Source organism: Lupinus angustifolius, chromosome LG04 (genome assembly GCF_001865875.1).
Source record: "Lupinus angustifolius cultivar Tanjil chromosome LG04, LupAngTanjil_v1.0, whole genome shotgun sequence".
In the NCBI taxonomy this organism is placed as follows: Eukaryota; Viridiplantae; Streptophyta; class Magnoliopsida; order Fabales; family Fabaceae; genus Lupinus; species Lupinus angustifolius.
Window position 1 is genome coordinate 3,662,880 of NC_032012.1, and position 62,107 is coordinate 3,724,986.

Sequence of the window (62,107 nt, forward strand, 5' to 3'; positions counted from 1 at the left end):
AACTTACTATTATATTATACATATCAATTAACAACGTAACGTCACATCACTACTTCATAATGTAACATCACTGTTTAACAAAATATCAATTATATTTACGAATTAACAATATAACATTATGGATTAACAATATATAAAGAGGGATCCACATATTTCACATCTTAACCATCAATTCTAGAAAAATCTGATGGTATAGATCTACTTACTAATTTAAACTATTGGATTTTCCTGACTAAGATGTGAAGTAAGTGGATCCCCTCCATATATATATATATATATGAAGGAATATCGAGTTCGGGTACCCATCCAACATCGGATCTTAGAATCTCGGATCTCATTACCCACAGATCCAAAAACACGAACCCAGACCTGACCCGTTGTTGGTATTATTTGTGGGTACCCATGAGTTCGGGTAACCATTGTCATCCCTAGGCTTTAGAAAGTCTTTCCATCTATGCATTTATTTTTAAAGTTCCCTCAATTTGGGGTTTTTTGGAAATTAAATGTCAAAATACCTGAATATTTTTAGTAATATTATATAATTATATATTATTGTCTATTTCTTATTGTTTTATTACATTTTTAAATGAAAATAAAAATATTCTTACATTTTTATCATTATTGTACCATCCCATCTAAATTTTATATTTTCAAATAAGGGAAATAATTACCTTCCATTTCTCTTCTGATCTTCTCATTTCCTAACTATTTGATCTATATCTTTCATTTTCTCTCATAACTTCTAAACAAAGTGACGAGATATGTACAAAGATATGTTAACATCTATGATATAACAAGGTTATACTGCAACCTTGTCCTATATATAACTTAACGATTTTCTTTGTATGCTCAAGATCATACTATAAACAATACCTCAAATTCTATTTATTATAATGTAACATATGAAAATTTAATAATATTAACAATAAACAAATATATGATTATTTCTTACGCAATATAATTAAAAATCTCTTAATTTTATTATTTCTATTTTGATAAAAACATTTTTAAGAACAAAATGAGAAAGGATGGACTACTATTTGTTATTAAAAAGGTAAAAGCAATTAACAAAAATTGAAATTAAGTATTATATAATCCAAGATATATATCTTTAGTTATATGGATATAAATAATTTATACAAAACAATATAAAAAGAGTAAGAATACTATTTAACGAAATCATTGAAGTTAATAGGTATAATATGTAAAATAACGTGGTCTATTTGGTAGCTATAAAAGTGGTAATTTTCAACCCTAAAGACTTTTTCCTCTTATCATATTATTAACTTAACGAAAATTAAAGTTTGACTTTGAATTAAGGGAATCAAAGATAAGTATGCGTTTAGTTATTTTGATTGGGATGCTAACCTATAAACTTGTCTTAGAACTTACCTCGTAATTTTAGTTACATTCTTCTATAACTTTCCAATTCGTTGTAAATTTTCAATATATTGATACATTTTTAAATAAAATTTCTTTTGCTAATAAAAACTATAATAGGTGAGATTATCAATATTATTTATAATAAAGATTTTGTAATTGTCAATATTATTTTCATTTTGAAGAAAAGTAGTTTGAGTCATTAATATATGATAATATATGACAAAAGAGCAAACAAGGAAAAAATTAATCAATATTTCTTGATGACAAAATAATATGAAAAAAATTGCGAAATAGTAAAGTGACAATTGAAATGAGACCAGAGAAGTAATATTGAATTGTTGTAACCCAAGAAGGAAAAAATAGTTTGTGTGAAAATAATCATTCAATATTATAATAATTAATTATTAAATAAAAGTAATAATTTTAAACTAAGAAGGATTTGGTTTATTAGTGTTAGAATCCGTGAAGATCCTCATGTATCGTGTAAAGTCAAAGAGCAATATTTAATCACTATGTGACTTTTGTCTATAGAGTAGTCATGCTTCCCAAAAAAATTAATTCTTTATTTATATAGCAAAAATATTTGATTAAGATAAAATTAATGCAATATAAATATTTTATATTGTAAGTACATGATGGATTAAACTCTTTATCACAATACCCAAAACCTCTTTACAAGAATAATGGTCTCATACTTACAAAATATTTTAAAATGTGATTTAATATATATACATTCATATTATAAATCTTTTTCACGAGCATTTAATCTACATTTGTATGTAAACCATAATTTATTCTCAAACAAAAAGATAATATAAATCAATATTATATGATGTATGATAATATAAAAAACTTTACATGTATATGGATTATAAACTTTTTAAAATGTTACGTTAAATGCACATCAAACTATGGAGAGATGGGAAAGGTTTCTTAGCATAAGTTCTTACTCTGTATATCTCTAGCAAGTCAAAAACCATAAAATTATTTGTACCATAAACTACGCCGACTTTGGATTCTTTTTCTTCAAGGAGACGAGGGGATCAAACGTTCAGACACAGAGACAGCCTCGTGTATGATTTCATCTTCTCCTCTAAACTGTTTTTAATATACAAATATATATTCTCTTTAGTAAATTAATCAAATTGGACCAAGTCTCTTGTTCTAGCTTAAATGGAAAAGCTCAGTTATAGGACAAATAATTCTTTTTTTCCTTAAAATTTTCAAACTCTCAGGTCATATTGGATTTGTCTAATGTTCATGTACTATAGCTGGAATCAAAAGAAAATGGGAAACAAAAAACAGGGAAACCCGTTGAGCACATGAAAATTTCTTGGGGTTAGTTGGAGTGATGTCTGCATGCCACCAAAGGGTAGAGAGAATTTTGGGGGTCAAGGATTTCGAATGGTTTAATTGAGCTCTTTTAGCCAAATGAAGATGAAGGTTACTGCTGCATGATCTTTTTGAATAAGGATCATCTCCATTAATGATACTTTGTCTGTTTCTATCATATGCTATTTTGCGCAATCGGTATGAGGATTTAAATACTTAGCTTCCTATTTGTTTAGCAATCATTGTATTAATTTTGATAAAAGTTGTTGTTGGTGGAAGGGGTTATGTGAGGGAGGCTTGGCTCATTCTGTTGAGGATTGATTTGGGGAGGGGCCGGTCCATAAGTTGGGAAATGGTGAGTCTATACTTTTTTGGGAGAATGTTTGGGTTGAAGGGTATGTTCTAAAGTCCTTGTTTCCTCATTTATACCTTATCTCTGAAGATAAGAAGACATCATATGTTGTTGCTGACTATGATTCTTTTATCAAGACTTGGAATCTCCGTTGGCGGCATATGGTGTTTACTTGGGAAAATGGTTTCGTTCGTGATTTGCTTTTAGTATTAGCAGCAGTGTGGATCCAACTTTTAGCACTAGTTTGGATACCCATTCTATCTCGATTTTCAAGTCTTCTTGAAAGACCATGGTGCCTTCAGAAGTGTACGTTAACTTTAAATAACGTGGGGGCTTATTGATGTGTGTGTCTGTTTGTTGTGGGTGCATCAGACGAAAATGCAGCTCATTTGATTAGTGGTTGTACCTTAGGGGTTTTTGGTCTTGTATTTGTAAATGGGTGAGCTTACAACTTTACTCTCTACATATTGACTCTCTCTTAACAAATGTTATTTATAAGAATCAAATCTTAACTTTTTGGTTAATCTTCATGTAACTTCTCTAATTGATGCTTTTCTCTTCCAAGTGTATTTCTTTAAAATCACTCTTTTTACTCTTTATCTAATAATATTTTGCTTATTAGAAAAAAGAATGTGAATTCACTTACTCTAAGAGTAAGTTCATCCTAATCATTAATTTTATCTAATTGATTAGATCCACTCACTAATTTAAACCCTTGTATTTTTCTAAAATTGAGGACTATGATGAGGAATAAGTTTAAAAAAACTTACTCTTTGATCTCTCTTAAAAAAAATTATGCACTTCCCATTTCCTTCATGGAATGATTGAAAAATCATTAGCATTGAAGAAAGTTTGAGTGTGATAGGGGATGAGGATCTTCTATCTCTATTGTTGTCCTTATTTGTATCTCAAACAATCAAAATGTCTCATTTTATTGGGAAAATAAAAATAAAAATAAAAATTTAATTTTTTATATTTTTGTGATTTTACTCCATTAGATAGAGACATAGGCCATGGAGACATGGGCCATGGAGACATGTCTTTTTAGAACGGAGGATCCCGTTCCGTGTTAGTGTCCCAAAACCCTAGGCTAAATAAAAAGATAATCCTAATTTATTATTAGGCCACCCAGTGGCACCATCTGGAAATGTTACCGAAGGAAACACTAGTAGTAATTCAGATACATGATTTGAATATGGAAGGCTTATTAAATGCAGAAATTGGATACAGTGAATGGCAATGTTTCTTAAACTCTTTCCTTCTTACTCTCCTATCCATTATTTTTCATCTGTCAGCCATTTTTTTTTGTCGTGTTGTTGTAATACATGGTCCTTAACCAACATGTACAGAGAAGTTGTTAAATTTTTTGTTCAAGTTGTTTGTCGTATATCGGCAAATATTAAATACTAACCAGCATTACAGAGCATGATCTTGGAAATACATAAGACCTTGAATCGTTGAATAATAATATTATTATTCAAAGTCAATTAATTTTCTTGATTTATAAAAGTGGTTAAGATCATATGGTCAGATGTTCAAATTTCTCTGTTAATTTTTTGGGATATTACAGTAAAGGTTTGTTGACTAATGGAAACCACAAATTCTATTTTTGTATCACGATACAATTAAAAAATGTTATATAATTAAAAAATTATAAAAACAGAAAATAATTGTTTGTATTACTTGTTAAAATTATATTAGTTTAGGATATAAAGATATAAGTTTGTTAGAACGTGGGATTCTTGTCCAATGATGACATGTGAACATATCTAATTTTAAAGATGAATTAACAATGTTTTTACTTCTTTTCACTCCATTTAACTTTTTAGAATCAAACAGCAGACCATATTCTTATGAGTTCTTTATTTTCCAAATTAAAAATAGGCATTCAACAAGACAGAAGGAATATATATATAACATGAATAACTGGCAAACTAGAATTGAAAAACAAAATTTTAAAAGTAAAATTAGATGTAAAGACTTGACTCACCAAAAATTATGGATCCAAAATTTAGAAGCATGCATGGTTATGGTATTAGCATATCATAAAAGGAAAAAAGACAGAACGGTTAGTAAAAGTTGGCCATGGAGAAGCCTTGGGAAAGATTTGGTTGACAACATAATATTACCTTTTGGAAATTCCCAATTCATCATAACGTTATCATTATCTGATAACAGGTTTTTCCCACATGCATGTATTTATTGGTTGTCAGATTTATAAGAATGTATGGTGTAGAATATGGAATAGCCTGTACCATCAAATGTAGTATTTGGTGTAGCCCCTATACCATTCAATTGTTGCTTGCTCATTCCTCTCATAAATCAATACCATTCGATCAATCTGGTCCCACTTAACATATCATGTACACTGGCCCTGTCTCATAAAAATAATTCATGTAACTTATGAAGATTGAATTAGTTCAGGATCAAGGAGAATGTTATTAATTTTGTAATGAAAATGTTTAATGTCTTGAAAATCTTCTTATTAGCATAATCCAAATATTTGGTTTTTAATTTGTTTATGAAAGATAATAAACATGTTTGATTTACCAAAACATTTTATACCAAAAAATAGAATAAAAATAAGATAAAATACTTGTATACTTATTAAAGAAAATACGAAGGTAAGAAGTTCATTATTGTGTATAGAAAATCTCTCGCTGTTAGAACTATTTCGCTATATTGTAGATATTTTTTACTTGAAATAATACTCTCATGTAAATAATGGTTGTGGTTAGAAAAATAGAAAATAAACTTTTTTTTAAAGCCAACAAGTTATAAGTGTCATTTTTTGTTGAATTCCTCTTGAGAGCAATCCTCTCAACCAATGTTATTAATATTGTATTGGTTATCAAATCGGTCAAGATATTGGTATAATGGTATAACGATTCAACATGTGGTTCACTAATTAAATCATATACCGATGAAGTTAGATATACGTATATAATATATTAATATTAATGTTGAAAATCAATAAAAAACAAAAAATATTTTCATTAAAAAGGTAATTTTAAATAAAAACCAGCCGATATGCATGGTTCAATTGAAACCCGAACGGTTTAACTAATTTCAACCGGTTTTAGCCAGTTTTGACCGGTATAATTGTTTTACCGTTCCAGTATTGGGACTAGTTTAGCAGTTTATCGGTTGAAACAACCGACATGAACCAGTTTTTACAATACTAGACTCAACGCATTATTCAATAATTAATAATATGTTAAAACAGTGTCAATTTTAGTTGTAGCTATACTTAGCACAATTTCCTTTCATCTACTATTTTTGCTTAACCGGAATTTTATGTAATAGAGCAACCCAATTTATGACCCACACTAATTTTAGTGAGCTCTCAGAACTTAACTCTTAATTTTTTTTGTTTGGGAATTGAATTCGTTAGCCAGTAAATAGCTACTTTTTGATAATTAACCTAAAGTTGGCATTTTACCTGAGTCGGCGTGCTCTATATCCTCAAGTTAACTAATTTGGTTAATACAATTTAATATTTAATATCATAAATAGAATAAATAAGACTCTACCTTATTCGTTCATCTTATTTGCCTCAGTCATAATTGGACATACATATGGTTGAGTTTTGTTGAGTCTAGGAACTAATTTAAATCCAAAATTAGATCTGTCAATATTTAGGGCCGGGAAAAGGATAAACATGATCCTGCCAAACATAGTTCATGATCACAATGAATTTTATTTGCATATTTAATTATGTACATAGTAATAATATCTCTTTGACTCAAAGTAGATAATGCATTTTGTTCTCATAACCTAGTGATGTAAATTCATACTTTAATCTTATTTTTCAATTTTCTTTGCTAGTTATTTAGGACACTCTTTTCAAAATGATTTATTGTCATAATATGAAAATCATTTCATATATATATATATATATATATAAATAAATAAATGATGTTGGGAATCCTTCCTAATTGATGTGAAAGTAAAAACAATGAATCTTAGTAGATTAATCATTAAGTACATTCAATGATGGCTATTCCAAGGTCTTGGAATTATTCCTTGACTTCTAAGAATTTTGAAGTCTAACTTAAAAAATTGGAGTAGCACTTTTCAAGGTGTCTTGAAAAGTATGACAACGGTTAATCATTCACTATGTCTTTATGATGAAGTCTTCCTTCCATTCACTATATATAGGAAACTTGTGAGGAAGAGATGCAATAAGCAAGTGAGAAAGAATAACATAGAGAGAAAGTGATAGGATTTATATTCACACAGTGTGAGATTTGTATTCCTAATGAGATACTAGAGAAAGTTTGTATTTTCATCCTTTTGGGTGAGATTGAGTGTTATCCTCTTAGTAAGAGAGAATCAAACATTGTAACCATACTTTCTATTATGGAGATATTTTATGGACTAGGCCCCGTGGTTATTTCCTACTCACATTGATGATGTTTTTCCACGTTAAAATTCTGTCTTATTCTTCTACTCTTCTATGTTTACTTTATCCACTTGTCGCTTCCACAAGTGTCCATTTTGCATCACACAAAGGAGAGAAATTGGTTCTGAATTTCCCAATATGATTAGTGAAATATTTGCATATAAATCACTTTATATGTCAAATTATATATTCATTGTAATAACTAATATACTATTTAGAAAATTTTATCTAAAGAGAATGCATTATATTCAGTCGAGTTCAAGCTTAAAAATGATAGAATCCCTTTTGGGGGGATTCTGAATTGTTTGCTGATCGTTCTTGAAAGTAAGTCCCTTTGAGAAGTAATTGTGATTTGCACTTTGAAACTTGTTAATTTTTGGTTGGTTTTGATTTGGGAGATTCTTTTGGCCGTGGATTATGAGTGATGTTGAGATTGTCTTTGGTTGTTTAGGGAATGTATTTGGTCGTGGGATTTTTGTGTTTGATTAAAGGGGAAGTGTGTTGTATTTGGGTAGTAATTTGGCCTCGGGTTTTTGGGTATGTATGATATGATTTTTGGGTGTTTTGTTGGCTGGTTGAGGGTTGGTTAAATGGGAAGGGTTGTGTATGGTTATTTGGCCATGGTCTTTAAGGTGTTGAGGAAGATAAAAGAACTTGGAGAAGGTTGAAAGGTGGAGGCGCCACAAGCTGAATGGCTTGATAAGCCTAAGGAATTTCACCACAAGGAAATGAACCTTGATAAGAAATGGTCTTGGTTCAACCAAGAAACTAGGAGAAATCTCAACTAGTAAACAAAAATTATCCAAGTAAAATCTGAAGTGTTTTATTCATAAGGTAATTCAGTTACATATAGTAAAAAGGAAATCATCAAAGGCTTTCATTTCCGACGTGAACAAGGAGTAATGCCTATTGATGACTTGTCTATTTTAATTTACACATGTGTTTTTGGTGTTTAGTGCATTTAGTGAGTTAGCTGGATGAATTCCCTTGCTTGTACACATCCAAGTTCATTGTGAGTTGGCTGATTGCTTGCTTTGAATTTGTTTAAGGAAAAAATTCATTGCCATCAAGTGTCTTCATGCGTGGAGTGCTTAATTAGAAAGGTTGTGAAGGAGGAAAATTCTTTCCTTGTATAGTTTTCCTTGGCCAAATATGTGTAAATCTCAATTTGGTAAGTTTTTAAAGCTTGCCATTATCTTCATGATTTGGAGAAGATTTGAATTCTGATTGCCTTGGCCTAATTCCCACATGTGCTAATCTTGAATAAGGAAAGTTTTTGAATGAATTTCCTTGCATTTACACGCCATCCTCACATAAGGAAAGTTTTGGACCTCCTTGATGGCATTCCAATCTGAGTTGAATTGATAAGGAAAGTTTTTGAATGGATTCCCTTACATTTACATGCCATCCTCACATAAGGAAAGTTTTGGACCTCCTTGATGACATTTCAATCTGATTTGTTTGGATTAGGAAACAAATTCTATGGTTTGATGAGCCCTTGGTATTTGCCTTAGATGATCCCCACGTGCTCTTCCAAAATAGGCAAGACTTCATTGTGTCTTCATGGCCTTTCAAAGGTGGAAGCACGGCTTGGCCAACAAGGAAAGGCTTTCCTTGATTTGCACGTCATTTTCCAAGAAAGGAAGGTATTGATGCCTCCTTTAACATATGTCTTGTACATGGATTACATGATTCCTAATGTCATTTATTACAACTAGAAGTTTGGTCACTTAAAGTCCAAAAAGGCAAATAGTTATTGTTTGACAAATAAGGAAAAAGAATTAAATTCTAAACTACATGTGGGCATGATAATCCCCCACTTATTAATTAGAACTCCCACACGCCTCAATTTGCCCCTCCTTGGCCGTGGCCAACTTGGGTTATTTCTATGAAAATAGTGCAATGTATGGGCTTGATCTCCTTGCTGGGCTCCAGTAATAGGTTGAGAGTTTTGTGTGCTTTCTTGGTTTTGGACCGGGTCACGGGCGCTCCTAGCCCACTTAGCTCTTCCTCATTGATGGGCCTTGGTGGATTCATATCATCCCCTCCTTCTTGGAATGAATTCGTTCTCGAATCAAAGTCTTCATCACCTGTATCAAAAAGAGAAAGGTCAGCAACATTAAATGTGACACTAATGTTTCCGTACTCACTTGGAAGGTCCAGTTTGTGAGCATTGTTGTTGATTCTCTCTAGTACACGAACTGGGCCATCTCATCTAGATTGGAGTTTGGATTTCCTTTGTGCAGGAAACCTTTCCTTCCTCATGTAGACCCAGACTAGGTCTTTGGGCTCAAAGATCACCTCCATTCGCTCCTTGTTTGCTTGTTTAGCATAACCTTCTTCTTTTGCTCTATTTGGGCCTTGACCCGCTCATGTAGCTTTTTCACATAGTCCACTTTGGACTTACCATCCTTATGCTGCAACACAGATGAGTTAGGCACAGGTAATAAATTAATAGGGGTTAGCAGTTGGAACCCATAAACTATCTCAAATGGAGACAATTTCATGGTACTATGAGTGGCCATGTTGTAAGCAAATTCAACGTGGGACAGACACTTTTCCTAAATTTTTATATTCCTTTTAATGATTGCCCTCAAAAGGGTAGATAAAGTTCTATTAATATGGATGAAGTCGGTGGAAAATATTCCTTTTATAAAATACGGATGAAGTCGGTGGAAAATATGTACTAACTAATTTGGTTTAATCTTATAAGGATATAAAATAGCGACTATTGCTATTAATTAAGGTAGATGTTGACATTTGCTTTAGCCCAGTTTTTTGTCATGGCAATTATGCCATGTACGTATCTCTATTAATCGATCTTGTTATTTCTATTAACTTATTAATTAAAACGATTGTTTTTCAAGTTACAATTAGGATGTTTAATATGAAGCTTTAGAAGAAAAACCCCATTTCTTATTATATTATCCCTAATTTAGAATGATACCCTTTATAGTACTAAAAAAGGATACAATAGGACCCGTCCCCGATAGATAACCTTCTTCAATCTTTGATTTCGTGCTTCCCTTCTTTTATCCTGAAAGTTGATGCTAGCTACTATCTTAGAATTTAATTCCTGTCATAATGTCACCACATATTGTTTTAGTCAACTTTAATATATAAACTACAATAACATTTAAATTTCCATAGTTTTTATTAAAGCACGTTCATCAAACAGTTTTTTGCAATATACTTCCTTTCTAAGTATTTATTTTCGGATAGAGGTATTTATAGAGGAAAGATTTATTGTTATATGTATAGTATATTTTGGTATAGAGCACAAATGTCTTTAACGGGAGACAATTTTGTGGAGTGGAGAACATTCACAACATAATAAAACCAACTCTTCTATTGAATATATTTTTCATATGTAAAACTTAAACTCAAATTCTTGCTTAAGTGATAGCTAGCAAGAAAACTGATTGCAGTAGTTTACATCGAAAATTTATTTAAGTACGTGTGTTTTCTCTCTTCCACATTTCTTGTAGGGTTGACAAATCAAAAGTACTAAATTGAGGAAATTATTCAATTTCCAAGTAACATATGCCTACAAATAAAATGAAATCCAATTCAAAAAGGGGTAAAATGAATGAGTAAAATTGATCACTATCTCCTTTGAAGCTAAATTTGTGCAACCAAACCACATTACATAAGTATCCATCTTTCTCTCTTTAATTGGCAAAAATTCATTCTGAAACGTCTCCTCTCACGAAGTTAATGCTAATTTTCATACTTTGATTGGGTTTTTGGTGATCCCCCAACTACCTTTCTTCACAACCTTAAAATAGCATTGCCTTTTACAAGTGATTAGTCCTTGCATTTTTTAAAGCTGGTCGTACCAAGCACTTCAAAAAGGATATTATAAATTATTAGGCTGGTTGAAATAATACGTCAATGGTTTGAAATTAAATGAGTTTATTTCATAGAATTTTGACTGACATCCTCAACCAGGTAATAATTTTTTCTTTGACGTTTTATTAGATTTTTTCTCAAATAAGAATCTGATGTCTCAAATCATGTGTCGTAAATGATAATGAATAAACAACAATCTTTATAATTGTTCGTGTGTATTGGGAGTGAATGGTAACTGATGCAAAATGGTTGGTGATATATGTCCGGTAGTGTATGATAGATCAGGAGATCTGGTCGGAATGTCGTCTGGACCTGCTTGAGGAGGTACCTGAAAAGTTTCTCCGACGATTAAGTCAGTAGTGTATTCTAGAGAAATAAAATGAATAAATAAGAGAGAAGCTGGAGTAATAAGTGTATCAATAAATGAGGGAATGAGAATTAATTATACTCAATGTGTGATCTCTCCTATTTATAGAGTTTAGGAAATATTGAGATGACATCTGCTCATTGGTCAGTATCTAACAAGTAAAAGGGACATACTCTGGTCATTCTTGCTTGTCCTGGAAATCTGCTCCTCTCGAGTTGTCCAGGACAGACCGAATGTGCAGGCAGCGTGGCAGGCGGTCTGTCATCTGACATTGAAGGTGGGTCAATAACGCATTAAATGGTGGGTCAGAGGTGCATTAAATGGTGGGTTAGATGTATTAACGCTGTGTCAGGAGTATTTATGGTGTCTGCTATAAGTGGGTCGGCGAGTGGTCGAAAGATGCAAGACCCTTCATACGGTATCCGGAATGTTCAGATGGTAGCCCAAGTATGAGCGGGGTAGAACAATTGCCCTTAGTCGATTAGGTCGGGCAAAATGTGGCAGGGCTGGAAGACTCGAGGATTGGATTGAAAGTAGCTCGGGTATGACCAGGGTAGAACAGTTGCCCCAGTCTATTAGGTCGGACAAAACGTGGTCGGGCTATTAGACTCGAGGATTGGATTGAAGGTAGCCTAAATATGACTGGGGTAGAACAATTGCCCATAGTAGATTAAATTGGGCAAAACGTGGTCGGGCTAGTAGACTCGAGAATTGGCTTGAAATATGGTCCAGGTATAGGGTTATTGGTGTGAGCGGACTTGTGTAGGCATAGAGGCAGGTCATGATGATTGTCTGCCTTTATCGGACACGTTGAGGGACGCTTTGCATTTCGTCTGAGCTAGGAGTGATAAATCGACGCGTCTGTTATTTTCAGTCTCGTCGTCTAGATTTCTGTGCCACCATTAGATTGCCCTCGAGTGACTTTGGATTGGTGGATGTGAGTTTGAGTTGGGTCTTTGGAAGGATCTAGGCTTGGGTCTTTTCCTATAAATAGGGGTTCCCCCTCCAAGCATTTTCTATTCTATTTTCTTTGTTATATTTCTGATCATCCTTGAGTCTAGGCAAGTTTCTTACATCCAGAAGTCTACTTTCCTTTAAAGCTTTCTTAATCTGGTAATTTCCTTTCCTCCTTTCTTTTTTAATTATGATCGATGGGGATTCTAGTTCCGATGATCTACAGATCTTGCCTGGAACCTCGCCGATTTTTAGTTACCCCGATTTCTGTCATCAAAGGCGTTAGTCTACATGGGGAAATCTCGACGAATGCCTATTTCCGCCCTTTTGCGCGAAGTTGGGGGAGGGAGATAGCATGGGTGAGACCGATGTCCTGGAACGGACAGCCTTTTGTAAGAAGTGGGGTCCGGTCTTGGGCAATATATCCAGCTCGGAATCTGACACTTCTTTTAATGACAGGTCACCTATGGGGAGGAACTTCGCTGACCGTGTTGATCAATATATTCTTCCATCAGAGATGATGTGACCATAATCTCCTTACTGGTGGGTCGACTGGGAGGTCGTTTGTAGCGCTTCGTTCTACTCGCCGGACAAGTAGCCTCGGGTGGACTTGCTGGCCTACCCAATTGACGATATAATTTGGCGTAGTCCAACCAAGAAGGAACGGGTCTGTCAGGACATATTTTTGGAAAACAACGATCGCCGCAACTTCTACATTTACAAGTATTTTTGCTGCCGAATTGGCGTGAGGGTTCCACTTGACGAGTGATCAGCCCAGGTGCTGCAACACCATCAAGTGGCTCATTCCCAACTCCACCATAATTCATGGGGTTTTATCTAGGCCTTCCAAATCTTATGCAATGTCATGGAACGTCCATGCATGCTTCGCCTTTTCTTCTGGATGTTCCGCGTGGGGCATACCTCAAACAAGGACGAGAGTGACGCGGGTCGACGTGGGTGGACCTCGCTCCAATCCGGGAACGGGCGTGTTCTCTTTCAACCCTTCGAGGGATTTGTCAAAAGGTGGAAAATCAGGTTCTCCGGATAAAGGTCGTGGGTGAGCAACATTCATGAGTGTATGGACCCCATGGTCAGCCCTGATTCCGATTTTATTGGAATATGGGAATTCATCAGAAACCGACCAAATCCTTCAGCTTCTCATACGACCAGTTGAGTCGTCGAGAAAAGGAAGTGGCGGATGAGATGTTGTCCTGGACTAAGGAGGGTCGGTTCGTAGTGTGCTATAAGCTGGCCCAGGGGATCATATATTTTAGGCTGAAGTCGGTGAGCATCTGGTTTACACAATTTTGCATGTTGTATAATTGTTTGATTCTGACTTCTTTTTTGTTCTTTTTTCCAACAACTGCTATGGGTGATCAATTCGACCGATCAGGTCTTTTGAGGAGGGTTTCCCTGAAGAGGAAGAGTGCGGAGGTCACCAAGAAGGCATGACTTGATTTGCCTGCCTGCGCAGACTCTTCTCGGGCGGAGTCTTCTGGGCCAGCAGATGTCCTCCCTCCTCCTTCTAAGCCTCAAGTTGTGGCTGCAGCAATTCCAGCTAATACCCACCCGGTTGATTTGACCGGGGAAGACGTTGTGCCTGTTCGGGTCCTCGTACCCCGCACGGAGGATCCTACCAAGGGAAAAACTCCTACTAGTGGCAAAGGGAAAACTTTCGTCAAACCCTTCTTTCTGTACCGAGTTCCTAAGGAGGTGGAGTCTGAGCTAATCAGCCCTGGAATATTGGATACGATGGACACAATGCCCATGTCCGATCTTCTGAGAAGGGTTCGAGAGGTCGGGGTTTTGGTTGCTTCTATGGCCAAATATTTCGAGGGTGAAAGAGTGTTAGCTACCCGGGTCGGTGAGGATGCTTTGCCAAACTCTAGGAGCCACACTCGGTTGAACTCCACGAGCTGGAGAAGAAGTACGTTGAGGCGCTCAAAGTCGAAGAAGAGCAAAACCTGAGTGTTAGTGAGCAACTGTCGGTGATGACAGTCCAACTCTAGGAAGCTCGGAATGCTGCACTGCATGTGCAGGCTGGCATGGGAGCTACTCAATGGGAAATTGGGGCTTTATATGAACGCCTTGACCGAACGAAGGGAGAGAAGCGTCATCTAGAGACCCAGTTGCAGTTGCCCGAGGAGCGGGATGAGACAAACAAAGGTGATAATGCTCAGTTGACCGAGGAGTTGCCTAAATTGAAGGTGTCTTATGAAGACTTGGAGGAGGATGTCGTCGTGGCGGCCAATGCGAGGTGGGACAACGCCTTTGCTCAGATCCGACTCCTTCTGCCTGACATTGATTGGTCTTGGACCCACATAGACGCCAAGGTCACCCTTGGGGGAGAGCTGATCGCCGACGACGGGGAAGGTCCAGTGAAGCTTCAGATCCCGGGTAGAGATAGGGGGGTTGTAGAATCTTCCTTTTTTCTCATGTAATTTTGATCGGATTTTGCTGTGAATGAAATGCTACTTTTATGTTTATCCAATTTGTGTTTATTGTGTTCCTTCATTTTCTTACGTATACTTGAATTAATTTTTTACTATCTGGTATCCACTTAAACTACCCGAACAAGTCTTTGATAATGACCAAGCTTTGATTAATCAGATATGAACTGGGTGAACTTGCACGAATATAAAATGGCTAACCAATCAATCGGGAAATTAATCATCCGGATAATCGGTAACATCTAGTTTTGAACCTAATTGGTGTTAAAGTGATAGTCGATCGGATCTCCATTATTAACCTGAATGAGAATTTTGAATATCCAATAGTAAATGTCCGACTAACCGTTATTGACCTTGAATGAGAATGTTGAATAATCATTAAGTGATAAATACTCGGCTGGCCATGATTGAACTTGAATAAGATTTTTGAATAATCATTAATAATAAAATTGAATGTTGGGCGTCGCCGGGGACTAACTCACGCCTCTGAGGGGCATATTGTTAGCGACCAAGAAGCTTGGTCCAGGCTTAGATTTGGAAGATGTTAAAAAATTAGGAGAGGGATTGGCCCACGCCTCTGAGGGGCATATTGTTGGTGACCGAGAGGATTTGATCCAGACTTGGGTTTGGAAGTTAAACTGTCATAAGAGGGGGACTGGCCCACGCCTCTGAGGGTCATATTGTTAGCGACTAAGAGTACTTGGTCCAGGCTTGAGTTTGGAAGTTGAACCGCCATAAGAGGGGGACTGGCCCATGCCTCTGAAAGGCATATTGTTGGTAACCAAGAGGACTTGGTCCAAACTTAGATTTGGAAGTTGAACCGCCATAAGAAGGGTACTGGCCCACGCCTTTGAGGGGCATATTATTAGCGACCAAGAATAATATTTTGGAATATCACACATTCGACATTTTTTATATAAAAAATGCTTTTATAGTGATATCTTTACGCCAGAAAGCATCTTTAATGATGCTAGTTTTATCCGTGTTTTCTTATTTTATTTTTAATTTAAGGAGAGACTTACATGAAACCTTATGAGATAGAAGTGAAGAAATGGAAGATAATGAGAAAAGAGTGGAAGAAATACACTTCAAACCTGTGCACTTAAAATTCATGTCCAACGTACGGCTTAAGTAATAACCCCGACTAGTACTCCATGGGACTACATATGAAATTTACAAGAATAAAACTACAATAGTTTATTATGATACTAATTTGACGTTATAAAACTTATATTATCTAAAATATACATTTATGCTAAGTAATATAAATTAAGTATATTTATAAACTTTGTAATTTGTTGTCCTATGGAGTTGTCTCAAGTAATGAAGAGGGTAACTAAGGTATGTAAGAGTCTACTACTTGCAAACTGAATTTTGAAGGGTAAAGAAAAGTTTTAGAACATGTATTTTATAGCTTTCAAATTTTTCTCTACTTTCATTTTTCTCTAAAATCAAACTTGTAAATGAACTTAAATGTCTAGGTTATAGTGATGTGAGGCATGCCTTGACTCTGTTGAGTTAAATATAGAGATCTTCCAAACTTCTGTGATTTTTCTAGTTTAAGATAAATTAAAAACAATAGTACTCGGATTTGAAAGCAACATGACATTCCGAAGAACAAAGGCAGACGTGGAGTTACTTTAGACCACCGAAACATCCATGTCATCCACTACTTCTTTTGTTAATGATTTACACATCGCCTTCATTTGGTTGTATTGTATCACACTATTAAAATGTAGTACCTTTTTTTCCTGCCAACCAAAAAAAATCTTGTCTTTGCTCATAGTGACAATGATATGTGGACTTTCAACCTGAAATCACTTTGGTTTTCACCATGACGAATTATATGTTTTGATGTGTAATCTGAAGTAATGCTTAACTTAACCGCGTAATCAGAAAGGTTATACTTCAATATATGATGAATCATGTAGAGGAATATTGTAAGTGATATAGATGAGATTTGTTCCTTAAATATAACTTGAGTTATATTTAAGTCCCTTAATATTCCTTAAATACAAATAAAGTGTTTAGTTTAAGAAAGTGGGTTTTTAATGACAAAGTGTTTAGTTTAACAAAAGTCAAAACCAAACGGACTCTAAAATCAATTAGAGATAGATGTTTAGGAAATAGTTTTTAAGATTTTAAACCCCCAAAAATGTGTTACCAATTCGTTACAAGCTCTAATGTTTTAAATGCATCGATCCAATAAGCACCTTTTACTTTTGTCATTAGATGAGCATCCTAACCAAGCATCTAATTACATTTCTCAATCTATAACGACGATACATTCTCATTTATATTGCTGGTATGAATGTAAAGCAATTGGTGTAAAAAGACAATAGATCCCGATTAAAAATAATTTAGAACCTTAGTTACTAAACGAAGGGTAATGCCCAATGTTTAAATTTAGAAGATTTGACCTTGATTTTCATCCAAAGTCGAAAATGGACCAAAGACATCGGTTAAATATATGAACCGATGTCTAAAGTTCACTTCCAACATAAATTGCATATTTTAACCAATATCAAAAGTTTACTCCCTGCCTTGAACAAAAGGATTGAGGAAGAAAAGGAAGAAATGAAGAAGTCGTGAGGCTGAGTTAAGGAGAAGAAGATTTAGAGTTAGGAAGAATAGTGGATTAGAGAGATGAGAATGATGAAAGGAATTCAACAATGATTCATCTTGTTATTCAACAAACATAATGCACAAACTATATATAGTAAGTTCACACCTAACTACCAAAACTAACTTTTAAAAACTAGCCAATTATAGAAACCAACTAACTAGCTATTTCTAAGACTCCCCCTTAATTCTAAATCTCTTATTACAAGCATATCACACACAATAACCTCCTCAATTCCTTCAACCTATTAACCTTTACTGATTTTGTCATCACATCAGCAACTTGCAAATTAGTTTTACAATACTTCAAACAAATCTTGCCTATCCTTACCTGGTCTCTAAGAAAGTGATACTTCCTTTCTATATGTTTGCTTCTGCCATGACCAACCAGATTCTTTGCCAAATTAATGGTTGGTTTGTTATCAACAGAGAGCTCCACACTGCCTTCAAACCCAACCATCATCTCTTCAAGTAATGAACTCAACCACAAGGCTTGACAAGCAGCATGACAAGCTGAAACATACTCAGCTTCACAGGGAGAGAGGACAACAATTTCCTATTTCTTTGAGAACCACGACATTGGTGACCCACACAACATGAAAACGTAGCCCATAGTGCTCTTCCTTTCGATCAAATCCCCAGACCAATCTGAATCAGAGAATACAGTGAGTTGTAGCCTACATTTCTCTAACTTATTGGAGAAGAAGACTCCAAAATCAAGTGTACCACTAAGGTACCTTAGGATTCTCATGGCTGCTATGAGATGAGGCTTCCTTGGATCACTCATAAATCTACTTACCAATCCAACACTGAATGAGATTTCACGTCTGGTATGACAAATAAATCTCAAGCAACCAACCATTTGTCTAAACTAAATGCAATCTATAACAGGTCTAGTGTCTCCTCTATCCAGTTTCAGGTTTGGCTTTGCTGGTGTCTCATTCGAATTACAATTAACCATGTTGAATTTCTTTAGAACATCTTGTGTATACTTTCTTTGGTGCATAAAGATTCCTCCTTCATTCTGCTTAAACTTTATGCCTAATAAGTAAGACAGCCTTCCTAGATCAAACATTTCAAATTTTGATTTAAGATTCTGCTTGATCAACTCAACTCCATCTGAATTGCTTCCTGTAATCAGGAGATCATCCACATACAAACAAATAATGAGACATGAGTGTTGCTTGTGCATTTCACATAGACACCATGTTCAATATCATATTTTCTGAATCCTGCTTTTAGGAAGAAAGCATCAATTCTTCTATTCTAAGCTCTTGGAGCTTGTCTCAATACATACAAAGTCTTCTTTAATCTATAGACTTTGTCATCACTGCCTCTGATCACAAATTCATGGGGTTGCTTTATGTAAACTTTCTCATTCAGTGAGCAATTAAGAAAGGCTAACTTCACATCAAGTTGCCACATCTCCCAATTACTCTTGGTTGCTAGAGCCACTATCAATCTAATTGTCTCAAGTCTGGCCACAACATCAAAAACCTCAGAGATGTCCACACTTTCCTTCTGATTGAGGCTTAATTTCACTCGAATTCAGATTTCCAGATGATATGAAGTCACTTGGATTCCATTCCAGAGGAATTTGAATTACAGGTTCTGTCATCTTCTGTTTTTCAGTCCAAGTGCTTGACTCATTGAAGTGCACATCACTGCTGAATAAGACTTGATTAGTCTTAGGATTAAGTAGCTTATAAGATCGTGTGGAATGATAACCCACAAAGATCAAGAGCTCACTCTTGTCATCCAACTTTCTTCTTTTCTGATCATGGATATGTCTATAGCAAGCTGATCCAAAGATTCTAAAGTGTGTAACTGAGGTCCTCTTGCCAGACCAGACTTCCTCAGGCACTTTAGATTCCAATTTCTTTGTTGGACAATGATTAAGAACATATGATGTTGTTGTTGCAACCTCACCCTATAAACCATGTGTTAAGTTTCTGGACTTTAGCATGCTCCTAACCATGTTAAGAATGGTTCCATTTCTTCTTTTAACTACTCCATTATGCTGAGGAGTATAGGGTGTAGTCGCCTCATGCAGAATTCCATTCTCAGTGCAAAACAACATGAATTATTTGGAAGTGAATTCACCTCCTCAATCAGTTCTCAGCACCTTAATTGATCTTTCTGATTGTTTTTCTGTCATGTACTTGAAGGACTTGAATATACAAAACACATCACTCTGGAGCTTCATCAAGTATAGCCAGATTTTTCTGCTGAAGTCATCAACAAATGTGACAAAATATTTATTTCTACCAAGTGAGGGAACCTCAAAAGGTCCACAAACATCATAATAGAGAATATGCAGAAGACTATTGATTGTTGAAGCAGTGAATTTGCTAAAGAATGATCTTGGTTGCTTGCTAATCTGGCAGCTTTCACAGACCTTCTTTGGTATCTGAATTGAAGGCAAACCAAGAACCATCTTATTTTTTTCATGAGACTAAGGTCTTTGAAATTCAAATGACCAAGTCTCATGTGCCATAGCCATACATCTTCACTCAGTGTTTCAGCATTAAGACATTGAGATTTAATTGCATTAAGATTTACCTGAAAAGTTCTTTTTTGAGTGAGAGGTGCTCTTATGATCTTCTTCCTGGTTGAATCAAAGATTTCAAGTTGATCATCCTACATACTCACAGAGAACCCCTTTTTCTAATAGTTAACCAAGGCTGGTCAAGTTGTGACTCATGTTTGACACAAAAAGCACTTCATAAATCAAAGCATTCCTGCTATCTTTTATTTTGATCACAACATCTCCAGTCCCTTCTGCTTGGATAGTTCTGTTATCAGCAAACCTTACTTTTCTCTTATTGCTAGCATCAAAGTTGACAAGTCATTCTCTATGGTCTGTCATGTGATTTGAGCACCCAGAGTCCACATACCAGATTTCTTCACTGTTGTTGCCTTGGCTTGTTGTCATCATTAACAAGATGGGTGAATCATCATCAGCATAGTTATTGTCTTCCTTCACCATGTGACCTTCATCATGGTGTTGTCTATTGTGAGTATGAGAATATCTTGGTTGTGCTTGACACTCAAAAGAGAAGGGGCCCAATTTACTGCAATTGAAGCACTTCACTCTTTTTATATCTACTTCCTTCCTTCATCCCCTCCAGCTGCTACCACTTCCTCTCTTTGAGTAAGTTGATGTGTGATCAAGATCAATTCTTTCTTGATCTTGAAATGCAGATCTGCCCGAGTTCTTCCCCCTGTAGTCTTTCCCCTACTTGTAAGTCTGAGCTTGCAATGCTTGACTGACTTTATCATTTGATCTCTCAATGAGTCTTTGCTCATGAGCCTCGAGGGAGCCCTGAAGATCTTCTAGCTTCAAATCTACAAGTCTTTTTTATTCTTCAATAGCAACAACTATATGATAAAAATTTGGGGTAAGAGTTCTCAGGATCTTTTCAACAATAGCTTGATAAACTATAACTTCACCACAAGCCTTCATCTGGTTTGTAAGACAAATGATCCTTTTGAAGAATTGGGCAACCTTTTCATTCAACTCCATTTGCATCAATTCATATTGGCGCCTCAAGGTTTGGAGTCTAACATTCTTCAATTGTTATGCTCCCTTGTTACATTTCTCTAAGATCTGCCATGCCTCTTGTGAAGATTGTGCTGAAGCAATCTTCTCAAAGTGTGCTACATCAACACACTGATGAAGAAGGCACATGGCTTTGCAATCCTTCCTTTTGTTCTCCTTGTGTGCCAATTTTATTGTTATGATGAATCTGCCTCAAGTTGAGGGTAACCAAGCTCAACAATTTTTGAGATTTCTTGTAACCCATGATTTCCCTCATTTGAATGCTCCATTTATTCCAAATTTTGCCATCGAGGACATGTAGGCTAGCTGGAAAGCTTGTGCTTGTGTGCCCCATTCAAGAAAAGAAAGAGAAGGAAATTGGAGAGAATTAAATGCATTGGATCTCACTTGTGCTCTTTATACCAATTTGTTGGGGGAACTTGAGTTCACTCCCTACCTTGAACAAAAGGATTGAGGAAGAAGAAGAAGAAGAAAAGAAGAAGTCGTGAGGCTGAGTTAGGGAGAAGAAGATTTAGAGTTAGGAAGAATAGTGGATTAGAGATATGAGAATGATTAAAGGAATTAAGCAATGATTCATCTTGTTATTCAACAAACATAATGCACAAACTATTTATAGTAAGTACACACCTAACTACCAAAACTAACTTTTAAAAACTATCCAATTATAGAAACCAACTAATTAGCTATTTCTAACATTTTCTAACAAGGAAATCGTGTCAGATTTAAGTAAAGAAATTGCTTAAATGATAGATCGATGTTTCACAAAATCTCATCTAATTAGAATTCTCTAAAGAACTTTTCTATGGAATTGGATTGTAAATATACCTGGAAATCCACCACTATGATAAAGAGCTTATTTCAATCAAGAATAAAATATTGTACAACTCATTAATGAGTATCCTAGTTGGCTTACAAAAGTATAACATTTAAACATGATTGAATCAAAAAAGAGACAAATCAAAAGGACATTAATTTAAAAGCAAAAACAATTGATCAGATATCTAGGTGAATCCCAACATTATTTTAGCAATCTATTTTCTTTGAAATTAATTTTCACCACACTCTTCGATCTCTAATAGAAAACAAAGGAGGTTGAATCCCAACATTAAAAGTATATTTTACATTAATGTATTAATTCAATAAAACCATACATATTGATTGTATAAGGAATTGACTCACTAGTCACTATAACAAATATTATCACATAGACAAAGTTTGGAGGTGTACCATAGAAAAAATAAAAGTAAATATTAATATTGGTCCCCTCATATGAGGCACTGAGATGAAAGATCCAAATTCACGAAAGTTGGATTTCTTTTTCCGTGAATTATATGAAGTCACAAATGAAAAATAACTTCTCGAAAGAAGTGCCTATGAAAACATTATGTAAAAGGAAATAAATGATACCAAACAGCACAAAAGCAACGCAGAAAAAGAAAACGGATGCTGGCTGAGTGAGTGTAATAGATAGAGAGGATGAACAACATCCACCTGCCACGTTGTCCCTTACTGAGGGTTTTTTTAGAACTTCACCGAATAATTGGAATGATGATGCTCTAAAAAGAGTCAAAAGAAAGATGAAAAAACAAATTTGCTTGTTCTCATTTGATTTTAGTTAGAGAGAGAGAGAACGTGCTTAGGGAATGAAATTACATCTATATCAATATTACTTAATTTATACTACTTAATAAAGGAAAAAACACAAAATAACAACCCCACCATGATGTAATTTGCGAATTCCTATTTTGAAAGAAAACAAATTGCTAAAATAATGTTCTTATTTTTACAAAAAAAAACAATATAACATTATCTTCTTATTTCATTATCTTCTTATTTCTACAAAAAAACATATAACATTATCTTCTTATTTTGAAAGTGCATCTAAAAAAGTTGAACATTACAGCAATTGAATAAATTCAATTGCAAACTATAAATATTTAACACAAAATACTAAAATTTTCATTTATAACGTACAAATTACATGTTACAAACAATACAAAATCGGGTTGACAGACACGACAATAACTATCAACACGCTAGTAGGAATAAAAGAAAAATAGATTAGATTATCTTTATCCATTCATTCTTAACACTATTGCGAGGACCATATTCGACTAGGCGATCCGACCGGTTTGACCTCAGACCAGACTTGAAAATAGCTCTGATTTATAGTCTTAACCGAATGAAGAGTTGAACTAGAGAAATTTCGGTGTGATTTTATTAAAATTAAAAAAAAAACAATAGTCTAATGTTTTGTTTTACCTTCGTTCAAAAAAGATTGAGATATATTACTTCAATATAATTATATATATAACTATTAGTTATATAAAATTTTACATTTATATATAATTATATATAAGGTTACCTGGTCCAATCGAACGGTTTAACTAGTTAAACTTAATACGATAAATTTTTCTTAAAATAAAAAAAAATAAACAATAGTCTAATGTTTTGTTTTACCTCTATCCAAAAAAGATAGAGATATGTTACTTTAATATAATTATACGTAAATATTAGTTATATAAAATTTTATATTTATATATAAAGTTACCCAATCCAATCGGACGGTTTAATCAGTTTAAAATTAATACGATAAATTTTTCGCTTTGATGTCTGACTCAAGTTTTATTACATTATTATTCTTATTAAACTAAGAATATTTTTCACACATTTATAATTATGAGATTCTTATTTCTTATGAATACTGATGGTAGAAGAACAATTTTATATTTATTCTTATAAGAATATATGGTTCTCAATGGTAGAAAGAATGCAAGAGCAATCATTTGTTAATATAAAATATATATGTGTGAGCGAGTTGTGCACGACCAGGCTTTATGAGTTTGTGGCAAGTGCGTCTTGCATGTCCATAATTAATGGGCTCCCAAATATTTTTCTTCTCTTACAACTAATTGTATCTCTATAACTTATGGTAGTATTTTTATTGTTTTTAAAATTTGATGTGTTATCTATTATTGTTATTACTCTATACAAAAATTTAGCATTCAATATTATGTTGACAGTAATAATTATTATTTTATATTATATAGTTTATGTATAATTAGAATAACGGTCTGACTAGAGAAAGAAAAATATGAGAACCTTTAATGTTTATTAACAAGATTACCGCATGTTGTATTCTCACACTTGTATTGGATCTCTTTTATTTAAAATCTATTTATAAATATTAGGACAGTACTGAGGTTGTAAGACTCAAATAAAAACAGAGAAAAAATAATATGTTATTCTTAATTTATGAGAATGTTTAATAAATTATAAAATAAGGTATAAGATCCAAATAAGAACGAAATTAATATTCTTCAATGAAGATAATACTAGGGTTGCTTTGGAAAGACAAAATTCCTATTAGGTTTAGATTTTTTTAATATTTCTTTAACACGACACATTGAGTGGAGCACACGGAGGATAGGGCCTACCCGTGAGGGCGTAAAACATAAGGCCCATAATTAATGACCCAAATATTATTATTATTCAACACATAAATTTTAAGTATTGTCAATTATTATTACTATATGCATAAATTTATTAAATATTTTTGTTAATTGTAATAATCAATTTGTTATATTAAATTTATGGAGGAAAATTTTAGAATTTTAATGTGAATTGGTTTTGTAAGTCATAACTCTATTGTGGCCCATTCCCGCATAGAGAAAATAAATGCAAAAGGGCATAGTGATACAGTATTTTTTTGGCAGAACAAAACGCTAGTCGTGATGTGAGAGGTGAGGAAATGATTTTGTAATCGATTGCTTTATGATTGATGAACATTGAAAACGTATTCAATTGACAGTGAGTGGAGGAAAAAGTCTCTTTTTTAATCTAAAGTTATTTGTTTTAACTTTTTCTTTTTCAACTCTGACATCTGAATAAAAGTGATCAGAGAAATAGCTATCTATTAATTATGAGGTTATGATGACTATATGAGCAACAGGCCATGCATGGTGTAGTTGGCTTCATTAATGCACTACACTTTGCACTATGGTACTAAATGACATATTGGTAGGCTTTCTAATTAGATTTCGGGTGTAAAATTTATATATTTTTAATATAAAGATTTATATACAGTTATTATATTATTTATTTGATTTGTTTAAGGAGTCAATCATAATTAAATATGAATGATGAAATAATAATCTATAAAACTCATATAATGTTGGTACATATATTTTTCGTTAGATTTTTCGCCCTAATTTCTTAATCTAGTATACCCTTTGCTAAGACCTATGCTGATAGCTGTATATTGTAATGGTTAATTTCGTGTAATAACCGCATTTCAAATTTACTGTTTTAAGGAAGTTTTTCCAGCTGAATCTAGGGTTGGTAGCTATTTTCGTCCAATGTAGGTAGAAAGTTCACATAATTTAGTTAATAGTCTTGAGTTTGGGTCTCCAACTGCATCAAATCATCACATAGAACATTTGATAGTGGTAATGATCATATCTGACTCAAATATAATTGCTTCTCATAAAACAAATCATGAATCAAAATTGACTAAGAGTTTGAATATTTTTGAAGAGTGAGATTCTAACATTTTTGTTCAAATTTCACTTTTCTCATTCCTTAATCCTCCTCTTGGCTTTATTAGCCCTTGGAGTTCATCAAAGCACTTCACTTACACTCTTTGCCATAACCACAAAACGGATCTGGACTTTACAATAAACATTTATTATTAGAAAATGTATACATAACAAGTGAGTGTGAAGTATAATTTTTTTTACTAATATAATCAAATTGTAAAAATTAAACAAAAGAAATATGCTATTAACATTGTGTTTGGTTTCCAAAGGTAAAGTTCAGGAAAGAAGGTTGAGAAAAGAAAATGAGTACAAATATAGTATTTTTTAGTTATTGGGAACCATTGAGAATAGAAAGAATAGAGGTAAGTCCTTTTTCCAATTTAAAGTATCTTAGCTAGGTTTTAGCATGACTACTAGGTGAGATATTAGTCCTAGACATGGTTTGAGACACAATTTGAGACAATAGATCTTTGTGAGTTACTCATGCTTAATACTTTTTCCCCTAAGTTTTCTTTAAACATATGTGGATAAAGAAAATAGATATGGGATCCACAATTTTTTAAATTTCCTTTCACCTTACAACCAAACAATAAAAGATTCTCTCCCTTTTCTTCCCTTTATTTTTACCCTCAGGCAAACACAATGCATGTATATAAATCTGCATATGGGTAATTAGTGTTATAATTTATTGGTATTGGAGGCTTGTATTTTTGTTGATGTGCATGCGTGTGTGGGACAGTGATGAGGGAGAGAGGGATATATTGAGTGACTGAGCTTTCACATCATGCCCTTGAGAAGTGAGGCTGAAAATGTCCTTAACGAAAGTGGCTGACTCTATAGTATGCCCCGCATTTAAAGCCGGTTCTGTTTCTATAATGTCCAACTCTTTGTATCTTTGTACCTTATTTATTGTCCATCCTTTCTTTTCATCTTTTCTGCTTTCTTGATTACGACCTCTGCTACACATCCCAATGTTTTTTTCCCTTTCTTTTCTTTTTAGACATTTTTATTATCAAGAAGATAATATAAGGTCTCATTGTATTGTATTCTAAGGGTATATTAAGAGTGGAGAGTCACATGTAAGATACTATATTCTGAATCAAAATCTTAAAATATTAGTTTCAAGCATTATCTAATTATAAACTATTTCATACCTCCTCTCATATTCAATATGAGACTTCGTATTTGAATAAACTTCACAATCTACAAGAGTTCAATTCTGGAAAATAACACTTATTGAGAGGATAATCATACATCCTAAAAGATATTAATTTCTGATTCATAAAGTGAGTATGAAAATAAGGTGTTATACCAAAAAAAAGTTGTCCTTTATTAATAATTACTGAAATTACGTTTCTTAGTTAACCACTTAAAACTAAAACTGGTTGTTTTGTTTTCCCAAATTAAAGGGATGTGCAAGAATTATATCCCAATATTGTATTGAACTGTCAAGCAAGCTCATTTCAATTCATAACTAAGTTCAAATTCCATCATTGATTAGAGGACGTTGTATATGAGTAATGTATAAAGTACATTGGTAAGCACTCTTTGAATTATAGCAACTGCCCAATTGGCATAGTGTTACAAATTATGGGTAACTTGTTGGAATTTCTTCTAACATAACTAACTCACCTTTTTTTTCATAAAAAGAATTATGGTGCCAAGAATTATCATTAGTATTATTTCTCACAGCTACTATATATATATATGAACCAAAGTTGGGGTATGGCTAATGGTTTCACATTTGAACATTCAGTACTTTGACAACTTCTAGATAACTTTAATATCTAAAATAGTATACTTTGCTAATTAACAAAGTAGGTTTCTTTTGCTCACAAAATAAAATGCAGTTATGGAAGATCACTAGCTACAATCAATAGAGAACATTTCCACTTATTCAATGACCTGCACTTAGAGCTAATTTCAACTAGGCCTATATAAAGTTAACTTTGGATATAGTTCAGTCAAAAACTCTACTTTCTTTTTATATTTTTCTTTCATGTTGGGTACCAGAATAGGAAAATTTAATTTCAGTTCAGTTATAGGTTATGTCTTGGAGGTGGTTGGGAGTGGTTACTAAATGAAACAAAAGGTTACTACTTTAGTTATATGCCATTAAGGTTGAGACCTTATAGGTCTTCTCTTGGAACTTGAGTTTTGTTTGTTCAGCCAAAGTATTTTTTGGTACTAAGAAGGATATATTCACTTTTTTTTAGGTAATTAACTAATCTATTTTGGAATTCGTGATTGTTCATCTCAATAAGTGTTGCTCATAGGAATCGAATCCTAAACTTTTTTATCTTTATGGGGATCTAGCGCAACCTTATACTACTAGACAAAAGTCTTATTGGTGTAGCCAAAGTGTTTGTCCTTCATGTTCTCAAATTACTGGTACTAATCTACATTGAAATGCTTTCCATGATAGACTTTCTAGCGGTTCCTTTCTTGTTTATTAACTCAACCCACAAAAGCTGAACAACTTTAAAACATTAAATAAGAGATGTATATACTTTTACATCTCTCAACTTGATCTTATGATCAAAACTTTAAAGATAATAATGGGGACCAAGAAGGTAAAAACTGGTGTGGTGGTCCAATTTTTTTTGCTGGACCCAAACCCTAAAATAATATCAGGACTTAGAATTCACCAAGATGCACTTATATACCAGGCTACCAGCTATCATGGATTACTGTTCAGTCCCTTTTATCTATACCTATATTGCAGGGTCATTCTTAAATAGAGTGAGATTTGTCCTTGGTAATGGTGTGGTATATACCAATTAAGGGTATATCTCTAAATATTTGTGAAGACTTAGTTAGTGTCTTGACCCTTAGGTTGTTGGAAAATTTAAATCAACGATGAACAATATCTACCACCACATGAGGTCAAGTAAAGGGCACTGCATCAAATAAATCAGAGAATGGAATAAGGCATAAAGCAATTGACTCAGTGATTTGATATAAATAATTGCTTTATTATGGAGCTATACTCTAGGGACTAGGGCCTAAGAAGAAATGGTCCTCAATAGAACCTTAGCTATGACTTGCTAGGGTTTTGTTTTCTTTTGGGAATTGATACCAGTCTTACTACTAATTTCCAATGTTCCTCAGTTTCATAAGTATCAAATGACTATTAAGCTGCATGAAAAATGACAATTGAAAAAAAGAGAAATATGACCAAATTTAAAATCATTCACATCTCCTTAATTTAAAATCATAAAGAAAATAAATTTCTACTAAAAATTTCAAACTGGTAGGGAAAAAAGGTCAAGCATGGACCAACCAAAAGGTATATAGTTAAAAAAACAATCAATATAGCAGCTATATAAAGTAACACATATAAAATTAATTAAATATATTACATGCCACCTTAAGACTTTAGCTAATTCATGCATTTGACTATTGTCATACTATTCTGAACATATTTCCTAGGTTATGTAGCCTTATGTCATGCAATAATGGAAAATTACATAATTTACTATGACTTGGTTTTGTTCGTAGTCTCACCTAATATATGCATTTTGAATGTGATGGATATCCTCTTGCTAAATATAAGTGTAAAACTAATTTATATTTTGACATTTTCTCATGGACCCTTTGGATTCAATAGCTACCAGTTAAATGGGCCCAAAATAAACCAGCTATCCGTTATATATGTCCTACAATATATGATCTCCTAATGGCACCCATGGGCCTAAAATCTAGTTACTCCAACAATAAGACGTGGGCTTCCATATTTGGTTCGAGCCTGCAATTTTATACATGGATCAACCTTTACTTGCAGGCACCGTGAAGAGGAAGCATGTAAGGGAAAGGAATGTATTTTTATTGTGTAAACAATCACTTTGGTCAAGATAGTGTAGGCATCCATCACTCTAGCCCATGAAAGATAGAAATTTCACGCTTAGGAAATCTCTTACTTTTACTGTTTTGACTTGGCATTTTTTCTGCATCATTTTCTACTGCAACATATTCTAATTTTATAGTAGAAAAAACCATAAAATCAGTCAACTAATTCACTCCCCTCTCTTAGTTGTCATATAATATTTATAGTTGGATCAGAGCTTAGTTTGGGTAAGTTACTCCCAAAGATCCGAAACTTTCGATGGCCTCGAAGTCTTTACTAGGAGAAGGTTTTGATATTAATAGGCCTCCAATTTTTATTGGAGAACATTATGTATTCTAGAAAATCAGAATGATAATCTTTATAGCATCCATAGACTTAGATATATGAGACTCAGTAGAAAAAGGTCCATTCGAACCAAACATGGTAGTTAAAGAGGTTAAACAACCAAAACCAAAATATTCATGGACCAATGAAAAGAGAAATAGAGTCCAATATGACCTTAATGCTAAAAATATTCTTACTTCGGCTTTACGAGAAAAAGAATTCTTTAGAGTGTCAAGTTGAAAATCATCAAAAGAAATATGGGACACTCTAGAAAGGATACATGAAACCGAAACAATAAAAAGGTCGACAACTAACAGTGAAACATCAACATTGGGGCAAGACTCCACATGATCTATATGTAGAAAGCAGATCATCTTAAACGTGCTTGTTCATCCTTACAAAGTCAACATATTTTCTAAAGAAAGAAGGACAAGAAGCGTAGAAGAACAAATGTCATATCAGAATAAAATGATGTTCGTTCAAATTCAAAAACAAAAGGAGAGAAACAATTACATCTTTCCTTGATAGCTTAACACCAGTCATAAGATGATTATGAAGTTAGTAATTCTAAACCAAATGATACATTTTCATATGATAAGTTACAAAATACTTTCAATATGTTGCATAAAGAATATGTTAAGTTTTCCAAACATTTCCTAAAACTGAAAAAGGAAGTTCTTATTCTAGAAACCATAACAAAATACCAAAAAAAGATATTGAAAAACCATATTCTTCTTGTCAAAAATGTATTGCTCTTGAAACTAATTTTTTTTGCAGTAAGTTCTAAAATTAGTAAGTTAAACAAGAGCAGTCACAATTTAGGCTGAATTATAAGTGTTCAAAGTCATACCAAAGATCGGAGAAGTCTAGGCTACACAAATAGCCTAAATGGTACATCAACCCACATCTTTTTATTGCAAAAATGTAGGTCATACTCCTAATTTATGTTATATTAGAAAAATTGGTATTCAAGTATAGATGGCAAAACGGGCATTACCTGTGGGCACACCTGCATATTTTTGCGGACAATGCATACAAATTTTGCACATTTGCTCGTTTCACCCATCCCATTTTGCTCGCCAAGTTCGCGGGCATTTCCGTTGGGCATGAGGGTGGCCCACGGCCGGTCCATAAGCATAATTTACGAAAAAAGTAAGAAAACTTTAAATAAGTTATGTTGTAAAGTGATTTTTAATCCCTAAAAAAATTATAATCTAATGTGATTTGTTAAACTTCATATAAAATATCAAAAAATTATTAATTTTTTTATCTTCAACTACTTTATTTAATTTCATTTCATTTATTATATGAATTTTTTTATTTTTTTAATTACTTAACAATGCTTGCGGACCGCCCGCAAGCTCGTTAGTCCGTTTTAAAATGGGCAGGACATTGAATTTTGTCCGTTAAATCAATGTGGGTATGCCCACACCTGCTTAAATTTTTTCGGGAATTCGCGGGCGCGGGCTAAATGGGTCGGGCTACCCATTTTGCCATCTCTAATTCCAACTAGTCAATATGTTTGGGCTGAGAAATGTGCTAACCCCGCAGGACCCATATTACATTTGGTACCTAGAATTTCTTTTAGTCATGTATGAACTATATTTAACTATTTAAATGAATGCTATGTTATGTCATGTATATTCCATTATCTTATACCATTTGATATTATTCACAAATTCATACTTCTATTTTAAAAGAAACTCTGACATTGGGTTTCAAATCAAGTCAAACATATCTTATTACTCTTTGATATCTAATATATATATATATTGTGTTGGACACCTGACTTTTCTTCTTTTTGATGAAGTCAAAAGAGGGAGAAAAGTTAGAGTTTGTGTATATTTTTCTGTCAAAATTTTAATTCACATACAACAAAGCAAAGGGGGAGCATACAAGATAGGGGAGCATACTCAAAGTCAAACAAAGTCATATCATATGAAGTATGCTGAATCTCAGAAAAATTCAAATCCGAAATTTCAAAAGATGTTGGTTTGTCATTATCAAAAAAAGGGAGATTGTGAAGAAGATATTGCTCCTGACCTTGGAACGATTTTGATGAAGACACCAAGATCACAAAAAGAAGAAAAAGGAAGAAGACTATGAAGACATAGAAGATTCAAGTTTCAAGTTTCAAGGAAATTATAGATTAAGTCTTCAATGAGTACTTCTATCTTTACGCTCAATTTATATTTAGTAGCAATGTTCAAAGAATTCAAAATGATTTTCAAAAGAATTGAATAAGTCTTGAAACAATCTCAAAAATGCTAAGTAAGAAGTTACTTGACCTGAGTAACAAGTTACTAGATCTGGGTAAGAAGTTACTTGGATTGTGTGACAGTTGGTAACATGTTACTAGAACTACATAACATATTATCTGAGTATGAAAACAGTTGCAAAGCATAACTAACACTCAGTAACCGATTAATTACTTGTATTAATCGATTATTACTTTGGACAGAAACTTTTGGCAACCAATTACACAGTCCTGATAATCGATTACCCATAGTTGTTGGAAACCATATTTTCAAATTTAAATGAACAACTTTTATCCCAAGTGAATGGGTTTCATTCCAATCATGTCTCCTCTTCATGAATGGATACTTTGGCTGATTGGAAGTCTGTTTAAAGGCACTGAGACATTTAATGCAAGAGAGAATCAATAGAACAAATTTTCATAACTTAGTGATACAATTTTTGCACTCTTTTGAAACTTTGATTCTAAACTTTCAGATTTTCTGAAGTTGCTTCAAGTGCAAAGTTCTAAAGTTTTTCAAATATTTTAGAGCATTGTTTGCTGAGTATATATTTAGAGCCAAAAGGATTACAAGTTATAGCATTGTCAAACTTTTAAAAGCAATCTTGTCATTAATAAATTCTTCATCTTGTTGTTAACTTTTCATCACAAGGGTGTGGTGAGAAGGGGAAATGGTTCACTTGTAAAGGCAATCCTATGTGAATTATGTGAATCTCATAGGCTAAACACTAAAGAGTTGGATTAAATATATATTTTATCATAGAATTCAAGAGTTGAAGATTAAATATGTTGGACCAGACTACGATCGAGGAGCCTCCAACCACCAGGAAGTTCCATTGTTACCGGGATATGAGAAGAGCAAAGAGCCACAAGTGAGACACCACGTCTTGAACCAAAAACATTAAGGCATTAGTTCCATGGGTCTTTTCTACTTATAAATTTTTTCACTCTTCCCCGCATATCCAATATGAGACTTCACACTTGAATAAACCTAACAATTTCTCCCTCAAGTGTGGGTACCATACACTTTCCAGTTCGCTCCCCCTTAAGTCCACCATGTCCCAGCTGAACCATCGACTCTAATACCACTTGTTGGACTAGACTACGACCGGGGAGCCTCCAACCACCGGGGAGTTCCATTATTAGCGGGGTGAAGAGCCACAAGTAAGACACCATGTCTTGAACCAAAACCTTAAGACATTAGTTTCATGGGCTTTTTCTACTTATAAACTCTTTTACTTCTCCTCGCATATCCAATATGAGAATTCACACTTGAATAAACCCAACAACATAAGCTTTGAAAATGATGTAGAATAACAAAATAGTGAGACCGGATAATATACATATTGAGGTTTGGAAAGTTCAAGGAGAGCAAATAATTAATGGCTTAGAAAATTGTTCAATGATATTATAAGGTCTAAGAATATGTTATGTGAGTGGATAAAAATCACTTTAATTCCTATTTGTAAGAACAAAGGAGATATACAAAATTGTGCAAACTATATTTGGATTAAACTAATGAGCCATAAAAAACCCCGACAAGGATTAGTTCCTTACCCGAAAAGGTAGGGGATACCCTTGGCAGTACCAAAAAATTCATGAGCCATACTACTATATATGGAAGGATAATTGGGTAGATGTTAAGACAAAATACACGTATTACTGAAAACCAATTTGGATTTATATTAGAGATGTCGATCTTGAACAATATATACTTGCTACGATGATTGATAAAGAAATATTGAAAGGGCCACAAAGTCTTACATGAAGTTTTCATTGATTTAGAGAATGCGTATGGTAAGGTGCGTAGAGAGATATTCTGGAAAGCTCTATAGTAGAAGAAAGTTGGTGTTGCCTACATTCATGCAATCAATGATATGTATAATATTTTCAAGACTAGTGTGAGAACACAAGATGATGTCTCGTAAGATTTTCCTATTGTTGTAGTACTATACCAAGGGTTAACATTGAGCTTCTACCTATTCACAGTGGTCTTAGATGTGCTTACTAAGCATACCAAAAATTGGTACCACAATGCATGTTTTCTGCGGATGATATTGTCTTAGTTAGAGAATCTTGGATGTAAGTAAATAAGAATCTGGAAATATGTAGACAGACTTTAAAAGCATATGACTTTCGTATAAGTCGAAATAAGATGGAGTATAGGAAATGTATGTTTAGCAAGAGGCAGCAAAATCATACTTTAGAGGTAAATATGGAGATCATACCATGCCAAAAGTTACTACTTTTAAGTATCTTGGACCAATCATACAATGCGCAATGAAACTTGAGGAATATGTAAACCATAATATTCAAGTTTGATGGATAAAATGACAAAATATGTCACGTGTCATATGTGATAAAAAAAGTCTAAGTCAAGCTTAAGGAAAAAAATTATTATATAACTATAAGATCCACAATATTATATGAGACTAAATGTTAGACACTAAAATATAAACAAGAGGATAGAGTCAATAATATACTTGATAATGTTATGTTAGATAAGTGAACACAATCGACAAGATAGGAGGATTGAGAATGAATGTGTATGGAGAAATTTGGGGTAGCTCATATTGTAGAAATGATAGTAGAATCATGTCTCAGATGATATGAACATGTATGGAGGAGGCTACTAAAGAGAGTATATCAAATGAAAGTTAACCTATTCAATTTCTAGAGACATATGAAAGTCAAGAAAAACCATAAACGAATTGTTAGGAAATATTTTGAGATTCATGGTTTATCAATGAACATGATTTATAATATAACATTATGACACTCTCAGATCTATATAGTCGATCTCACCAAGACTAGTAATTGATTATTGTTGTAGTCAGGAAAAATGTGAACACAAGTTAGTCATTACACTTAGATGTGTGATTTTCTTCTATAAACTTTGTCTATCTCTCTCCTCGAATGGAAAACAATTGAAACGATTTAAATCTTTGGCAAACCATAGGGTGATGAATGAGACTCCTCTCCAGTAATGGAGAGACAAGACAAGTGTTACAAAAAACCAAAGAAAATGTGATAGACTTTTACATTCATATCCTTATGTTTATTATGATAAGACAAATTTACCCTTCAAACTAAAGGGAAAAATTGCATTTGTCTCTTCATTAATGGAGAGGAGCCTGACCCTATGAAAAATAAGGTGATATATTGGGTGTATTTTTCTAGCAAATAATAAAAGACCATACAAACTAAAATTATGAATGTTAATGTATTACTTTTTCTAGCATCGACAAGTACTGATTCATACAGATTAATGTTAATGATATCATTATGCTTACAGTGGTCGTTGAGACTTTATAGTCATGTTCAGTTAAAATGGGTGTCTTTTCTATTGTCAAATTGAAAATAGAGTAGTGTACTAATTTGTTAAAGTCTTGTTGAAGGTTTTATCATGGTCATGCATACCCCACAACTTCAACTGCAAGCATTACAAATTGGCTTATAGTAGGTTGATTTTCCATTCATAACCTAACGAATTGGATGACATTCTGCTTACCCATAACAAAATCAAAATCAATACCAACACTGTGTCATTGGCTGACTAAAATTGACAGCTTGTTGTTAGCAACTATTTTCTTTTTATAGCTTTTATTAGTGTCTACCAACAGGATATTGATCTAGCGACGTAAAACTATACTAAGACCCCAAATAGGTTAAAATGTTAAATGTTCAATTAATCTGAACAATACTTATTAGTAAGAGTGGTCACACATCCCAAAAGATTTAATTTCTTACCTATAGGGGAACTCTCTCTTGACATGGAAATGAAATACAATTTCACAATATTAATTATGGTGTTGTGCTCAATGAAAGAATTATTAATTTGGAATTAGAAAATAAATGAATTTATTTAAGTAGAGAATGGACATGAATTGATTAAGAAGATATAGAGTGTAACAAAAGCCATCAGCACTTTAATTTCTCATGTGGGGCACCATACTTTCATGTGAGTGATATTAGATATTGTCATATATTGTACGTAAAGCTAGAATCAATGTATAAATGTCATTTTATGTGAGGTCAAATTTTGTAATATATTTTTCCTTAATAACGAATGGCCTTATACTATTATGCCTTTTCTGGTTCAAATCAAGCAACAAATGTGATTATATATATGTGTGTATAATGCAACAAACACAAATATTTGGTGTGTTTGACGGCTTCAACAAGAAACATTTGAAAGTGTGCTATCAACAACCTTTTTCTCTTTCAAAAGTACTATACTCTTGCTGTGGTAATGAAAGTGACTCAAACCAATTGTTAGAACTTAGAGTCAGCAATCTGATAAACTTTTTAACCTGAAATCTCTTATGTATAAATCTAAACAAAGAGCAAACATGTATTAGTGTATACAACAAGTGTATAAACTGTTTTTGAGGTGAACTGTAATACAGTTTATGGAATTAATAATTAAATAAATAATGCACTTACAATGGAGATGTGATCTTCATATGAGATTTAATGAATTAAATTATTGCTTATATGTGATTAAGCAATTATCAATTACATGCAAATTCAAATTGAAATTCTCCTTTTATGTGTATCAAGCAATCACTGATGATAACTGTATGCATCTTATAATCAAAGGATTGATATTCAGATATATCTTTGTTTGTTACAGACCATAATAGTTTATAAAAGTCAATGCATTAGTAATAGGAAGAAACACCAATAAAAGCGGTTTCGTTTCGTATACGAGACTCTCATTTAGTAGAGTTTGAGAAGTGTAGATGTAGACATACTTATCCCAAGAACCATTAACAATACAAAATTTAAGGTGAAGAATCAATAGTCATGATCTCCTAACAACTATCATCCAGAATGGTTACTTAGCAATTTCCATTAATTTGTATTGCTAGATGCCCTCATTAATAATATATCACACTGCAATTTTCATGTTAGAAGATTAAAATAAAGTCATATTTTCCTCTATCTCTCTCTCTTTTGGGTTTGAGGTCATATTTCCCATTTAATACTGAAATCCACACATGAAAATTTGATACCAATGACATTCCTCTTTTTGCCAGACCAAAGTTGAAGTTGATTTGCTTTACTTTACACTTGATTATGCTCTTGTATGTACTATACTTTGTCAACTTGACATATATCAATTAACCATGCAATTTTCTCTTTCGAAAATACTATTAAACTTTCACTTTTTAGTATTCGATTAACTTATCTATTTTTTTGAGTGCCTTCATTTCATAAATGAACATTAAGTTTTACTAATTACTTAAAGTTACACTGACAACTACCATGACTAGACAAAACTCCAATCAAGTAACAGACACAGCAGTGTTTTCCAAATTATCATATTCATCATGCCATATAACTTAAGATTAATTAATGTAAATCAGGGATTACCCCTCATTTAAGCCAAGTGGAAATTTGAAGGAACATAGTAGGATTTGACAAATAAATGTTTGAGAGGGAGGTTTAATCAGAAAGTTTGGTGCAAGAGAGCATGCAAATCCTAGAGCATGCTGGTGATGTAGCAACAGAAAATAAAAAAATTCAGACAGTTACCAACCTCCAAACTTCATCTTTTCACCCTCTTTATATAGTCCCCTCAGCTCAGTAACGGTTACATACACATTTGACTTAATTATACATGGAGAAAGCAAGCACTAAATCTTCTTTGAAGGTTGGGATGCCTTAATTGTTTATGTTGTTAGTTCTATATGTTTACTCTTGATTAGTAGTACAATAATTTTTCTTAGTCCTAACTGTGTCATTTGTTTTGTATCTTCCTTATTTTCTTTGACAAAAGTTTGTGATGAATGCTTCAAATTCTGCAACTCGATGGAACAACACTAATTCTAAAGGAATGGTGAGATGCATAGCCTTATTCTACCTTCACATATACAAAAGCCACTACTTCCTTGTCTCACTGTGACATTAGTGTAACCCCATTAAGACTGAATTTCCATGGAATGCATGGATGGGTTGGGGATATATAAAACTCACATTACACCTTTGTAGGACAAAAGAGAAGTCAGTGAAATGGAGTGTTATTTAAGTTACAATTCTTGCGTATTTGATTAGATAACTATACAACCATTTTTTGAGAAAAGCACAGCTATATCTGCAGCAAGATACATACATATATGTATATATATATATATACATACATATATACATACATATATATATATATACATACATATATATATATACACATATATATGTATGTACTATATATATATATATAAGCCAGACTTGCATCTTGCATGCACATCATATATGTCACATACCTTTCCTATAGTATCATTACAAGTCTTAATTCCCTCAACATCCCAACAAGTTTACCCATGCAAAATTTTCTCATGTTAACATTTCTTGAATTTAAAATTGAAGAAATGACATACATCTCCCAAAGTTAAAAGTATCAATATGTAATGATAGCCTTAAGAAGTAGTTGGCCTACTTCAAAATGATTTATATTGTGGAGTCCTAAAAGAAAGATGATATTCATAGTTAAATGCTGCTCTTTATGTTTTGTTTGTGTTCATTCAAAAGCATACCCCACCTAAATTTTCTTATTCCAAATTCATAAGTTTTATTTTTTTTCTAAAACAAGGTTTACTTCTATAAATAGAAAGGTGTCCTATTAAGAGGAAAGGAAAGTACATGAAAAAAAATATTAGGATGTGAAACTTTTATCCTTTAAATATTATTGTATAATATTTTTACTTTTTAATATGATGCAAATACAAAAACAAAAATTTGTCTATTTAGTATGGAAGAAGATTCTAAGTTAAAGTATACAAATGTTCACTGATTTTATACAAATTTTTCACTAAAATATTTCTATAAGTTGCATAGACATATTTGACCACTTAACTTTTTCACTGCCATTATTACACTGGTAAACCATGCAGTCCCTTTCTATAATATAAATCAAGTGCATAACCACACAAAGGACCCATACTGATAAAGCTAGTACTCTTTGTCTCTTACTAATTTCATTATTATTAGTATCTTTTACTTGTATCACTCTTCTGTCTCTTTCAAGTGCTTTATATTATATACAATATTATTTTTTAAACCCTTTTAGCTTATTATACATGAACCATGATTGCCACCAAAATAAACATAATTAGATGTTTGACAGATAAAAGTTGAACTCAAAGACAAGTACCATGACAAGACTAAGGTAAGTTATTTTATATAGTTTATATGTCTCAACACAAAAAAATATATTCTTTCAAATTTGTTGAGTAATTTTAATGTCACTGTCAAGGCTTCACCAAAGTCTCCCCCAAGAGAAAATACTAAACCACAAGAGTTCAAACTCCACACTCAAGAAAGAGCAGTGAAACGTGCAATGTTCAACTATGCTGTAAGATACTATGCATAATAATTAGTGTTGAAGTTTGAAATAAGCTTTTTGTGATTAATGGATGTGGTTTTGCATATATACACATAGGTCACAACAAAATTTTATCTCATGGAGCTGCAAAAGAAAAGAGAGGAGAAGTTGATAAAGGTAGGCACATAATATGGAGATATATATACATGTGCCTCTAATTCCAAAATGAGAGTAGTATTCGAGATTAATTGAACTTTATAATTATGAAATTAATTCATTCAATTTGGACCAGATGATTGAAGAGGAAGAGACTCGTTTGCTAAGGAAGGAAATGGTTCCAAGAGCTCAATTGATGCCTTATTTTGATAAGCCATTCTCCCCACAAAGGTATAGAAGCACATGTGAAAGTGCATACTACAATATCTAATTGTTGACACTATTCCTTATAGACCAATCATAATGTTTTTATAAAATAAGAAATTAAAATTAGAATTGATTTGAAGTGTCAATTTAGCCATGTACAAGGAATGGATTAATGGGGTCAACCAGATATTTTAATGACTTAAGAATAATAGCTAATAATAATGAGAAATTTGAAGATCTGGGTTTATTATAAATTTTAACTTGCAGATCAAGCAAGACAGTTCCAAAAGAATCATGTATCCACATGATGAGTAGCAAGTGTTGGAGATGCACCTCTAGCAATGAATTCTACAACCTGCACAACTATGGTCAACAGGCTCTTAACCCAATTAAGTAGAAGCTTTAATACAATGTTGGTTGAAGGAGTCTTCAAAATGTACTCATCCTTGTATTTTCCATCATGTTGTACACTAAGTCATAGAGAAAACTTTGAGTTTTGTACTATACCATGGGATAACCTAGCTCCACTCAATTAGGCGGGGACATGTTTTGGTTTTGGTGTTTTCTTTGTCACAACAAATAAAGGTGATATTATGTTTTTGATTGTGTCCTTTGATCTTAGGTATTTTACATACCATGCTTGTAGGCTTGTACCAATTGAAAAAGAAGAGTACAAAATTATAATTTCAATTCATCTTTTCTTCTATTTGATTACTTATGAGCTCATTTGTAGGACTTTATGGTCAACAATAGTATAGCATTCAAACTTTCTAATTTGCTTGTTTGGAGTGAAATAGAATCATTACATGGTTTCAATTAGCTATGAGCCGAACTGTTTATCCAGTATAGTCTGATTATGATTGAATCTTAATCGATCTAGATTTAAGTTCAAAAGTTAGACCTAATCGATATTTAGGGACGGATAGGAGACAAACATGATTCGGCCCAACTCATCCCAAGGACATTATACAATAATAATATTTTTTTATTAAAAGTATCATTGATTCTCTAATTATTTCATCATAAATACATAATTAACAATATATATACATATATCATTTCATATATCAAATTAGATATTCATAATAATAAATAATATTAAAAATATTTTATCTAAAAGATATTTGCATTATATTTAATCGAGTCTATGATCAGATTCGAATTCAAAGACTGATCCAATTGACATTTAGGATCAAGTTTACTTCAAATCTAAGTTAAAAAAAAATGACCTAATCAATATTTAAAATAAGTAATAGAAAAATCTTATTCTACTCCTATTCACATATAGTTTCAATGTATAGTGCATGTGGAAAATTGGTAGATTATTTTAATAATTCACTTTATGGCTTATGTTGAGAAAAGTGAAAAGAATCCATTTGTGACTATTTCTTCCATGATGAATGATGAAATAAACGACCGTTATGAGAGTTGACAACAGCTCACATTCACACAACAACGGTACCTTAAACACTTCACTCCTTCTCTCTAACTCTTTCTTCAAACACCTTCATCATCATTCATCATCAATTCAATCCAAATTCATAAATTCACTAACACCATTTCCCATTACCCTTTTAATTTAATTCAACAATGTCACTACTTTCCTTCACATTCTTCCTCACTTTTTTCACCACCGTCACTGCCACTCAATTTGACTTTGACACATTAACATTAACCACTCTCAAGCTCATCGGAGACGCTCATCTCACTAAGAATAACACTCTCACCCTCACCGGCCACGCCACCGTCCCCTCCTCCGCCGCTGCTAGAGCGTTTTACTCCCAACCCGTCACTTTCCGGCAACCAGGCAACCCTTCTCCGGCGAGCTTCACCACCTTCTTCTCCTTCTCCGTTACCAACCTCAACCCTTCCTCCATCGGCGGCGGACTCGCCTTCCTCATATCCTCCGATGACAACACCCTCGGCGATCCCAACGGCGCCCTCGGACTTGCCGGCGCCGGCGACAATTTCTTCGCCGTGGAGTTCGACACTTTAATGGACGTGGGGTTCAACGACATCAACGGAAACCACGTTGGCATTGACGAAAACAGCGTCGTTTCAGATAAAGTTTCCGACTTGGGAACAATCGGAATCGATCTCAAGAGCGGTGACGCAATAAACGCCTGGGTCGAATTCAACGGAATAACGAAAGTGTTGCAAGTGTGGGTATCTTACTCCAACGTGAAACCAAAAGATCCGATTTTGAAAACGGATATTGATCTGGGTCGGATCCTAAATGAGATAATGTACGTGGGTTTTTCTGGGTCCACGCAAGGTAGCACAGAAGTTCACACTGTACAGTGGTGGAGTTTCACTTCCACCTTTGATTCTCTCTCTCCACCACCTCCAACGGTTACTACTTTCATGAACCCAACAACAACAACCGCCACGTCAGCACCACCGCCAGAGGAGAGTGATAAGTCCACGTGTCACAGTGGGCTTTGCAAGAAGGGTGTGGGAGCAGTAGTTGCTGGTGTTGTAACTGCTGCTGCTTTTGTTCTTGTTTTATTTGCTGGTGCTGTATTGATTTGGGTGAAGAAATTGAAACGTGTCAAGAGGTTTGAGTTTGTTTCAATTGGGTTTGGGTCAGAGGTTATAAAAATGCCAAAAGAGTTTAGCTTTAAAGAAATTAAATTGGCTACTAAGTGTTTCAGTGATAATAGGATTCTTGGTCATGGTGCGTTTGGGACTGTTTATAAGGGAATATTGAAAGAGAGTGGTGACATTGTTGCTGTGAAGAGGTGTAGCCATAGTGGTGATCAGGGTAAGAGTGGGTTTTTGTCTGAGTTGTCTATTATTGGGACTCTTAGGCATAGGAATCTTGTTCCACTTCAAGGTTGGTGCCATGAGAAAGGTGAAATTTTATTGGTGTATGAGTTTATGATAAATGGTAGTCTAGATAAGGCTTTGTATGAGGCTAGAATACCTTTACCATGGTGTCATAGGAGAAAAATTTTGTTAGGTGTGGCGTCTGTTTTGGCATACTTGCATCATGAGTGTGAGAATAAGGTGATTCATAGAGACATTAAGACTAGTAACATAATGCTAGACGAAGGGTTTAATGCTCGGTTGGGTGATTTTGGTTTGGCGAGGAAGATGGAGCATGACAAGTCACCGGATGCCACAGTGGCTGCGGGAACAATGGGGTACTTGGCACCGGAGTATGTCCTTACAGGTAGGGCCACTGAGAAAACCGATGTGTTCAGTTTCGGTGCTGTGGTCCTTGAAGTGGCATGTGGGAGAAGGCCTATAGAGAAAGATGTTTGCGGGGTTCATGGAGTTGGGGGTATTAGCAATTTGGTGGAATGGGTTTGGAGTTTGCACAATGAAGGGAATTTGCTAATGGTGGCAGATCCGAGGCTTGAGGGTGAGTTCGAGGAAGGGGAGATGAGGAAGGTACTCTTGGTTGGGCTAGCTTGCTCACACCCTGATTCAATGGCTAGACCTACAATGAGGAGTGTGGTTCAAATGCTGCTTGGTGAGGCTGAAGTGCCTATTGTCCCTAGAACCAAGCCATCTACTAGTTATAGTACTTCCCATCTCTTAACGAGCTTGCAAGATAGTGAATCTGATTTTAATGCTGTAATCACTATCTCTACCTCCTCGTCAGATAACAGTTTTAGTGGCAGAGATATGGTCTGATGAAAGTAGTCTATGGCTTCGATCTTGTTATTTTTTAATTATTATTGACCCAAAATGTAGATAGAGATATGCATTCATTTGTTCTGTTCATCTATGTAAATGACAATAACATCCAATTAAAGGCCTTAAGAAATGAAAGAAGTTTTGGACTTTTGGAGATTATACAGTTTTGCCATTGGTGTTCATAATCAACGGTAAAGTGCTGGTGTACATTTTTGTACTGATAATTTGGATCATGTTGCAGAGGAATGCAAGATGCTGTTGATTCTTACAGAAATCTCGGGATTCATGGTACTTCGCATTGTTCTAGCTCTAATTCTATTTTATCTTCTGTGTTGTGTTGTGATGTGGTCACCTTTTGCTTCATCTTTGTTTTCTTGCCTCAGATGGTTAAGGTATTCGTCCTGTTTTGGTGAGTTCAAGAGAATGGAATCACAACTGGTAAAATATTATAGCTAAGGAAATCATGGTTGGCAAAATTAGTAGTGGATTGAAGTTCAGTTTCTGTATGCTGATAGTTGTAAGATTGCAGCTTGAATTATGAAATATGCAGCATAGAGATGTAAAAAGTGTGGATAGGCAATTTGTATATCGTTAAAGAGATGTAACAAATATAACAGAAGATAAGAATAATATAGTCTTGAGAAAATGAAGTACATAACACTTGTACAGATGAAAACAAGATTCCTTTTTAACTCTGATCAATCAACAACTGAACCATAGAAATGTGCCAATCAAATGGGTTTTCGGGTTAACTTATTTTCCTTTCAAAACAACTTAAAAACAAAAGTTACCTAAAGAAACTTCTGGAAAATAAGTGACTTTATCTCCGATATAAAAACTAACCCTTTAACAAACACCATTCATCTTGTCATTTAGCTTCTTCCTCTCCAACAAATACCTATTCCAGACGGCAGTCATTTCCCTTTGTATCTCAATATCAGTGTTCTTAACTTTGTCATTGTTGTTTACACTTTCTGGAACTGTTACACTGGTGCTAGCCACCACCTTTGAAGGAAGTGAATCAAGTTCATGCAACACTTTCTCGATATCAACCATGAGACGTTCAGCGAGGGTTCTTGAGAAGTCTTCTCTAATGACAACACGAAGCACAGTCACATGTTGAGCATCTGGTGGCATGGTGTATGCTGGCACGATCCACCCGAAGCGCCTGAGGAGGTCAGAGATTTGGAATTCATCAAAGTGGCTGTTGTCCTTCAAACTGAAGGCCACCAAAGGGATACCTTCCTCTTTTGATACTATTTCAAATCTCCCTGTTTTCTCAAGTCCCTCCCTCAGTACTAACATGTTGTCTCTACAATTTTCCATCACATTTTTGTATCCCTGCATGCAATCCCAGTTAATGTAAAGAAATTATATTAAGCATCAAGTTCTCAAATGTGAAGTAAGCAGTATGAATTGTTTACCAAAATATGTAATGAATATGAGGGTTAGAGCATCTCCAATGTGATTGCACTGTGCTTTATGCAATTGTTATGAGAGTTGTATGATTAGATAGAGGGATATGCAACGGTTGTATGATCAAACAAGTGATATATAGTTTATATGAACTTCAGACTTAATTTTAGGCACTTAATCCATGACAAAAAAAACATATAAGGTAAGTGTTAATGAAATATAGAAACATGGGGTATGTTGGAACTTCAGACTTATTTCATGATTTTTTTTACAATTGCATGGTTAGAGAGGTATATGTTGGAACTCAAATACTGCAACTCAAGAAAGCTCTATGCTTCAAAAATATTGTTAGTGTTACAACACAGCAATTATTGGCATACCTCATAACCAAGGCGAATTAGTTGGTAATATTGAGCAATAACTTGGCTAGAACCTGCATTGTGTATATTTTGTGAAAGAAATTAGTATACTCATAAACTAATAAATGCATATGGTAACGTACAAATAAATTATGATGTTATATTTGTACTTAGACCAGTTGAATGTGTCAATTATGTGTTCTTACCTTTGGAAAAGTTGAGGGTGAAGGTTGGTTGATCAGCTCCAAGATAGTTGATGTGGAAGATAAGTTCTTCAGGCAAGTCCTCCTTGTTTCTCCAAATAACCCAACCTATTCCAGCATAGACTAGACCATATTTGTGGCCACTAACATTGATGCTCTTCACTAGTGGTAAACGAAAGTCCCATTCAAGCTCTGGATAAATAAATGGGGCAATAAAGCCACCACTTGCTGCATCCACATGAATAGGAGTGTCCCATCTACCCAAAAAAATTCACATGTCAATCATCAAGTCGAGTTGAACTTAAAATTTGGTGCTTAATATAAGGACTAAATACTTCAATTAGTCCTCTAAAAATCTATAAGTTGTCAAGTTGATCATCCAAACATTTTTAACATCAATTTAGTTCCGGAATGATCTTTGTTAAATTGATGCTTGTTGTACCGTATAAAAGACTAGATGATGAGATTCATTGAATGATCAACTCCCAAAAAACACATATATGACATGATACAAAAAATTATAAAAACGAAAACCATCTCAAAGATATGGAACTATCTGATACAATATATGTCAGATTCTACCATGACAATCATTATGAGGTATTGGTACTGGTTAAAGAAGAAGTATTAAAACTCAAACAATCTAGTGCAAACATAGACTTAATTAAGAGGAAGAGGGGGAAGAAAAAGAGAGATACCCATTTTCCTTATTCTTTTGAATTAGGAGATCATTTATGCGCTTGATATCTTCAAACTCTCCATTTAGTGTGGAACCAAGGATAGCAGCAACACAAATGGTGTTCTCATCCACCAATTCCACAGCTTTTTCAGGGTCCATTACATAGTATCCATCACTCAGCTTCACCTCTTTCAACTCCACTTCAAAGTACTTTGCAAATTTCTCCCAGCAAACCTTCACATCAACACAATTAAAATTTATGTACCCGGAACACAATTATATCGAGTGGTACACATCCTAGAACAGAAGATGTGCTCCTCTTGTAACATCCTAGTCTTGATATGCGACTCATCGTTCATTTACTGATGATGCCACCTATTAAGCTTATGCAGTATTTCATTCCATCTAAATGGAGCCTCCGCAACTCGAACTCATGACCTCAAGGACTTGTAGTCATAAATTCCATTGAATCGCTACTACTAAATTACTAGCTTAGTGTTAGCGACTCAATAGAACAAATGAATATAAGTCTCTGAAGTCATAAGTTCGAGTCAGGCTCCCCTTAGGGGAATAAAATAATGCAGAGGTAGTTAAGTTTAAAAGGTGGTATGCTCAATAAGTTCATGGACTGGTAGGTCCCATGTCAAAGGCTAGGGTCTTACACTCTTCAGTACCAAAAATGATTTATGTACCTGGACATTGGCTCCAGTGACTATGTTGGGTTTGTCATAAGGCTTTCCCTTTTCTTTTCTTCTGTTTTGCCACTTTCTTTTAAATGCCAAACCAGCTAACATTATGGCCTCTGATGAGCCAACCGTGCCAACACCAATTGCAGTCTTAGATTCTTCAAGTGGTGCATTAAAAAGATGAGCTATCATGTTAACACATCGATTCTGCATGCACACAACTTAGAATGGTACGTTAGTACCATTTCTCAAACTGTTATTCTCTTTGTGCGCTAAGAAATATAGAGCATATATCACTTCTAACTTGTTAATATATCATGCTAGTGTTAGAGAAAAGGAAAGATCCAAGTCATTCAATTTTTTATCTCATCCGGAACTATGGTCATGTGACGGTTCTTCATGTCTAGGAGTACAACAATATTTATTTATAATTAAAACTATCTGTTAATAAACATTCATAATTATTTCAAAATCACAATATTAGTAATTGAATAGAATAATATAATTATCATTTCATTATATTTTTTGCCTTGTTTTGTACAATACTTCTCTCTCCATTACTGAGAGAAGTCTAACTCAAAAATATATATCTTATTAGGATATTGGTATTTTTTATGCAAAAACAATATGTGATCTCATAATCTCTTTCATCATTGTAGAACATTATGAACTCAAATGAAAGATCATTATTAGCGATCTACTTTTTTAGAAAGATCGCACAAGCTACATTATACATATTTATCAAATTACAAATTAAAAAAAATGTGAGATACAATAAGATAACGTTTAAGTTTAGGTAAAAAGTTAAAAAAATTAGGTTAAAATTATTATTGTTAACGTTATTGAATGAATTTCTTGGTCATGTATTTTCAACAACAAAAAGATCAACTAAATGGCCTACTATGTCATCATTCTAATTCTAGTAAACAAAGTAAAGGAAAAGTGATCAAACTATGTAAGGACTAAAATCAAAGTTGAAAAATGGGGATAAAGTCAAAATTCTCTCTATTTGCATGTCAAAAGCATATTTATGTCTATATATAAAAGGACTATTTGGTAGAAAAGCAGCCAATGTCATGCTAATGAGTTATGGGCTCCACAGAATGTTCACACACTGCGGCTCACTTAGGTCCACTTGGCGACACACCTATAGAAAACACAGCAACAAGCCAGTCCTACTAGTAAAGTGTGGTCGGTTATTTTTATCATAAATTATATTTACTAATAAAGTATTTATTTATAAATATTTTTTAATCTTAGTTCAGGATGACAAAAGTAATTTATGATGTATATGGGTATCATGTTATTTGTCTTGCATATTCATAAATTTACGTTTTGATTAAATATTTTATATATTATACTATTCAATCATTTTATAATTATATATTATCATTTTATAATAAATTTTAGTAATTTTAAATTAGAAATATAATGAAATTTAATATGTGCATAAATTTTATAGTAATTATTTTATATATTGGTTATTATATAATATAGATATATATTTAAACTTAAAACTTCTTTGGTACTTATGCATATCTATAAGCTATATGAATATCCTTAAATAATATATGTATGAGTACATACAAATATTACTTGCACTCGTTTTGTGTCTTTGTTATCTATAGTTCTATCCACCTCTCTAAAATGGAATAGTATTCATTAGATTTACTCTTTATGTCCAAACCACCATAAGACATTATTTTTAAAAATTTCAAGAGTTGTCTTAATTTTCTCATTAATTTGATCAATTCTAATAATATTTTAGGAAGGCTCTTTTAACTTGTATTTTAACAAAGGTGTTTGTACCTTCACAACAAAAAGGTATTTGCAACTAACTAAGATAAAAAAAAAATTAATGAAGTAAAAAATAATTATAGCATTAAATGTTATTTTTTTAATTTAAAAACACAATCAAAATAAAGATTTCAACCGATTGTACCTACATCTCCATGAGTGTTGAATGGCTACCAAGATATTATTAGAGAATAAAGATTTCAAGCTCTACCACACTCATTGAACAAAGTGTCCATGGGATGTTTCAATTTGATGTGGTGCAAGTAATAACAAGGGACCTGAGTCCGATGTATAACATTGACACTCTTCTCTATTCCAATACTAGGCAATATGAGATTTCATATAATAACATATTTCAAACATCCTTAATAATGTTCACCTTGATTGAAACATGTGAATATTTCGCTTCTTAGCAAATCTATGAAAGAGTTTGCTCCCATTCACATGAGCCTTTTCGAGTATCATTGATGATGTTATCAAGGGTTTGACTCTCCAAACTTATAGCGCAACTTCGTGTAGCATCATCTAACGGAACACATCACGTAGCTCTCTATTGCTAGGATGTCTTTCCATATTATGAACATCTACAATAAAGTTCATCAACAATTGTTCTCTTTAATACTTAGTCAACTGAACTATGAAGCTTACTTGGAAAGTCTCAACTACTACTACCATTGTCTACACTATCATGCTACAACATAAGGAGTGTACTCAAATCGCATCTTTCGTCAATGCTAATCAGTGCTCATGCCACACCCTCACATTCAACCTAATGCTCATGTCACACCATACATCTCTATCAATGTGTGTTACACCTTGCATCCAAGTTAATGCATATGTTACACCATGCATCAAAGTCAGTCGCCCTTATGCTTTTTGTGGATCCCTAACAATTAGCATCCTTCATCACAACGTTGTAGACAAACCATTAGGATATTCATTTCTCATGTCAAATGAGATCATCCTCTCCAACATTTGGAGAGATATTAACAGCACACCTGCCTCTAAACCTATCTCCATGCTACTTGAGTCTCTTTGGTCCGAATCTAGTACATGTTTTTTTTTTTGGGTTCTAGGTCCAATACATCTATGGTCTCCAGTGCTTTCCCGTCATGTTTTCTTCTCCTTCAACTCATCTACTTTATGTCATTCACCATGCTTTATCATAATTTGGTGTCTAGGCTAAGAGCCAAATATCAATTGGCTCTATACCAATTTTTGGTTCAACAAAAGCAATCGTTGTGCGGTATTAGTTACAAACAATCAAGTAAAACACATAAGAATAAACAAAAGAAAAGAGAATTTGATAACGATGTTCAACGAATGGTGCATATGGTGTTATTCGGGAATAAGGATTACATTCCATATGGTGTTTCTAATTAATACAAGAACGTGACTCCAATATATAATATTCATACTCTCATTTATTTTGATACTAGATAATATGGCTTCAGATAATAACATATTTCAATTTTAGATATCATTGTATTCTCAATTTATCATATTATTGAGAAGTGTGAAATCGGAAATACAAAATTTCATGTTGGGGTAGCAAAAATGGATATTCTATCTAACCTTGTTTAGGATTTAAAAAATCCTTACTTTTGCACGTGAAACTAGAGTTGTTACAAAATTTTATGGAGTGGAAATCAGGAGAGTTGTTATAACTTAGAAGAGTTTCATAAAACAAATTAAAGGTTTTGTTAAGAGAACAAAATTTAAAAAAAAAAATAGTTGAAGAGAACTAAATTTTGAAAAAAGTAGTGGAAGAGAACAAAATTTAAAAAAAATACTTTAATATTTTATATGAAATTAATCAAATTATATTACATCACAATTTTTTAGAGATTAAACCATATTATATCGTAACTTATTTGAATTTTTCTTATTTTTTTCTTATATTATATCTACAGGCTGCCTTCATTGCTTAATAGAAATGCCTATAGACTTGGCGGGCAAACAGGTTGGACAAAATAGGCAAATGGGCAAAATTTACGTATCATGCCCACAAAAAGTTATGGGCAATGCGGGCAAGCCCAAAGCCTCTTTTACTTTCATATTCGTCTTAGATTTAATAAGATTGTTTGACAATATCACTGATCTCATTCACTAACAAGGATAAATATATAATTGACTAATTAATAATTAATAGCTCACACATTTACATTTATAAGGAATAATTTTAAATTCTTGTGATTAATTTATCATTTTTAATTAGTAGATAGAGAAAATTTTGATTTTTTTATATTTTAAATTTTATCATTATTAAAAATGTAGGACACGTATTAAAAGATTATAAGGAAGCTCATTTATAATGATTTTTTAGATGTGTTTTTAATTTCTTATAAATGGCTTTTTTGTCCATTAGATTTGCAAGGAAATAAAAAAACTCATCTATAAATGTTCGGAACCAATAATTTCAATCATATATCTATCATTAATTTAAAATAAATTCTTTTAATTCTTAATAATTAATATATTATTTATTGGTTCCCAATCCTCTAATAATTTCTCAATATATGCATATGGTAAGATGCTTGAATGAAAGAATGATGGTTCACAGGAAGAAAAAAATGTTATATACCTAATCCAAATCAAACTAGCTGAATATTTTATATGTTCCTTAACATATTATTATATCAGTAAGGAGTATATATGTAATATTTTTTGTAGTAAAAGGTAGTCGGTGTCCCCATGTTTACCTTTTCTCATTGCACTAAAAAATAGAATAAAAAAATGAAGTAAAAAGAATTAACAACTATTGAACTTAATAATATAATAATATGTTATTGACTTGCCTGAAGCTCAGTGGTAACAGGATACTCATCCATATCAACGTAGTTCTTGTTAATAGAATCCATTATGAGCTTATTGCATTCTGGCTCCATCCATGTTGTTACAAATGATGCAAGATTCAACCTTGGGTTCCCATCAAGCATAAGCTCATCCGTTATAATTTGATATGCTGCTTCCTTTGGTATAGACTCTTGTGCCATCTTGAACCTTTATATATTATTTGTTGTATACACAACAAAAATTCCATCCCATAAAAGTTAGACCCATATAAAAAATTTCATCTCCAATCAAAATCTTAATGTATTTTTCGTCTCTAGATTAAATTTTAATGTACAAATAATAATATATATCATATGGTATATGATGGGGTGGCACTTTATTACCTGGGAAGTGAGGTTCGGACATAGCGTGAAGCAAAGGTTGAGTGGACAGAGAGATCGCTGGTGGAGGTTGTCTTGGACAAAACCATGGTGGCGTGAGAGGTGAAAAAACTAGGAATATAGAATTTGTATTTTTTATGTGCTTATATTCTGAATGGAATAGTGTATTTGAAACCTTATAATGGTTCATGGAAGAGAGAATGAGCATAATTAAAAAGAGCAAATGGTGTGTCACCTTAAATTAGCTTCAACCTTTTACTAAGCAGAAATTATTATATGATATTGAGGACTAATATCTCAACTATATTTTTATTATTTAATTGGAATAAACTTATTTAATTTATAATGGTCATGAACTTTCTCCTTTATGAGGATAGGTGCATCGGAGTAATCTTTTCCTTTGCTAGCAAATTTAGGTGAGTTTAATCTTTAAGATATTAAGGTCATGGAAAATCTCACCATTTTATGAGAACTTACAAAATTATTCATAGATTAATTATTGACTCCCTTTCATCAACTTCTGGAATTTTGCCCTTCATTTCCACTAAAAAAATTGAATTGCAGTTAATTTCTTTGAATTTCGCACCCACGTTAAAACCCAAATTATTTTCATTCCAAATTCATTTGCCTCCTCCACGTGGTTTTCTGATCAAAACATGTAGATCGGGTAATAAACTGAAATTTTGATATTCATTTTAAACTCAACTTGTTATTTAGTTCGATAAGTTTAGTTCATAAATCAAACAAGATGAATTTAAACTAAAAATTAAGTTTATTAAATAAACAAACTAAACTTGAGTCCAATAGAGTTCGATTCGTTTGATTTATGAGTTTGTTCGATTATATATAGATAAATGTGTATATAAGTGTAATATCTATACGCTGATGGTATAAAAATTAATACACAGTTAATATATCTTGCAAACAACATAGTGATTTATATTGTAAAATAAAATAGTTGAAAATTTTATCTTTTGTTTCATCATGTATGTTTCTTTATATTTTCATTATTCAATTAATTTTAATTTTAAATTTTAATTAAATATTATTGTCTCTCCTAAAATTTTGATCAAGATCTGCTACTAACTATATCATTCACAACTTATTTGCATTGCTTTTTATGAAGAGTTAATGATGATTAAAAATCAATAGTGAATGATGAATTGACAGTATATAAAACTCTTACATTGTTAGTACATACACTTTCTCTCTCACTATATATGTACGTGTATATATAAAGAAAATATTTAATTATATATATATATATATATTAAGTAAATAGTTCACCGATCGATCTAATGAGTTATATTTAACAATTCATGAGTTTTCGACGAACAAATCAATTCGAGCTCACGAGTCAAAATAGTTCGCAAACTTGAATCAAAATGAATTCGAGATAGAAACATAATTCATTTCAAACTTAAGTCTAGTTAGAAATTTTGTATTGAGTTTAACCTTATTTTGAGTAAGTTATGACTAGTGGTCATATATAATATTAGGAAAGTGATATATCATTTTTTAAATTTTTTTACTAATCTTCATACCTACAAAAAATGACATATGTTATAATTTATTTATTATAATTGGTTTACAAGTGATATATATGTGAATATAACATTACTGTTCGGAAAATTAATATGTGATTATAACATTACTCTATTATGTTTTTCCACAATAATGACATGTAACAAAATGTCATAAATACTTGCTCTTGTTGTTCTCTACTCGGTTAGGGTGCTAGCTTCATCAACCTGCCAATTGAAAACCGTTTTCATTTCCTCTCTTTTAACAATACCTAAAGTTACATAGGGAAAGACAACCTTTTTCATTAAGAATTTAATATTTATATACTTTAATCATAAAAATTTATAGTTAACATATTATTAGTTATTCATCAGTATTATTTATATTTAAAAGTTAATAATAATTAAATATAAATAGTAAGTGATACATCAACAGTATGAAAAATTCGTACTAGTACATACATCTTTTTCTTTTGCATTAATTGTATTGGTCCAATATATAATGAATCTAATATCTATGTATGGTTAGTAAAGACTTATACACGCTCAAGACTTATACACGCTCAGTATATTATCCATCATTTATTGGTATTTTTAGAGTCAATAATAATTAAATATATATATAAATGGTGTATGATGCCGTGACAATGTATAAAAATCATACATTATCCCTCCATTCCATTTTTCACATATATAATTAGTAGCATATGTAATTTTGTTGAGAAAAAGATATATACTAACATCGTATGAATTTGATACATTATTATTGTATTATTCATTATTCATATTTAATCATTATTAACTTTTTTAAAAAAAAATATTTGTGCAACTTATCCATCATTCATTGTTAGTGCATTAAAATTTGATACATTATTTAAAGGTGAGAAATTAATTCAATTTTGAGATGGGTAACTGCTCCTCAAACAAATATCATAATTAGGATTAAATTGTGGCATTTGATCTTGAAAATGTAGATAACTTGACTTTATATATATTTGTCCAACTTATTATATAACGGGACCAACTTTTGGGTGGTTAATTGCTATCCATCTATGTTAGGATATTATTATCTCCAAATCCATGGTTGTTTTTATTGTAGAAAGTAAAATGTATATATTGTTTATGTCAAAAGTTATACACAATCAGTATATTATTGTTATAAGTGAATATTATCTTAATTCATAAAGTTAATTAAACACATTTTAATTTTAAATACTTATTTTATATATTCATAATTGAAGTTTTTTGAATAATTGCATTAATCCATTAAATTGAGTTTTCATAAATTTCTGGACATTAAAAGAAAATAGGTAAAAATTAGTGTCAAATGGCATAAAGCAAGCAATGACATATGCCAAGTGCAAGAATGGCGCCCAATGCAATAAGCATGGAAGGCGCACTAAGTGCAACTTACACAAGTGAAAAGTCGTTACAAATAATAAGACAATAACAACTCAAATAATAACTAAGAAGATAAACATAAACTAAAGATAAATTCAAATAAAATAAAACTAATTAAATCATAAATATGATAATACTATATTGATCCAAATATATATATCTAATAACTATTTACTCTTCTTGTTAACTCTTAATTGTTGTGAATTCAAAATCAAAACTTGAGGATATTTTAGGTGGGTTTTTTCTTCTTTTTGTTTTTTCGCCACAGTTTTGGAGTATTAATAATGATAATAATTTGTTCCACTTGAAATATGACATCAATAGCTGTTATGCTTCACTAGGCACACAGAATAATTTCAGTTCTCAAATCTCAACCATATATCACTGCTTTTTTCTTCATCTGCATAACATAAGCACGAGATAAGATGAATTAGAGCACAGAATAATTTCGGTTCTTGGTGGCTTGTATCGGGTGGTATTGCTCACATTAAAGAGCTACACAATCAGCTGTAGTGATCAGATATGTACAAAGATATGTTAGCATCTATGATATAACAAGGTTATACTGCAACCTTATACTCAAGGGCATACTTTAAGGATACCATTAGAAGTAAGCTATTATTTAAAAAGAGTTACATATTTTAACCTTTTCATATTATTCCAATTTTATTATGTTTTAGAAATTCAATATGCATTTATATCATATATAAAACTGAATAAAACTATGAATATGCAAACATTGTTATCCATTAACTTTGGAACACCAAAAAAGGAAGTATGGCCAGAGCGCCATAGCAAATACAAAAATAGATTAAAAAAAATCGTTTTGGGAACCCTAATTCGTGTTTCACATGAGAAATCAGAAAAAATGGACGAAAAAAAATATTTCTGGCCCATGCAGGTCTCGAACCTGCGACCTTCGCGTTATTAGCACGACGCTCTAACCAACTGAGCTAATGGGCCAGATGTTTTAATTAGCTTTTTAAAAGAGAAATATCTTACACATTTAAATATGATTAAGTATATTTTAGAGTGTTTTTTAATGTGAATTTATAAAAAATTTAAAAAAAAATTTCACATTGTTTACTTCATAGAATGTTTTTCAAATACAGGTTATCTTACTTTCTTCATACCAAATTGGTCTTAAAATGAAACTTTAATTTCAAAGTAAGAGCTCAACTACTATGTCATTATCATTGGCTAAAAGATACATTTTAGTCATAGGTCAAAAGTAATATGTTCCTTGATCCAACATGCTTATATGAATGAGACATCTTGGAAAAAATTCAAATCAATTGTATCATTATCCACTTATAGTTTAAATGTTTTTTGATCGACTATAATTTAAATACTTATCCACTTCTTTCATTGCTAACTAGTTTTAAGATAAACCTTACATTTGTACATACTTAGCATCAAACAACAACAAAATTCATTTTTAATGAAAAACTATGGTTCCTTATAACATTTTCCTATAACAATCTATAAAGAAAATTGGTACAAAGGAGACATTAGAACCCTAAAAAGACTAAGCTAAGAAAAATCTCGGAAAATACATTTTTTTTATTTAAAATAAAATAAAAGCAAATCCCTAAACCTAGTTGGTGGAAGTTTTAAAAGGTGAGTTCCCACATCGAGGTCATGCTACATGTTGACCATTAAATCCAAAACTGTATTTGTCTCTCTATGGATGTGAACACAGCGAATTGTTTAGTCTCTATCTAACCAGGTCCTAATAACATCCACCAAAGAAACATAATGATAAAACATGTCACAACCATTATTAATCAAGCTAATGAGAATCATTTTCAAGTATTAATTTCCTCAAACATTTACTCCAAGCTAGAGTTAGCATGGAGTAGATACCCCACAGTTTTACCTACAAATTAGTAGATGATCTCAAGTTCTCACAAAAGTTATACAACTAGTTATATATATCATTTGTACATACTTCACCACAATCTGTCATATTAGCTGATTCGTCCGCATTCCATTTATGCCAACATGGAGGAGGGGGAGATTTTGTAATAAATTAATAACAAATACTATTTCTCTCCCAAAAACAGTTTTTAACATAAATTAGAAAATTTAAAGTGTCAAAAGTGTTGGTTTTTCCATAAAAAAGTAAACTAGCAAATCACATAACCACTGGTCATATACTCTCATGTCCATCTCAATTATTAAAGCATTAGTGAGTAGTTGCCATCTACCGGTCAACGAAACCGGACAAAGAATGGTGAGTACGTTCGTGGTGTTGGTGTTGACATTTGACTAAAACCAATAGTTTACTTGAAGTTTTATAGTTTTTATTAATCATGCATTACTTTTAAAAATTAAGGGTTTTGTTAACAAATCTCATTAAGGGTTGTTAACTTCAGTCCTCAATGACCTAGGATAAAAGATTAAAATTTTTTTTTGTTTATCAGTAAGAATTTGAAGGGAAAGTTTTATTATTATATCATATGTCTCTATTCAATCAATTTTCTTCAAGTAATATAAAAATATTGTTTTAGAATTTTAAAATTTTCAATCCACACAAATTCTGGAGTCACGAACCAATATAATAATCCACATAAACAAGCTTAACACTTATTTAGTATTTTCCAACAAAAATATAAATATAAATTGAAATATGGGTACTAAAAATTCCAATGTATTTTCTTGTACAAACATTGCATAATGGATGAAAGTCATCACGTGACAACCCCCATGTTAGTTGGAACTGCCGTTTGTACCGTTAAGTGCAAAATTCAAGCAACTAAATGGGGACTTTCTACTAGTTTATACTACTATATATATGGTGGCAAAAAAGAGGTCAAAATCACTCATAGCATCTATTTTTTAGCACAAAGTTTGAAGCATTCAATTTGCATAACAAAGCATAGAAAATGGTGGTGAAGGTTTATGGTACAGCAATTGCAGCCTGCCCTCAAAGGGTTTTAGCTTGCCTCATAGAAAAAGGTGTAGAGTTTGAACTTGTTCATGTTGATCTTGATCATGGAGAACAAAAAAAACCTGAGTTTCTTCTTCTACAGGTGAAGTGAATATACCTTAATTTTGTTAGCCAATGTCTAAAAAGTTTTAGCCACATATATACTTCATATGTAATATATAAGGTTCCTTCTTTTTTCTAACTGGTTTTCAATTTATTACCTTACTTTTTATGGACACATAAGTTTCCAATTTAATTAATTCATGCTTTTTATAGTGTATAATAGACTTAGTTTATAATTAATTGAGGTATTTAATGATATCATATACACAAGTGATTAGTTAATGATTTTATTCTATAGCGTGTTTAAATGGAAGCCCCTATCCAATTAGAAAATGACACTTAATTAAAAAGAAAAATTATAAAAATATAAACTAACATTTTTTATATTATTGGAATTTAATCGGTTAGAGATATGATTTTTTGGGATATGTGATCTTTGTTTCAATGGATTAGGTTTGTATACACAACCTATTGCCATTTTATAAAATTCAAATTCTTTGATTTAATTTCTCCCTATTGAGCTATAATGCCCTCAAATAACTAATGAGAGTTAGATTTCTGATGCAGCCCTTTGGTCAAGTTCCTGTTGTGGAGGATGGTGACTTCAGGCTCTTTGGTAAGAAGCCTCAACAATATTTTTTATAATTCCATTTAAAAAAATGTACACTATCATATAATACATTACACCTTATAAGACAGCTTCATAAAAATACCATATAGTAAGAAATTTGTTAACAAAAAAGGTTCAGAAACTAAAATCAAAACTTCATATATTTGTAGTGACCAATATCAAGCTTATGTTTGGATTTTAAACACAGAATCCAGGGCAATAGCAAGGCACTATGCAGCAAAGTATGCAGAACATGGTCCTGACCTATTGGGTACAACCTTAGAAGAGAAGGCTTTGGTGGACCAATGGCTTAATGTGGAAGCTCACAACTTCAATGATTTGTGTTTCAATATAATGCTTCAGCTTGTTATACTTCCAAAGATGGGTCAAGTTGGGGACTTGGCCTTGGCTCATAGCTGTGAACAGAAGCTAGAAAATGTGCTTGATGTGTATGAGAAAAGACTTTCTGAAAGCACTTATCTTGCTGGAGAAAAGTTTAGTTTAGCTGATCTTAGTCACCTTTCAGGGATTGATCATCTAATAGAGGATGCCAAATTGGGACACTTGGTGACTAAGAGAAAGAATGTGAATGCTTGGTGGGAGAAAATTTCAAGTAGGCCAGCTTGGAAGAAAGTGAAGGACTTGGTTCATTGATTAATGGATAGTGATAAGTTTCTATTTCTATTAGAAGTGGCAATTAAGAGGAAAAGAGAGTGAGAAGAATGATGGTTATCTTGTGATTGATCAATGTGTGGAAGTGGATGTACTAGTAGCAAACAATAAAAAATATAGGTTTCATTTGTTGTAAGGTTACAAAAATGTACTAGTAGAGGAGTAAGAAAAATTAAATAGTAAGGGCATGTTTGATTTATGAAATTGTAGCCTACAAGGGATAATAGAATCTACATAGTGGAGCAAGAGGATCAAATGTGCTTCCGATCAAGCTTAATGTTGAGACAGAGATTAAACAGATTATGATAAGCTTGCTAAATTAAGACAATAATAACTGTATTATTAGAAAATCATCAGATGATGCAAATCCTAAAGATCTTCTACCTCTGGTTGCTTTAGAGGATACTCTCATGATCCATATAGAGCATATAAAGTTAAAAAAGAAAAATTAAGCAATAAAGCTTTTCCAGCGAATATCATTTGATTTTAGTCCTAGAAGTAGTTGGTGTAATATGTGAAGCATTAAAAATAAGATCTTCACTTTCCCTTGTAAAAAGTTTTAGCATGATCTGCACAAACTTCTCCACAAGTAGTTTCACTCAACAAATCCAAATTATGAAGCAGACCAATATCTGGCTTCACATCAAGTTCTCTAGTATACCTCAGCTTCCTCCAAACAAAAGCTACCTGCTTCAGCACCACATTATGGACCAATATTTCCATCTCCTTTTCTTTTCATTCTTTGCTCTAATCAAACACAAATATTGGGTTGAATCAAGCTACTTGCTTTTCCTTCCCCTATTGACTTATAAGATAAGGGATTCACATATTGGATTTAATTAAAAAAAGCAGCAAAAAAGATGAAGGAAAAACAACTTACACTCATGGATTCTAGCTACTTTTCTGTACTTACCTTACTCACTTACTACTTCTAAAATCATAATCCTTCATATAGCCATTAAACTGCCTTCAATGAAAAACTAAGACAATACAACCAAACCAAGCAAAGTAAGAGTCTCTTATCTAATACAAGTCTTGGAAGCCACTGTTCCAGCCATCGAATAAGTTTAACTAAAAAAGTAATCTGTGATTGAAGAGAAAACAGAAGAAGAAAAACAGAATGTTCAGTATTTCAATATTATCAAAATAGATTAACAAAAGAAAGCAATAGTTTTCATCAACAATAACAAGAACTCACACAATGAGGATCCAAGTCCAAAACAAGCTTCATCAATTCAGCAAAGTATAAATCCCAATGCTAGTGTTTGTTAGTAACAAGTTTCCATCATGGAGCTAGTAAAACATTTCTGATTATGTTTCCTTAGCTACACAAATATTCATCCACTTATAAGAAAGTGTAACGAATGGTTGGAGTTTCACATGGTTGGAGTTTTGCTGCTTCTTATTATTTAAGATAAATAAGGTTGTAGGCATCAACATCATGGTCATGAAGGGAAACGTAACAACGGCCACTAACATGACCTGCCAAATCAAAATCTCCACAACTACCAATTCCAAACTCCATGTGATATGACATGTTGTGACATATATCACTTGTATGATTAATAAACATTTAGTAGAATTTATAAGAGAATTTATAGAATAGTGTATCATATTTCATATGAGAATTATGATTTATGAGGCTATGTATTGTATGGTTCTTGTGTTGGGGTGAAATATGTTGAGTCGAATAGCACCCAAAATGGAAATGGCAAGTCCAAAATGAATATCAGGAACAATAAGAAGCTAGACATGAATCTATTATTAATGTCCTACACTTACTTTAAGAACAACCTATTGAAATTAAGTTTCTTCCTTGTATTCCTCTTGACGGCTCTGAACCATTGGACTAAGTTTTTTAAGTAGAGCAGTTTTTTCAACTGTACATGGTTCCTTCATACCAACATCGGAACGTGATCTCTTTCTATATGTAAAGAGAGGTCCTTAGTTGGTTCAAGTGGATGTTCCACAACTCCCAACTCTCTAATTGACACTCTTTGACGAGAATTTAGAGACTCATTTTGGTTCACCCTCTTATACAAACCACGTTCTGGGCTTTTATGAGAAATCAGCAATAAACTGACTATTCTTCGTCCTTCTTCCATTTCAGATGCCATTGGACTTGTTAAGCTCGTAGAGGCCAAAATAAAGGACACTAACCAGTCTACTCAAATTTCCCCATTTTGTACCCGCATACTATCTCAACACAAACCCCTAAACGGCCTCCAGTATACCCCCACAACAGTTTGCTACTCCCAACTCTCAATCCACTCCAATTTGTCGCCTATCCATGCTCAAATGTCGGAACAGCGTGCACATAGACTGCTACAATTGAGAAAAAAAGTTTCATATTGGACATAGATTTAAAACTAAAAGATTCCTATTATTTTGAGTCAAACTTTGACTCGTTAACAATTAGCTAGAGACATATCAGCTACCTTAAATTTATGTAACTAATCAGCATAAATTTGAAGATCTAGTTAATATAATAATAATTGTGTATGTATATGTATATATATATATATAGAAAGATAATGCCACATAGGTCATCTATTAGAAGTCATTAAGAATGAAGAAGATAATGTTTGTATATTTCTCTTGTGTATAATTGAAGAAACAAAACCCTCAATTTATACTTGAGGAATCAATACAAAGAGGAACTTGCTTGATAAGCAAGCAATCTAACTGACTCATAACCAACCCTTAACAAACAAAGCTGTTATCTCACATGTGCTAATAAACCAAGAAAAGAGCACCCGTGCTCTTTAGGAATGAGCTCTGCTGCACAAAATAGAAAATCATGTGTGTTTGATGAAGATGGATTTAAGAACCAAAACAGAAGCATCAAGCTGGCCATGGCACAAAGCTGATGCAGAAAAACAGGGTCAGTGTGCTCCTAGCTGGTCCAGTTCCAATGGTCAGGGTGCTCTTAGCAGGTCCAGATAATTTGTTGGCAGAACACCAAAGCAACCTGAAACAGCAAAGATACATATATATATATATATATATA

At 32.9% G+C, this 62,107-nt stretch overlaps 4 protein-coding genes, 1 long non-coding RNA gene and 1 other non-coding gene across 6 annotated transcripts; 3 read left to right on the top strand and 3 right to left on the bottom strand.

The window, feature by feature from the left end:
• LOC109344791 lies at window positions 37,866–40,541 on the top strand. Its single transcript, XM_019583538.1, has 7 exons — window positions 37,866–37,904; window positions 38,031–38,090; window positions 39,375–39,416; window positions 39,504–39,602; window positions 39,690–39,749; window positions 39,865–39,959; window positions 40,203–40,541. The coding sequence occupies exons 1-7, from the start codon at window positions 37,872–37,874 to the stop codon at window positions 40,330–40,332; spliced, it is 519 nt and encodes a 172-aa protein (XP_019439083.1). The 5' UTR covers window positions 37,866–37,871; the 3' UTR covers window positions 40,333–40,541.
• Window positions 41,359–43,704, top strand: LOC109345148 (L-type lectin-domain containing receptor kinase VIII.1-like). The gene has a single exon (XM_019583969.1). The coding sequence runs from the start codon at window positions 41,526–41,528 to the stop codon at window positions 43,575–43,577; it is 2,052 nt and encodes a 683-aa protein (XP_019439514.1). The 5' UTR covers window positions 41,359–41,525; the 3' UTR covers window positions 43,578–43,704.
• LOC109345149 (glutamate decarboxylase-like) lies at window positions 44,194–52,000 on the bottom strand. Its single transcript, XM_019583971.1, has 7 exons — window positions 51,900–52,000; window positions 51,519–51,723; window positions 46,930–47,130; window positions 46,257–46,471; window positions 45,562–45,815; window positions 45,377–45,429; window positions 44,194–44,921 (listed from the first exon to the last, which is right to left on the bottom strand). Exons 1-7 carry the CDS (start codon window positions 51,983–51,985, stop codon window positions 44,427–44,429), a joined length of 1,509 nt encoding a protein of 502 aa, XP_019439516.1. The 5' UTR covers window positions 51,986–52,000; the 3' UTR covers window positions 44,194–44,426.
• Window positions 55,710–55,783, bottom strand: TRNAI-AAU. Its single transcript has one exon. It is a non-coding gene; the product is annotated as a tRNA-Ile (tRNA).
• LOC109345150 (glutathione S-transferase F11-like) lies at window positions 57,622–59,084 on the top strand. The gene is made up of 3 exons (XM_019583972.1): window positions 57,622–57,855; window positions 58,383–58,431; window positions 58,634–59,084. Exons 1-3 carry the CDS (start codon window positions 57,709–57,711, stop codon window positions 59,077–59,079), a joined length of 642 nt encoding a protein of 213 aa, XP_019439517.1. The 5' UTR covers window positions 57,622–57,708; the 3' UTR covers window positions 59,080–59,084.
• On the bottom strand, window positions 60,027–60,457 carry LOC109345151. The gene is made up of 2 exons (XR_002107393.1): window positions 60,296–60,457; window positions 60,027–60,181 (listed from the first exon to the last, which is right to left on the bottom strand). It is a non-coding gene; the product is annotated as an uncharacterized LOC109345151 (long non-coding RNA).

Coding starts and splice junctions, on each gene's coding strand:
- LOC109345150 (XM_019583972.1), top strand. CDS start 57,709: ATGGTGGTGAAGGTTTATGGTACAGCAATTGCAGCCTGCCCTCAAAGG. Junction 57,856..58,382: donor CTGAGTTTCTTCTTCTACAG/GTGAAGTGAATA, acceptor TTTCTGATGCAG/CCCTTTGGTCAAGTTCCTGT. Junction 58,432..58,633: donor TGGTGACTTCAGGCTCTTTG/GTAAGAAGCCTC, acceptor TTTTAAACACAG/AATCCAGGGCAATAGCAAGG.
- LOC109344791 (XM_019583538.1), top strand. CDS start 37,872: ATGGAGAAAGCAAGCACTAAATCTTCTTTGAAG. Junction 38,091..39,374: donor ACACTAATTCTAAAGGAATG/GTGAGATGCATA, acceptor GATGTTTGACAG/ATAAAAGTTGAACTCAAAGA. Junction 39,960..40,202: donor AAGCCATTCTCCCCACAAAG/GTATAGAAGCAC, acceptor TTTAACTTGCAG/ATCAAGCAAGACAGTTCCAA.
- LOC109345148 (XM_019583969.1), top strand. CDS start 41,526: ATGTCACTACTTTCCTTCACATTCTTCCTCACTTTTTTCACCACCGTC.
- LOC109345149 (XM_019583971.1), bottom strand. CDS start 51,985: ATGGTTTTGTCCAAGACAACCTCCACCAGCGATCTCTCTGTCCACTCA. Junction 45,816..46,256: donor CAAAAGAATAAGGAAAATGG/GTATCTCTCTTT, acceptor TTTTTTGGGTAG/ATGGGACACTCCTATTCATG. Junction 44,922..45,376: donor TAATTCGCCTTGGTTATGAG/GTATGCCAATAA, acceptor GATTGCATGCAG/GGATACAAAAATGTGATGGA.